The 71,755-nt window shown below is 48.5% G+C and overlaps 4 protein-coding genes and 1 pseudogene across 4 annotated transcripts; 2 read left to right on the top strand and 3 right to left on the bottom strand.

Moving 5' to 3' along the window:
- Positions 1 to 28,478: 28,478 nt before the first annotated feature.
- LOC147991278 (uncharacterized) lies at positions 28,479 to 29,045 on the bottom strand. The gene has a single exon (XM_087538605.1). It carries the CDS (start codon positions 29,043 to 29,045, stop codon positions 28,479 to 28,481), a length of 567 nt encoding a protein of 188 aa, XP_087394731.1.
- Positions 29,046 to 29,902: 857 nt separating this feature from the next.
- LOC125533753 (EC protein III) lies at positions 29,903 to 30,444 on the top strand. The gene has a single exon (XM_048697115.2). The coding sequence runs from the start codon at positions 29,999 to 30,001 to the stop codon at positions 30,242 to 30,244; it is 246 nt and encodes an 81-aa protein (XP_048553072.1). The 5' UTR covers positions 29,903 to 29,998; the 3' UTR covers positions 30,245 to 30,444.
- Positions 30,445 to 35,185: 4,741 nt separating this feature from the next.
- Positions 35,186 to 36,859, bottom strand: LOC147991277 (uncharacterized). The gene has a single exon (XM_087538252.1). The coding sequence runs from the start codon at positions 36,526 to 36,528 to the stop codon at positions 35,809 to 35,811; it is 720 nt and encodes a 239-aa protein (XP_087394378.1). The 5' UTR covers positions 36,529 to 36,859; the 3' UTR covers positions 35,186 to 35,808.
- LOC125512787 (ubiquitin-NEDD8-like protein RUB2 pseudogene) lies at positions 36,810 to 37,422 on the top strand (annotated as a pseudogene).
- A 3,655-nt stretch (positions 37,423 to 41,077) lies between these two features.
- On the bottom strand, positions 41,078 to 42,383 carry LOC147991276 (uncharacterized). Its single transcript, XM_087538604.1, has 3 exons — positions 42,296 to 42,383; positions 42,080 to 42,210; positions 41,078 to 41,584 (listed from the first exon to the last, which is right to left on the bottom strand). Exons 1-3 carry the CDS (start codon positions 42,381 to 42,383, stop codon positions 41,078 to 41,080), a joined length of 726 nt encoding a protein of 241 aa, XP_087394730.1.
- Positions 42,384 to 71,755: the final 29,372 nt, after the last annotated feature.

Below are 71,755 nucleotides of genomic sequence, written 5' to 3'. Positions count from 1 at the left end.
ATCCCAGACTTAGTGAAAATCACTAAGTCCCTGAAAACAGCAATCTCAGGTACCTCTCTTTGCAAGCTTGCACAAGACAACACACACATCCTAAAAATGCATGGGAGGCACCTCTGGAAATAAGACAAAATGCTTAACAATACATCCCAAAGAGTCACAGGCATATCATGCACGGATTGAACATGGCAAAAATGACAAAAGTCTATGATGAACTAACGGATCTGCAATTTAACTCACGAAGCCTCCTTATAACAGCATTTTGGGCATCAAGATGAACTCAAATGCAAATGATGCAATGGAATGAAATGATGTACATGTCGAGGCGAAGATTTTGATATATTATATGCCCAAAACGGAGTTACGGATGCGGAGATATGAGCAGTCAAACATAGCATAAAAAATTACGGGGGAGAAGAGGGAAGTCAACCCAGATCTAGGGTTTCGGCACTGTTCACGGACGCGCGAACCGAGGATGGCCGGGATCTCGCCGGAGTCTCGCCGGAGAGGAGGAGGCGCCGCGGAGGAGGAGGGTGCCGGCCGGACCAGGGCGGCGGCGTGGCCGTGCGGCGGCGGCGCCCGAGGCGGGGCCGTGCGTGGCGGCGCCGGTCTTCACGGGCGGCGGCAACCTCCGGCTAGGGCGACGGCGGCGGCGGCCGGCCGGGAAGAGGACGGCGGCGGGGCGCGGGACGAAGGGCGGTGGCGGATCGGGCTCGCGGGGGCCCCTCCTGGGCCTCCCGGGCCGGCGGCGGGGATGTGGGCGCGGCCCACGTGGCGGCACGTGAGTGGACAAGGGGCGGCGGCGGACGCTGTCCGGTCCAATCCGGACACGTCCATCGGTGGCGGGGGTTGATCTGTTTTTTTAACTAGGGTTTCGGACGGGGGAAGAAGAGATCCGAATGGAGGGGGTATTTATAGACATAGAGGGAGCTAGGAGAGTCCAAATGAGGTGCGGTTTTCGGCCACGCGATCGTGATCGAACGCTCTAGGACATGGAGCAGAGTTTGGTGGGTTTTGGGCCAAATTGGAGGAGTGTTGGGCTGCAACACACACGAGGCCTTTTCGGTCCCTCGGTTAACCGTTGGAGTACCAAACGAAGTCCAAATGACCCGACACTTGACAGGCGGTCTACCGGTAGTAAACCAAGGCCGCATGGCAAGTCTCGGTCCAATCCGGAAATGTTTAATCCCCACACACGAAAGAAAGCTAGAAATGGCCACTGGAGGAGAACGAAGCGCCGGAATGCAAAACGGACAACGGGAAAAATGCTCGAATGCAAGAGATGAACATGTATGCAAATGCAATGCACGTGATGACATGATATGAGATGCATGAAAACGAAAAACAACACACGGAGACAAAGACCCGAACCCAAGAAATAAATATAACTTAACACCGGAAACGCCAAGAGTTGGAGTACAAATAGGGAAAGTTACATCTGGGGCGTTACAAGGTAAGTCTAGGGACCCCCGTTCCCAGAACACCGACAGTAGCCCCCGGGCCCAAGGCGCGCCCGGGCTTGGCTTAGCAGAGAAGCTAAGGGGCAAGCGCGAAGCGCCGCGGGGCCAAATAGCCTACGTCCTTGGGCTCCGCGTGGCGATTGATTGGACATGGGCGTCTGCGCTTCCCCACGACACCTTGTTACGCGCCCGGCTAAGCGGACCCATAGTTGCACACAGTTGTTCCCTTTTCCGCTGCTCGCTCGCCTCCTACCTTTCCTTCTTCTTCGAGCTCCAACCTCCGCCGCCAATCCGGCTCGAGCTCTTCCCTCTTTCCATCGCCATGGCGCCAACAAAGAAAGGAAAGGGGAAGAAGCCCGCGTATTCGCCCCGCTCATCTCCTGTGGCGGCCCCCGCCGTTGATCGGTCGATCATACTCAATCCAAAAGCCCTAAACAAGGTCCGCTCTGCCCTTGCCACTATCTTCAATGAGTGCGGCAGGACCAGAGTCTGGCCTGCATCCCATGCCTACCTTGATAGGATCGTCACGGAGGTCCGATTCTTCGCCGATGCCCTGTGGGCGGGTCTGGTTCCCCCCTTTTCTTCTTTCTTCAATGCGGTGCTCTCCCATTATCAGATCTGCATGATGCACCTCGGGCCTGGGTCCATCACCCTTCTGGCTGTCTTTGCTTTTGTTTGTGAGGCAATGGTAGGCATTCCTCCTTCCGTTGCCCTGTTGCGCCACTTCTTTTCCTTGCGCTTGAGCGACCCCACTCAGTGCTCAGGGTGCGTGGGCTTCTTCGCCATGCCAGAGACGGCCGCTTCAGGGATCGACTTCGGCCTTCCTCCTTCTGAGGCTAGGTTCAGAGAGCGGTGGTTGTATGTGGACGTTAGAGTGCCCAACCCTCTGCTCTCGCACCCGACTTCGCCTGTTGTTCCCCACTCGGGCTGGGACCATGAGATGCTCGTGAGCCCCCGGCTCGCCTTCGTCTGGCGCCGCTTCCAGAGTTTGAGGGCACTCAATGTGACTGCGTCCAAGGTGGTGAAGGAGTTCCTCCAATGCTGCATTGCTCCTCTCCAGCGCCACTCTCGTCGGATGTGGGACTTTGCGGGGCACAGAGACCGCATGCGACTTCAGGAGGAGGACTTGGCGCCTGAAGTGCTGCGGACGGTGCTCAGGGTCTTGACTAGCGAACCTTCCCCAAGTAGCCTTCCGCGTGATTGAGGGAGTCCTGGATCAGGGGGTATCCGGATAGCCAGATTATATCCTTTGGCCGGACTATTGGACCATGAAGATACAAGATTGAAGACTTCGTCTCGTGTCCGGATGGGACTCTACTTGGCATGGAAGGCAAGCTAGGCAGTACGGATATGGATATCTCCTCATTTGTAACCGACCTTGTGTAACCCTAACCCTCTCCGGTGTCTATATAAACCGGAGGGTTTTTAGTTCGTAGGACACGATAACATACAATCATACCATAGGCTAGCTTCTAGGGTTTAGCCTCTCTGATCTCGTGGTAGATCTACTCTTGTACTACCCATATCATCAATATTAATCAAGCAGGACATAGGGTTTTACCTCTATCAAGAGGGCCTGAACCTGGGTAAAACATCGTGTTCCCTGCCTCCTGTTACTATCCGCCTTAGACGCACAGTTCGGGACCCCCTACCCGAGATCCGCCGGTTTTGACACCGACATTGGTGCTTTCATTGAGAGTTCCTCTGTGTTGTCGCCGTTAGGCTTGATGGCTCCTACTATCATCGATAGCGATGCAGTCCAGGGTGAGACTTTTCTCCCCAGATAGATCTTTGTGTTCGGCAGCTTCGCACTGCGGGCCAACTCGCCTGACCATCTGGAGCAGATCGAAAGTTACGCCCCTGGCCACCAAGTCAGGTTTGGAAGCTTAAACTACAGGGCCGATATCCGCGGAGACTTGATCTTCGACGGATTCGAGCCTCTGCCTTGTGCGTCACGCGGTCACGATGAGTACGATTTAGCTCTGCCATCGGACAGTGTTCAATAAATCACACGGCAGCCGCTCCGACCCTTAATTCGGAGCCAGTTGCGCCTCCCATGGACGGGTGGATAGACCCCGCCACAGAGGCCACATCCCCAACGGTGATCGAGCTGAATACCAATCTTACCCTTCGCGAGAGCCGTATTGTTGAACTGTCGGATACTTCTCCGGCCACGGACTCCGAACCGCCTGCGCCCGTTCCTAGAGAATCCGATTGGGCGCCGATCATGGAGTCTACCTCCGCGGATATTTTTCAGCACTCGCCCTTTGGCGACATACTAAACTCATTAAGGTCTCTCTCCTTGTCAGGAGGATCCTGGCCGAACTATGTCCGGCAGGATTGGGATGCAGACGACGAAGAAATTTGCGGCCCACCCACCACCCACTTAGTAGCCACTGTCGATGACTTAACCGACATGCTCGACTTCTACTCCAAAGACATCAACGGTATGGACGACGATGCGGGAGACGAAGAGGAACCACTGCCCACAGGGCACTGGACAGCCACCTCATCATACGATATATACATGGTGGACACACCCAAAGAAGGCAATGGCGACGAGACAACAGAGGATGACCCCTCCAAGAAGCAACCCAAACGCCGACGTCAGCGACGCCGCTCTAAGTCCCACCAAAGCAAAAGTGGTGATACCGGCACAGGAGATAATAACACTCCGGATATTACCGAAGACAACAACAATCCCCTCTATCAAGATTTAGAGCAGGAGGATGGAGGAGCCAGCCCTCCCAAGAGAGCGGCAGATGGAGAGGCGGAGGATGATAATTACATGCCCCCTCCGAAGACGAGGCAAGCCTCGGCGATGACGAATTCGCCGTGCCAGAGGATCCCGTCGAACAAGAGCGCTTCAAGCGCCGGCTTATGGCCACGACAAATAGCCTTAAGAAAAAGCAGCAGCAGCTTCAAGCTGATCAAGATCTGCTAGCTGACAGATGGACTGAAATCCTCGCGGCCGAGGAATATAAACTCGAACCCCCTCCAAGAGTTACCCAAAATCCAGGTTGCTACCCTGACTGGAGGAAGAAGCGTATGACGCGGCTGATCAGCCACCTCGTGGCCGTGATAGAGAGGCATTCCAGCCAAAAACTCAGCCTGCACCCCGACGCCATTCAAATAAAAAGGCATGGGGAAATACGCCAAACTTGCGAGATGTATTGGAGGACAAAGCAAAACACGCAAGATCGATCTACAGATCACGAGGGCGCGCCACTATGAAAGACGATAAACGTCACGCCGGATACAGTAAAAGTAAGTCCGGCCGGGCCGACCACAGCGGACACGACTCATTCGAGCTGCGTCGCGACATAGCCCAGTACAGAGGCGCCGCACACCCCCTATGCTTCACAGACGAAGTAATGGATCATCAAATCCCAGAGGGTTTCAAACCCGTAAATATTGAATCATACGACGGCACAACAGATCCTGCGGTGTGGATCGAGGATTTCCCCCGCCACATCCACATGGCCCGCGGTGATGACTTACACGCCATCAAATACCTCCCACTAAAGCTCAAAGGACCAGCGCGGCATTGGCTTAACAGCTTGCCAGCAGAGTCCATTAGCTGTTGGGAAGATCTGGAGGCCGCATTCCTCGACAACTTTCAGGGCACATAGGTGCGACCACCAGATGCCGATGACTTGAGCCACATAATTCAATAGCCAGAAGAATCGGCCAGGCAATTCTGGACTCGGTTCCTAACAAAGAAAAATCAAATCGTCGACTGTCCGAATGCAGAGGCTCTAGCAGCTTTCAAACGCAATGTCCGCGACGAGTGGCTAGCCCGGCACCTTGGTCAAGAAAAGCCGAAATCTATGGCAGCCCTCACGACACTCATGACCCGCTTTTGTGCGGGAGAAGACAGCTGGCTGGCTCGTAGTAATAACATATCAAAGAACCATGGTACTTCGGATACCAAGGACGGCAATGGCAGGTCACGTCGAAATAAACATAAGGGCCGCATTAACAGCTACAATACCGAGGATACGGCAGTCAATGCCGGATTCAAAGGCTCTAAACCCGGTCAGCGGAAAAAGCCATTTAAAAGAAGCACTCCGGGCCCGTCCAGTTTGGACCGCATACTCGATCGCTCGTGTCAAATACACGGCACCCCCGACAAGCCAGCCAACCACACCAATAGCGATTGTTGGGTATTCAAGCAGGCCGACAGGTTAATTGCCGAAAACAAAGATAAGGAGCCACATAGCGATGACGAGGAAGAGCCCCGGCAGCCGAACACCGGAGGACAGAAGAGGTTCCCCCCACAAGTGCGGACGGTGAACATGATATACGCAACCCACATCCCCAAGAGGGAGCGGAAGCGTGCGCTCAGGGACGTATATGCGTTGGAGCCAGTCACCCCAAAGTTCAACCCATGGTCCTCCTGTCCGATCACCTTCGATCGCAGGGACCATCCCACTAGTATCTGTCATGGCGGATTCGCCGCACTGGTCCTAGACCCAATCATCGACGGATTTCACCTCACTCGAGTCCTTATGGATGGCGGCAGCAGCCTGAACCTGCTTTACCAGGACACAGTGCGCAAAATGGGTATAGACCCCTCAAGGATCAAACCCACAAAAACAACCTTTAAAGGCGTCATTCCAGGTGTAGAGGCCCATTGCACAGGTTCAATTACACTGGAAGTGATCTTCGGATCCCCGGATAACTTCCGAAGCAAAAAATTAATCTTCGATATAGTCCCGTTCCGCAGTGGCTATCATGCACTGCTCGGGCGAACCGCATTTGCGAGATTCAACGCGGTACCGCATTATGCATACCTCAAGCTCAAGATGCCAGGTCCTCGGGGGGTCATCACAATTAATGGAAACACAGAGCGCTCTCTCCGCACGGAGGAGCACACTGCGGCCCTCGCAGTAGAAGCGCAAAGCAGCCTCTCAAGGCAATCCACCAGTTCGGCGTTTCAAGACCCGGACACCTTCAAGCGCGCTCGGAGTAATCGGCAACTAGACCACCTGGCACGACCTAAGCTCGCGTAGCAATGCGGCCCCCACCCCAGTCCCAGCCAAACGGCGAAATTCGTGCCACGCGTACATAATTACGCATTAAAAATACCATGGGCACATGCGGGGAGGGGGGCACAACTATGGCACGCCCCAATACGCGGCTTAAACCGCACTAGGGGCTTCCCGCTTTGTTATTTTTCTCTTTCAGGACTTCAATCTCTGGAAACCCTGTCCGGCAACATGATTGCCGAACACATGATGCAGCAACCAAGGAGGCAGAAAGCTACGTCACACCACGGCACTCCTAGGTGGATTACGATAACGAGTGAAATATTTGCTTTAATACTATTCCTCAGCTTGCCCTTGGAAGGGACATAGTCCTACTTTTTGCTTATCGCGCTACCTGTATCATTCTGCTTTAACGCACCTTTTTGAATAAACAATGCATAACATTACGATTATTATTGCATTCTTGTTTTATATATATGTGTTCATTAATGACGCCTTGCAACTATACACTTTGGTACGGCCAATACACCAGGGGCTTAAGTACCCCACATTATGGTGTGAGAAGTCCGAACACTTTCACAAGTGCGGCACCCCGAACTTATAGCATTATATGCATCAGCTCCGAATCATGTCTTTGGTCAAATGCTGGGTTTGCCCGGCTCCTATGTTTTGGTACCTTACGTTCCGCTCTATCGGCTAAGGTAGCACTAGGAGAACTACTGTGACTGTGCCCCGGTTCTGCTGGGCTAAGCACCTCAGTAGGGAAAGCTAAAACTGATTGTCATGATAAGGCGAGAGACTGGTCGCTGTTCGGCGAGGTTTCGAGTCCCTAAAGACTTATGCCGCTTAGAGCAAGGAGCCGGTCCTGCCCGGTTTAAAGGCGTGTATCGCGCCCTGAATTCGGCCTTCCGAATACCAGGGGCTTCGCCGAAATTTAAAATTATAGAATTCTATGGCTAAGTGAGAGTGATAAAGCATTATTAGTCCGGTTGCCTTGTTAGTTGTGCTGAGCACCTCCCTCGAAGGACCCAAAAATGGGAACAAGAGTGCTCAGGTTTATCCCGAACACCCCAGCACTCGCGGCATGGGGGCAGAAGCCGAGGACTAGCCATCTCTCAGATTGGATAAACAGCCAAACAGAAGGTAATATTTTAAATTCAAACAAGCGTTGCATAGCGCATATGAAACAATTTTTCATCATACAGGATCACACGAGCAAGTTTACTCAAATATTACATCCTTTGAACATTCGTCCGCTACAAGACGGGCACCCTTCAGGACACCCTCATAATAAATTTCGGGGGTGCAATGCTCCTTGCCCTGCTGCAGTCCTTCCTTGATCAGCTTCACGACGTCTAGCTTGGCCCATTGCACCTTCACACGGGCGAAAGCCCGGCGTGCACCTTCGATGCAGACGGACCACTTGACGACTTCTAGCCATGGGCATGCATCCACCAGCCGCCTCAATAGGCCGAAGTAGCTATTCGGAAGGGCGTCGCCAGGCCACAGCCGGACTATAAAGCCCTTCATGGCCTGTTCGGCTGCCTTGTGTAGCTCGACCAGCTACTTCAGCTGGTCGCTCATAGGCACCGAGTGTTCGGTCCCAGTATACTGAGACCAGAACAGCTTCTCCGTTGAGCTTCCCTCCTCGGCCTGGTAAAACTGTGCGGCATCCGACACGCTGCGGGGCAAATCTGCGAATGCTCCTGGAGAGCTCTCGATTCGGGTAAGTAATAGGTAATTTACTTTCACATGCTTGCTTTGCATATAGAATGCCTTACCCGCCGCTATTTTCTTCATCGCGTAAATCTCCTGGAGGGCCTTTTGGGCTTCGGCCTTGGCACTCTTTGCGCTCTCGAGGGCCACGGCAAGCTCAGACTCTCGCGTCTTCGAGTCAAGCTCCAACGCCTCGTGCTTCGTCACGAGAGCCTGGAGCTCTTGCTGCACCTCGCCCACCCGAGCCTCTTTCCTTTCCAGCTCGGTGCGCTCCTTGGCCGCTTTGTCTTCGGCCTTGGATAGCGCTTGCTTCAGGGTCGCCACCTCGGTCGTGGCCCCTGGCAAATATACGATGATCCTGTCATTTTGCAATCGCGTTTTTCTTTTATATATACATATCTATAGACAGGGTATTACTTACCCTTGTTCTCCTCGAGCTGCCTATTGGCAAGGCCGAGCTCTTTCTTGGACCCCTCGAGGTCCTGCTTCAGTGTGGCGACCTCCGCAGTCAGTGCGGCTGAGGCCAGCAGCGAAGCCTGCATACGCATATAGACATAGTTATGTTAGACTCCTGCGGTATTATTTGATCCTCTATTCGGCTTTTCTTTTTGAACACCGAACAGAGCATCAGGGGCTACTGTCTATGCGGTAATATTTTTCCTATATTTCGAACACTTACCTCAAAGCCTGTTAGAAGGCTGGCACAGACTTCAGTCAATCCGCTCTTGGCGGACTGAACCTTCTGGACCACCACACTCATAATAGTACGATGCTCCTCGTCGATGGAAGCGCTGCGAAGCGCTCCCAGCAGATTGTCCGGCGCCTCTGGATGGACAGAGGTCACCGGCACAGGCGTCTTGCCCCTCTTGGAGGGAGGCCGCCTGCTCGAGTCCGGAACCACTGGAGGATCCGGCGCGGTGTTCGGCTGAGGGCCGAACTCGGAGCCCTCAGGGGCCTTGTTCCCTCTGCTCCCGGAGTCTGGAAGGTCGCCTTGAGGCGCCTCCGGGACTGTCTCCCCTCGACCCGGTGCCTCTTGAGACAATACCTCGGCGTCGTCCGCAGGGCAAGGGGAGGTGGCGGTCGGAAGTGGATCGCTATCCATATCCGACGAGCCTAGGGAGCCGTCCGATGATACATCGATACTGGCTCGTGGCGGCCTGCATAATCATATTCGGTGTTAGGGAAGCAGTGCGACAAAGGAATGCTATGAGTTACTCTGGTATCTGAATACTTACGACTTCGCCAGGGACTTGGCCCTTAGCAGCCAGTCGTCTTCGCCTTCGGCGGCGGTGGTGGAACTGTCCGGAAGGAGAGTCCTTCCCTTCTTGGACCCCTCAGCCTCCCCAGTTGGGGCGGCCTTCCTTTTCTTGTCTCCCCCATCTGAAGGGGGGGCATCTTCTTCTTCCTCCTCGTCTTCGGGGCAGGAGTGTGTCGCAGAGTTATCGGACAATGAGTCCGATGACGCCTGGCGTCGGGAACTCTTTTGGGTTCCCTTGGCCTTCTTGGTCTTCTCCGGCACCTTGTAAGGAGCCGGAGTCAACATATTCGTCAGGAGAGCGTCTGCTGGGTCTTCGGGCAAAGGAGCCAGACAGTCGATCTGACTGGCCGTCTCCTGCCAGTCCTGTCAAAGGTACGGGAGCTTAGATCCCGCATAGAGTCAAACTATGAAAAACAAGTATCCCGTGAGAGGTAAAACAGCTTACCGCGCTGGCTTGGCGCTTTGCGCAGAATCCGCGATCCTCGGTAGTGGGAGGGGGAACCTCAGCACCCTTGAATAGCACCTTCCAGGCATCCTCGTGAGTTGTGTCGAAGAGCATGTTCAGAGTTCGGTGTTGGGCCGGGTCGAACTCCCACAAGTTGAAGGCCCGTTGTTGACACGGGAGGATCCAGCGGATGAGCATGACCTGAACTACGTTGACGAGTTTGAGCTTCTTGTTCACCATGTTTTGAATACATGTTTGGAGTCTGGTCAGCTCTCCCGAACTACCCCAGGACAGGCCCTTCTCTTGCCAAGAGGTGAGCCGCGTTGGGATGCCAGATCGGAACTCGGGGGCCGCTGCCCATTTAGGGTCACGCGGCTCGGTGATGTAGAACCACCCCGATTGCCACCCCTTTACGGTCTCCACGAAGGAGCCCTCGAGCCATGTGACGTTGGGCATCTTGCCCACCATGGCGCCTCCGCACTCCGCCTGGCGGCCGCTCACCACCTTCGGCTTGACATTGAAGGTCTTCAGCCATAAGCCAAAGTGGGGCTTGATGCGGAGGAAGGCCTCGCACACGACGGTAAACGTCGAGATGTTGAGGATGAAGTTTGGGGCCAGATCATGGAAATCCAGGCCATAGTAGAACATGAGCCCCCGGATGAATGGGTGGAGAGGGAATCCCAGTCCGCGGAGGAAATGGGTAAGGAACACTACCCTCTCATGGGGCCTGGGGTGGGGATGAGCTGCCCCTCATCTGGGAGCCGGTGCGCGATGTCGTCGGGCAGGTATCCGGCTCTCCTCAGCTTCTTGATGTGTCCCTCCGTGACGAAGGAGACCATCCACCTGCCTCCCGCTCCAGACATGGTTGGAGAAGGTCGAGGTGGGAAATGCGGACTTGGGTGCTGGAGCTCGAGTGTGCGAAAATGGATGAGCAAAGGAGGAAGAAGGCGTGGATGAAAAGGTGAATCCTTATCCCTTTATATGGGCGGACGAAACTATGCGTCCCCACTAGCCTGATAAAACTCGCTTATCCCCCAAGCACCGTAATCGATGGCACGGTTGGGTTACCCACGCCTGTATTGATGAGAATCCCGTGATAAGGGGACACGATCTCTGCTTTGACAAGACGTGTCAAAAAACTGCCTCGCGTTATGTGCGGGGCTAGTTAAAGGAAACGGTTCAAATAATCATCGGGCCATGACATAATGTCGTGTTGCCAAAACAAGTCGGAAAATTAGATTTGTGGAAATATTATTCTGTCTACGGTGGTATGTGGAACTTATTTTGTAGGGTCGGACACTATCCTTGTATTCAAATTCTTCTGTGATGTGTTCGGAGGAGGAACCCGCCTTGCAATGCCGAAGACAACACTGCTCGCCAGACTCATCGTCATTGAAGCCTGGTTCAGGGGCTAATGAGGGAGTCCTGGATTAGGGGGTATCCGGATAGTCGGATTATATCCTTTGGACGGACTATTGGACTATGAAGATACAAGATTGAAGACTTCGTCTCGTGTCCGGATGGGACTCTACTTGGCGTGGAAGGCAAGCTAGGTAGTACGGATATGGATATCTCCTCCTTTGTAACCGACCTGGTGTAACCCTAACCCTCTCTGGTGTCTATATAAACCGGAGGGTTTTTAGTCCGTAGGACACGATAACATACAATCATACCATAGGCTAGCTTCTAGGGTTTAGCCTCTCTGATCTCGTGGTAGATCTACTCTTGTACTACCCATATCATCAATATTAATAAAGCAGGACGTAGGGTTTTACCTCCATCAGGAGGGCCCGAACCTGGGTAAAACATCGTGTTCCCTGCCTCTATTACCATCCGCCTTAGATGCACAGTTCGGGACCCCCTACCCGAGATCCGCCGATTTTGACACCGACAGTGATGGTGCCCTTTTGTATCTTTGCTCTGGTAGGGCCGATTTTGTGAGGCAGATGCCCAGCTTCGACGAGTGGGGGTTGCGCCCGGCTAGCTTCACGGGGCCCCGCAAGAACCCAGCCGTCGTGGTTGCTCCCCCTGTCATCCACAGTGGTCCTTCCTTAGGCGATAGAGCGGGGAGACGAGAATCGGCGGGAGCTGAGGCGACTGATGTCGAGGTGCCGATGCCGCGAGAAGCCCTGAAGGCGGTGCCTCCCGAGGCCCGCCCAGGAGCGGCGGCTGGCGCGGAGTTACAGCCCTTGGCTCTTGAGGTCGGGGCTCCCGAGGCCCCGGCCGTTCCTCGCGAGGCATTGCCTGATGGCGTCCCCCCAGGCCGGCTCCTTCGGCGCTGATCTTCTTGATGCTTCTTCCGCGCCCCAGGTCGACCCCTGCGTCGGGCGCTTAGGCCAGTTCCGTGTAGATTTTGAGGCTCTCCGCAAGAGGAAGGAGGCCTTGGGTGGCGACGACCGCCCTTGCCGCTTGTTGAAGCGCAGGAAGTACTTCGCCATGGACGAGTAAGTCCTCTTCTTTCTCTGCTCATTTACTTGACTATCCCTGTGGCTGATTGTGGCCTTTCAGGCCCTGTCCTGCCAAATTCGCTGAGTCGGCCCAGGAGCCAACCCCCAAAGCTTCGCCTTCTCCGCTGGCTCTGGGCGCGCCGAGCTCGAGCGGCACCCCCGCCGCCGGACCGGTCGGTGGAGTGGTCTGTTCAACCGGGCACCTTGAGCCTACGCGTCCGCTGTCCTTTCTTCATGAGTCCCCCTGGGGCACATCCGGCTTGCCCTGCGTTCCTCCTCTGATCAATGAGGGTGAATGGTTGAAGTCTGCCTTCAGCTCCTCCTCCGTGGGTGGACCGACGCCCGGCTGGATTCCCAGAGGGGTCCATTCGGTGATGGCTAGGGTGCCAGCCCCCAGCCCCGCGCTGGGAGGGGGCATGTCGCCTTGGGGCCCTCCGCATACTCCGGTGGAAGAGGGTGATGTGGAAGACGTGCTTAGGCGCGCTTGGGAGCGTCGCGCCCTTCACCAAGAGTTCCTCCAGGGGGCGGAGGATGCGGTGAGCTGGATCGGGGCAGAGCTTGCTGGCGAGGATGCGCGCCTCAAGGCCGAAGGTTTGCGCCTTGCTGAGGAGAGGCGCAAACTGAAGGTAGCCATCGCCCTCGCGCGTCACCAACGTGATCTTGACAACGCGAAGGCTGAAGCGTCGCTGGTGGCTTCGCGGGAGGCCTGCTCCCAGGTCGTCGAGGAGGCTCGGGAAGCAGACCGTCAGCGCAGAGATGCGGAGGAGCGCGCATGGGACCTCCAAGCCTGAAGCAACTCCCTGGAGCAGCAAGTGGAACTGCGCCAGGTGGCCCTTGAGTCGCTGAAGGGGGCCTCCGTCGACCAGGCGGAGCTGCTGAAGAGCGAGGAGGCGCTGACGCTGGAGGCCGCCGAGCGCAATCTTGACCTTGAGCGGTTGGAGACGAGGGAGCGCCTGGTGGCCCAGGCGGAGGATGACGTTGCTGCGCGCAAAGTCCGGGCCCAGGAAGAGGTTGACCGCCGCGTGGCAGAAGTCCGCTCGGCCTTCGAGCACGAATACGAAGCTATCTTGGGGCTGATCAGGGCCGAGGCTGAGGGTAGGACTGTGGCCCTCAGGGCCAAATTGGCTGAAGTGACGCGGCGTGCGGACTCATCCGCAGCCGCCCTTGGCACAGCGCAGGCGGAGTTGGCCTCTTCCCGGGCTAAGCTGCTTCTTCTCCAACAGAGGGTTGATGACGTCGAGGCCGTCGCGCAGCGGAATGAGGACGAGATCCGTCGGCGGCGGGTTCTGGAACACATGCATGCCCCCATGCTTCGAACGCTCAGGGAGAGGGCCAGCACAGCTTTGGGCAACATTTGCGAGGCTGCCGCTAAGGAGCCGCATGAGGCCAGCTACGCCGGCAACCTCCAGTTTTTCATTGACGTGGTGATGCTTCTGGAGAACCGCTCCGAGAGGTCCCGTTGGCTTGTCGAAGAGAGGAGCCGAGCCTTGCTCGGGTGTGCCTTCTCCCGTGTCTTCAGCTATCTGTAGGACAGGGACCCCCACTTCGACTGCGACGCTGCCATTGCACCCATGCCCATAGCCGTCCGGGGCGACCTGGCACAATGGGTGGAGGACAACGTGGATGCCCTCGTCAGGGCCTTTGCATCTGATGATGACGGCGTGATCGTGGCCGCCGATGAAGGCGGCATTGTGGACGAGCCTGGCGCTGTCGGAGGTGTTGGCGGTGGCGGCGACGATGTCAGCGACGCCAGCGATGCCTCCGAGGTGCCCCAGAAGACGCGGTGAGTGATATGTCCGACTGACCGTATGTCGCTGCTGTTTACCCTGCACGAAGAAGGTTCGGGCTCGGCCCTGAAGAATGTAAGAGCATTTTGGGAGGGTAGGCCCCTCATGTAAAGGTTTGCGATCAGTATCCTGGTAAAGATAATGTTGCGTGTGAGCTTAGCTGCTAGCCCGGTGATGGGTCGGCCGACTTGTTTTCCTTTCGACTCCGACGAGTTCCGAGCGGGCCTGCGGGGGCCCCCGCGCCTCGGGTGTCTTTTGATTATCCTGTTTATCCTGCGATGAGAACCTCCGGAGAGGGTGCGGTGACAGCGGTCCCGTCTGTAGTCGTGCCTGGCCCGGCCCGGCTCGCGAGGGGCTCGTGAGGGGGGGCAGCCAATGCTAACTTTGGACGCAAAGCCGAAATCAGAACACGAGAGATTGCTCAAACGAGACTAAACACCCCTTCCCCAAACACACGCAAGTCTTGAGCTCAAATCCAACTTAAAACCAAACCGAAGAAACTTGTCAACAAGGAAGAAGCGAAAAGCAAAAGGCCGCGTCCGGCACCTAGTCTAGTCTTCGACGTCTTCTCACCAGCGTGGAGCTAAGTGCTGCCACTGGGCATGGGCGGGAGCCCCCGAGGCCCGAGGGCGGCTCTTCGGAGACTCCGGTGCATGTACAGCCCCACTCATTATTACGTGAGAGTGTCACGGGCGGTGAGCTTCACAGGCACTAGGCCTTCTTCACAGGTACTAGCCTTGCTTCATATCGCCTGACGAGGGCCCCGCCTTGCGCCACACTCTACCGCCATTGACGGCGGCCGGAGACCAAGGACGACGCCAATGGGGTAGAGCGGTTGCCAGCAGTTCCCCCGACGACCACGGGTCCTCTACCAGGGGCAGGCCCTGGGGCACCTCCCCGGCAGAGGGCCTACCTCCTAAGAACGCCTTGCTCCGACCGCCGCGGGGGCGAACCCGGATCTCGGCCCCTCTCCTGCAGCCCCCTGCGCCCTCCTCCTGAGGGATTGGAGGCTGCAGCATTGGGGCAGCCATCTGCTGCGGCGACCTGTATCTCCTGCGACCCATGGTTAGCATAAGCTTGCTCCTGAGGAATGAGTGGTACCCGATAGTTGCTGCCGCCGATGCAGTTGTCGAGGCTCTCTTGGGGTTCCTAAAAGAGCTCAGCTTCTGGCGCCTCCTCGCCCCAGCCTGGCCCGAGGAATGAGCCATGATCTTCTTCCAGAGTGCACCCCTGATCCACCATGCGGGGCACATAACCTTCTGGGTCCACCGCCTCATGGGCCTCACCGTAGCGCCCCGCATGCCACGCAGTCCGACCTGGAGCGTCGTCTTGGGGGTGATGGCGCGGCGGTCCGCCGAAGCCGGAGGCCATGGCGTGCACCCCTTCGCTAGCCGGAGGTGGGGCCGGCGCGACTTGTCGCCCGGTGCCGACGGAGGCGTTGGCATTGAACAGGCCTTGGAGTTCGCTTGAAGTTGCGTGAGCACGTATAATACTGACATATTGCCCGCCCTGGACCTGGGGCGGTAGCTGGACGCAGAAGGGAGGTGCTCCTGAGGCGGCGGCGTCCAGGAGCTCGGCCACTCGCTCCAACAACACATCGCGGCCGCCCTCCAGCAGCCGGCACCGTAGCAGCTCTCGGGCCACCGTGAGCGCGGCCCTGGAGTTCGCCTGTTCCCGTCGGGTGTGCGGCGCTGTGGCCACGGCGTGGTTTGAGGCCCTTGCTGCGGCCCGCACCTGCCGTGGTGTGAGGACAGGCGGCGTCTGGCCGCGTCGCCCGCGCCCCGCAGCGCCCTGCGGAGCGCGGGCTGCCTAAGGCGCAAGGTTGAGGTCGCCCTGAGCCGGCGACACGGCGTGGGTGGGCCACACCACCCAGTGGTTGGCGTTGGCAGCCGGGTCGCTCGACATCTGAATGGCGAGGCAACGGAACGCGACGCGGAGGAAGAAGGATTCCGGCGCACCCCTACCTGGTGCGCCAAATGTCGGATTTCGGGTTCCGGCAGACCCTTAAGGTTCGAACTCTGGGGTGCGCATGGAGATCTTTCCCCTACCGACACGCGCTTGTATGGCTCGCAAGAAATCTAGGCTAGAAAGAAGAACACACAAGGGACACGAGGTTTATACTAGTTCGGGCCACCGATGTGGTGTAATACCCTACTCCAGTGCGTGGTGTGGTGGATTGCCTCGGGGGCTGATGATGAACAATACAAAGGAAGAACGGCCTCGCGAGAGGTGTTCTTGAGCTGGTGCAGTGTGTTCTACTTGGTCCAGACCTTTCTCTCTTTCTTTCTCTTCTCACTTTCTTTCTCTCTGGACCTCTCTCTTCTCCTTTTGAAGGAAATATGCCCTAGAGGCAATAATAAAGTTATTATTTATTTTCTTATTTCATGATAAATGTTTATTATTCATGCTAGAATTGTATTAACTGGAAACATAATACATGTGTGAATACATAAGACCAACAGAGTGTCACTAGTATGCCTCTACTAGACTAGCTCGTTAATCAAAGATGGTTATGTTTCCTAACCATGAACAAAGAGTTGTTATTTGATTAACGAGGTCACATCATTAGTTGAATGATCTGATTGACATGACCCATTCCATTAGCTTAGCACCCGATCGTTTAGTATGTTGCTATTGCTTTTCTTCATGACTTATACATGTTCCTATAACTATGAGATTATGCAACTCCCGTTTGCCGGAGGAACACTTTGGGTGCTACCAAACGTCACAACGTAACTGGGTGATTATAAAGGAGCATTACAGGTGTCTCCAAAGGTAGATGTTGGGTTGGCGTATTTCGAGATTAGGATTTGTCACTCCGATTGTCGGAGAGGTATCTCTGGGCCCTCTCGGTAATACACATCACATAAGCCTTGCAAGCATTACAACTAATATGTTAGTTGTGAGATGATGTATTACGGAACGAGTAAAGAGACTTGCCGGTAACGAGATTGAACTAGGTATTGGATACCGACGATCGAATCTCAGGCAAGTAACATACCGATGACAAAGGGAACAACGTATGTTGTTATGCGGTCTGACCGATAAAGATCTTCGTAGAATATGTAGGAGCCAATATGGGCATCCAGGTCCCGCTATTGGTTATTGACCAGAGACGTGTCTCGGTCATGTCTACATTGTTCTCGAACCCGTAGGGTCCGCACGCTTAAGGTTACGATGACAGTTACATTATGAGTTTATGCATTTTGATGTACCGAAGGTTGTTCGGAGTCCCGGATGTGATCACGGACATGACGAGGAGTCTCGAAATGGTCGAGACGTAAAGATTGATATATTGGAAGCCTATGTTTGGACATCGGAAGTGTTCCGGGTGAAATCGGGATTTTACCGGGTTACCGGGAGGTTACCGGAACCCCCCGGGAGCCATATGGGCCTTCATGGGCCTTAGTGGAAAGGAGAAAGGGGCAGCCCAAGGTGGCTGCGCCACTTCCCCCTCCCCTAGTCCTATTAGGACTAGGAGAAGGTGGCCGGCCCCCCTCTCTCTCTTTCCCCCTTTGGGGAATCCTAGTTGGAATAGGATTGGGGGGGAGTCCTACTCCCGGAAGAAGTAGGACTCCTCCTGCGCCTCTCTCCCTGGACGGCACCCCCCTCCCCCCTTGGCTCCTTTATATACTGAGGTAGAGGCACCCTAGAACACACAAGTTGATCCACGTGATCTATTCCTTAGCCGTGTGCGGTGCCCCCTGCCACCATATTCCTCGATAATACTGTAGCGGAGTTTAGGCGAAGCCCTGCTGCTGTAGTTTATCAAGATCGTCACCACGCCGTCGTGCTGACGGAACTCTTCCCCGACACTTTGCTGGATCGGAGTCCGGGGATCGTCATCGAGCTGAACGTGTGCTCGAACTCGGAGGTGCCGTAGTTTCGGTGCTTGATCGGTTGGATCGTGAAGACATACGACTACTTCCTCTACGTCATGTCATCGCTTCCGCAGTCGGTCTCCGTTGGGTACGTAGACAACACTCTCCCCCTCGTTGCTATGCATCACATGATCTTGCGTGTGCGTAGGAAATTTTTTGAAATTACTACGAAACCCAACAGTGGCATCCGAGCCTAGGTTATTTATGTTGATTTTATATGCACGAGTAGAATAGAAGTGAGTTGTGGACGATACAAGTCATACTGCCTACCAGCATGTCATACTTTTGTTCGGCGGTATTGTTGGACGAGACGACCCGGACCAACCTTACGTGTACGCTTACGCGAGACCGGTTCCCTCGACGTGCTTTGCACAGAGATGGCTTGCGGGCGACTGTCTCTCCAACTTTAGTTGAACCAAGTATGGCTACGCCCGGTCCTTGCGAAGGTTAAAACGGAGTCTATTTGACAAACTATCGTTGTGGTTTTGATGCGTAGGTGAGATTGGTTCTTACTTAAGCCCATAGCAGCCACGTAAAACATGCAACAACAAAGTAGAGGACGTCTAACTTGTTTTTGCAGGGCATGTTGTGATGTGATATGATCAAGGCATGATGCTGAATTTTATTGTATGAGATAATCATGTTTTGTAACCGAGTTATCGGCAACTGGCAGGAGCCATATGGTTGTCGCTTTATTGTATGCAATGCAATCGCGATGTAATGCTTTACCTTATTACTAAACGGTAGTGATAGTCGTGGAAGCATAAGATTGGCGAGACGACAACGATGCTACGATGGAGATCAAGGTGTCGCGCCGATGACGATGGTGATCATGACAGTGCTTCGGAGATGGAGATCACAGGCACAAGATGATGATGGCCATATCATATCACTTATATTGATTGCATGTGATGTTTATCTTTTATGCATCTTATCTTGCTTTGATTGACGGTAGCATTATAAGATGATCTCTCACTAAATTATCAAGAAGTGTTCTCCCTGAGTATGCATCGTTGCGAAAGTTCTTCGTGCTGAGACACCACGTGATGATCGGGTGTGATAGGCTCTACGTTCAAATACAACGGGTGCAAAACAGTTGCGCATGCAGAATACTCAGGTTATACTTGACGAGCCAAGCATATACAGATATGGCCTCGGAACACGGAGACCGAAAGGTCGAGCGTGAATCATATAGTAGATATGATCAACATAGTGATGTTCACCAATGAAACTACTCCATCTCACGTGATGATCGGACATGGTTTAGTTGATTTGGATCACGTGATCACTTAGAGGATTAGAGGGATGTCTATCTAAGTGGGAGTTCTTAAGTAATATGATTAATTGAACTTAAATTTATCATGAACTTAGTCCTGGTAGTATTTTGCAAATTATGTTGTCGATCAATAGCTCGCGTTGTTGCTTCCCTGTGTTTATTTTGATATGTTCCTAGAGAAAATTGTATTGAAAGATGTTAGTAGCAATGATGCGGATTGGATCCGTGATCTGAGGTTTATCCTCATTGCTGCACAGAAGAATTATGTCCTTGATGCACCGCTAGGTGACAGACCTATTGCAGGAGCAGATGCAGACGTTATGAACGTTTGGCTGGCTCAATATGATGACTACTTCATAGTAAGTGCACCATGCTTAACGGCTTAGAATCGGTACTTCAAAGACGTTTTGAACGTCATGGACCATATGAGATGTTCCAGGAATTGAAGTTAATATTTCAAGCAAATACCCGAGTTGAGAGATATGAAGTCTCCAACAAGTTCTATAGCTAAAAGATGGAGGAGAATCGCTCAACTAGTGAGCATGTGCCCAGATTGTCTGAGTACTACAATCGCTTGAATCAAGTGGGAGTTAATCTTCCAGATAAGATAGTGATTGACAGAATTCTCTAGTCACCATCACCAAGTTAGTAGAACTTCGTGATGAACTATGATATGCAAGGGATAACGGAAACAACTCCCAAGCTCTTCGTGATGCTGAAATCAACGAAGGTAGAAATCATGGAAAAACATCAAGTGTTGATGGTTGACAAGACCACTAGTTTCAAGAAAAGGGCAAAGGGAAGAAAGGGGAACTTCAAGAAGAACGGCAAGCAAGTTGCTGCTCAAGTGAAGAAGCCCAAGTCTGGTCCTAAGCCTGAGACTAAGTACTTCTACTGCAAAGGGACTGGTCACTGGAAGCGGGACCACCCCAAGTGATTGGCGGATAAGAAGGATGGCAAAGTGAACATAAGTATATTTGATATACATGTTATTGATGTGTACTTTACTAGTGTTTATAGCAAACCCTGAGTATTTGATACTAGTTCAGTTGCTAAGATTAGTAACTCGAAACGGGAGTTGCAGAATAAACAGAGACTAGTTAAGGGTGAAGTGACGATGTGTGTTGGAAGTGGTTCCAAGATTGATATGATCATCAGCGCACACTCCCTATACTTTCGGGATTAGTGTTGAACCTGAATAAGTGTTATTTGGTGTTTGCGTTGAGCATGAATATGATTTGATCATGTTTATTGTAATACGGTTATTCATTTAAGTAAGAGAATAAATTGTTGTTCTGTTTACATGAATAAAACCTTATATGGTTACACGCCCAATGAAAATAGTTCGTTGGATCTCGATCGTAGTGATACACATAATCATAATATTGAAACCAAAAGATGCAAAGTTAATAATGATAGTGCAACTTATTTGTAGCACTGCCGTTTAGGTCATATTGGTGTAAAGCGCATGAAGAAACTCCATGCTGATGGGATTTTGGAATCACTTGATTATGAATCACTTGATGCTTGCGAACCATGCCTTTTGGGCAAGATGACTAAAACGCCGTTCTCCGGAACAACGAAGCAAGCAACAGATTTGTTGGAGATCATACATACTGATGTATGTGGTCTAATGAATATTAAGGCTTGCAGCAGGTATCATTATTTTCTGACCTTCACAGATGATTTGAGCAGATATGGGGATATCTACCTGATGAAACATAAGTCTGAAACATTTGAAGAGTTCAAAGAATTTCAGAGTGAAGTGGAAAATCATCGTGACAAGAAAATAAAGTTTCTACGATCTGATCGCGGAGACAAATATTTGAGTTACGATTTTGGTCTTCAATTAAAACAATGTGGAATAGTTTCACAAACTCATGCCACATGGAACACCACAACATAATGGTGTGTCCAAACATCATAACCGTACTTTATTGGATATAGTGCAATCTATGATGTATCTTACCGATCTACCACTATTGTTTTGGGGTTATGCATTAGAGACAGCTGCATTCACATTAAATAGGGCACCATCTAAATCCGTTGAGACGATGCCTTATGAACTGTGGTTTGGCAAGAAACCAAAGTTGTCGTTTTCTAAAAAGTTTGAGGTTGCAATGCTTATGTGAAAAAGTTACAACCTGATAAGCTCAAAACCCAAATTGGAGAAGTGCGTCTTCATAGGATACCCAAAGGAAACAGTTAGGTACACCTTCTATCACAGATCCAAAGGCAAGACATTCGTTGCTGAGAATGGATACTTTCTAGAGAAGGAGATTCTCTCGAAAGAAGTGAGTGGGAGGAAAGTAGAAAACTTGATAAGGTAATTGTACCTTCTCCTTTATTGGAAAGTAGTTCATCACAGAAATTTGTTCTTGTGACTACTACACCAATTAGTGAGGAAGCTAATGATGATGATCATGTAACTTCAGATCAAGTTACTATCGAATCTCGTAGGTAAACCAGAGTGAGATCCACACCAGAGTGGTACGGTAATCCAGTTCTGGAAGTCATGCTACTAGATCATGATGAACCTACGAACTATGAAGAAGCGATGGTGAGCCCAGATTCCGCAAAGTGGCTTGAAGCCATGAAATCTGAGATGGGATCCATGTATGAGAACAAAGTATGGACTTTGGTTGACTTGCCCCGATGATCGGCGAGCAATTGAGAATAAATGGATCTTCAAGAGGAAGACGGACGCTGATAGTAGTGTTACTATCTACAAAGCTAGAATTGTCGCAAAAGGTTTTCGACAAGTTCAAGGTGTTGAATACGATGAGAGTTTCTCACTCGTATCTATGCTTAAGTCTGTCTGAATCATGTTAGCAATTGCCGCATTTTATGAAATCTGGCAAATGGATAAACAAAACTGCATTCCTTAATATATTTATTAAAGAAGAGTTGTATATGATACAACCAGAAGGTTTTGTCAATCCTAAAGGTGCTAACAAAATATGCAAGCTCCAGCGATCCATCTATGGACTGGTGCAAGCATCTCGGAGTTGGAATATACGCTTTGATAAGTTGATCAAAGCATATAGTTTTATACAGACTTGCGATGAAGCATGTATTTACAAGAAAGTGAGTGGGAGCACTACAACATTTCTGATAAGTATATGTGAATGACATATTGTTGATCGGAAATAATGTAGAATTATTCTGTAAAGCATAAAGGAGTGTTTGAAAGGAGTTTTTCAAAGAAAGACTTCGGTGAAGCTGCTTACATATTGAGTATCAAGATCTATAGAGATAGATCAAGACGCTTGATAAGTTTTTTCAATGAGTACATACCTTGACAAGATTTTGAAGTAGTTCAAAATGGAGCAGTCAAAGAAAGAGTTCTTGCCTGTATTACAAGGTGTGAAGTTGAGTAAGACTCAAAGCCCGACCACGGCAGAAGATAGAAAGAGAATGAAAGTCATTCCCTATGCCTTGGCCATAGGTTCTATAAAGTATGTCATGCTGTATACCAGATCTATTGTATACCCTGCACTGATTCGGCAAGGGAGTACAATAGTGATCTAGGAGTAGATCACTGGACAGCGGTCAGAATTATCCTTAGTGAAATAAGGATATGTTTCTCGATTATGGACGTGACAAAAAGTTTCGTCGTAAAAGGTTACGTCGATGCAAGTTTTGACACTGGTCTGGATGACTCTAAGTCTCGATCTAGATACATATTGAAAGTGGGAGCAATTAGCTAGAGTAGCTCCGTGCAGAGCATTGTAGACATAGAAAATTGCAAAATACATAATGGATCTGAATGTGAAAGACCGTTGACTAAGATTCTCTCACAAGCAAAAACATGATCACACCTTAGTACTCTTTGGGTGTTAATCACATAGCGATGTGAACTAGATTACCGAATCTAGTAAACCCTTTGGGTGTTGGTCACATGACGATGTGAACTATGGGTGTTAATCACATGATGATGTGAACTATCGATGTTAATCACATGGTGATGTGATCTAGATTATTGACTCTAGTGCAAGTGGGAGACTGAAGGAAATATGCCCTAGAGGCAATAATAAAGTTATTATTTATTTCCTTATGATCATGATAAATGTCTATTATTCATGCTAGAATTGTATTAACTAGAAACATAATACATGTGTGAATACATAGACAAACAAAGTGTCACTAGTATGCCTCTACTTGACTAGCTCGTTAATCAAAGATGGTTATGTTTCCTGACCATGAACAATGAGTTGTTATTTGATTAACGAGGTCACATCATTAGTTGAATGATCTGATTGACATGACCCATTCCATTAGCTTAGCACCCGATCGTTTAGTATGTTGCTATTGCTTTCTTCATGACTTATACATGTTCCTATGACTATGAGATTATGCAACTCCCGTTTGCCGGAGGAACACTTTGGGTGCTACCAAACGTCACAACGTAACTGGGTGATTATAAAGGAGCATTACAGGTGTCTCCAAAGGTAGATGTTGGGTTGGCGTATTTCGAGATTAGGATTTGTCACTCCGATTGTCGGAGAGGTATCTTTGGGCCCTCTCGGTAATACACATCACATAAGCCTTGCAAGCATTACAACTAATATGTTAGTTGTGAGATGATGTATTACGGAACGAGTAAAGAGACTTGCCGGTAACGAGATTGAACTAGGTATTGGATACCGACGATCGAATCTCAGGCAAGTAACATACCGATGACAAAGGGAACAACGTATGTTGTTATGCGGTCTGACCGATAAAGATCTTCGTAGAATATGTAGGAGCCAATATGGGCATCCAGGTCCCGCTATTGGTTATTGACCGGAGACGTGTCTCGGTCATGTCTACATTGTTCTCGAACCCGTAGGGTCCGCACGCTTAAGGTTACGATGACAGTTACATTATGAGTTTATGCATTTTGATGTACCGAAGGTTGTTCGGAGTCCCAGATGTGATCACGGACATGACGAGGAGTCTCGAAATGGTCGAGACGTAAAGATTGATATATTGGAAGCCTATGTTTGGACATCGGAAGTGTTCCGGATGAAAGCGGGATTTTACCGGGTTACCGGGAGGTTACCGGAACCCCCCGGGAGCCATATGGGCCTTCATGGGCCTTAGTGGAAAGGAGAAAGGGGCAGCCCAAGGTGGCTGCGCCACTTCCCCCTCCCCTAGTCCTATTAGGACTAGGAGAAGGTGGCCGGCCCCCCTCTCTCTCTTTCCCCCTTTGGGGAATCCTAGTTGGAATAGGATTGGGGGGGGAGTCCTACTCCCGGAAGGAGTAGGACTCCTCCTGCGCCTCTCTCCCTGGCCGGCGCCCCCCTCCTCCCTTGGCTCCTTTATATACTGAGGTAGAGGCACCCTAGAACACACAAGTTGATCCACGTGATCTATTCCTTAGCCGTGTGCGGTGCCCCCTGCCACCATATTCCTCGATAATACTGTAGCGGAGTTTAGGCGAAGCCCTGCTGCTGTAGTTCATCAAGATCGTCACCACGCCGTCGTGCTGACGGAACTCTTCCCCGACACTTTGCTGGATCGGAGTCCGGGGATCGTCATCGAGCTGAACGTGTGCTCGAACTCGGAGGTGCCGTAGTTTCGGTGCTTGATCGGTTGGATCGTGAAGACGTACGACTACTTCCTCTACGTCATGTCATCGCTTCCGCAGTCGGTCTCCGTTGGGTACGTAGACAACACTCTCCCCCTCGTTGCTATGCATCACATGATCTTGCGTGTGCGTAGGAAATTTTTTGAAATTACTACGAAACCCAACACCTTTTTCCTCTCTCCTCCCTTTCTTTCGGGGGGCTAGTCCTATTTATAGAGGCCCTAGTCCTCTTCCCAAAAAATGAGCGGGAAGGGCATCAACAATTGGCCATTTTGAAGGGGAACATCTAGTACAAGTTATCCTGACCAAAGGCGGTCTTCGGCTACCAAAAGCACTGGTGATGACGCCGTCTTGGGCTCCACGGTGACCTCCGTCCTGCCGCTCTGCTGGTCTTGGTCTCGTTGCACCGGAATGGTAACCTTTGCCCGATGCCTTGGCATGTGCTTGCTCCCTTTGCACCGAAGGGGAAACAAGGACACTGCGCAGGCCGACGCCCGCCTGGCGCCTGCCTAATCTTGACCGTCATGGCTTGCGTCATGGGCTCCTCGTGAGGCACCCCTGCCTTGATCTCTCCGCCTCCTCGCGAGCCTGCCTGATGAGGCTGCTCCTGAGGTAGCCTCCTGTCATCCACCCCGCAAGGCTTGGCCCCTTGCGAGGGTCTTGAGCTTGAGCTGATGAAGCTGGGCCGCACTAGGCCCCCACTCGAGCCACTCCGCAGGCCGCAGGCAGGCAAGTCTGGGGACCCCCGTTCCCAAAACGCCGACAATGGCTTATGATTTTTTTTCATCAAAAGACTTCATATAGCAGAAGATGGTCACCGGAGGGCCACCAGGGGGCCACGAGGTAGGGGGGCGCGCCCAGGGGGTAGGGCGCGCCCCCCACCCTCGTGGGCAGGGTGTGGACCACCTGGTGAAGTTCTTGCTCTCAGTATTTTTTATATATTTGGAAAACGTCATCCATGGAGTTTCAGGACTTTTGGAGCTGTGCAGAATAGGTCTCTAATATTTGCTCCTTTTCCAGCCCAGAATCCCAGCTGTCGGCATTCTCCTTCTTTATGTAAACCTTGTAAAATAAGAGGGAATAGGCATAAGTATTGTGACATAATGTGTAATAACAGCCCGTAATGCAATAAATATTGATATAAAAGCATGATGCAAAATGGACGTATCGGTCACGAAGAGCCATACGAGCGGAGGTCGGAAGAGGCGGCGGGGGCACCGTAGAGGCCGAACAAGCATACTCATCAGCGGAGTAGCGGAGACTCGGCTGATGAACACCCATGCGTGCACGAGTAGTAGGACCGGCGGGTGGTGGTGCAGTAGCCGGAGAAGCAGCAGGTGCCGGGGGTGCGCCGGGCACTGGCAGGCGGGGCGACCGCCCCGACGAGGCTGGTGAAGAGGCCGGCGAGTCCGGCGAACGGGCGGGCGAGCCTGGCGAGGCGGGCAGGGAGCCCGACATGGCCGGTGATGCCGGCGAAGAAGCCGGTGTAGCCAGCGAAGAACCCGGCGTGGCCGGCGAGGCCGGCGAAGGCTCGGGCGAAAGCAGCAGAGGAGCCGGCGAGGCCAACGGTGCAGGAACCAAAGGGAAAGGTCCCAGTGCATCACGTCGGCGAGTAGAGCCAGACAAGGCGTTATCCTCTCCAGCGGGTGACATCTCCAATTGTTCCTGTGCAAAAGGAAAAGAGCACTCATCGAAATAAACATGCCTAGAGGTGATGACATGGTGAGACACCGGATCATAACATCGGTATCCTTTAGTGTTAGCCAGGTAACCGAGAAAGACACAAGGCAAGGAACGAGGGGCAAGTTTATGAGGGGCGGTGGCTGCGACACTAGGATAACAGAGGCATCCGAAAATGTGAAGACCGTCGTAGGATGGAGGAGACCCAAAAAGAAGATGATGCGCGGTGTAGTTCTAATGGACACAACGCGGACGAAGGTTAACGAGGAGGGTGGCGGTGGCAAGGGCATCCGGCCAAAACCGGGGTGGCATGTAGGCGTGAAACAGAAGGTGCGGATGCAGTCATTAAGAGTGCGAAGAACGCGTTCTGCTCGACCGTTTTGCTGGGAGATGTATGGACAGGTTAACCGAAAGATGGTTCCGTGGTTGGAGAGAAGTGTACGAATGGTGATGTTATCAAATTCCTTCCCGTTGTCAGTTTGGAGAGCATGGATGGGACGACCAAACTGTGTAGACACATAGGAGTAAAAGGCGAGGAAAGTGGCGGGAACGTCAGATTTCCGACGAAGCGGAAAGGTCCACACAAAATGAGAGTAGTCATTGAGAATAACAAGATAGTATAGAAAACCAGAATTACTTGAGATAGGTGACGTCCACACATAGAATTAATTCAAAAGGATAAGAAGCAACTGTCGAAGAAGAACTAAACGGGAGTCTAACATGTGTGCCCATGCGGCATGCTTGACAAGAATGAGCATCCGCTTTATTGCATGAAAAAGAAAAATCCTTGACTATTTGACGAAGTGCAGTGGAGCTAGGATGACCGAGACGGGCGTGCCAAAGATCGATGCCGGCGGAAAGAGCGAGAGGTCCAGTGTGTGATGACGATGAAGGTTGGATGGGGTACATGTCGCTGGGACTGTCACATCGGTGAAGAACCATCCGGGTGCGGGCGTCCTTAACAGAGAAACCAACTTCGTCAAATTCGACAGTTATAAAATTATCACGGGAAAGATTACGAACAGAGACTAAGTTCTAAATAAGTTGAGGAGACACGAGCATATTATTAAGAGACAATGGCCTAGACGTAGAAGGAAAAGGATTAGAGCCAACGTGAGTAATGGGAAGACCAGCGCCGTTACCGATGATGATACGAGAAGATGTGTGAACAGGAGACGCGGAGGAGAGGTTACCCAGGTAGGCTGCCATATGAGATGATGCACCGGTGTCCATGAACCGGTCGCCACTACCGGTGTAAGAACTGGGCCGAGGCGTGTACTGCAGCGCCGAGAGCAGAGCCGGGTCGTAGGAGACCGACGGCGTGGGGTAGCCGGTAAACCCCATCACCCCCACCCCCACCCCCACTGGGGTTTGGTGCGCCATAGCCAAACAGTGCAGGGTAGGGGGAGGCGGTGGTGTCGGAGCCCCGAGCTGGGGGCCGCGTAGAAGGCCTGGTGTGCCGCTGATCGAGGCCCGAGAAGTCCTGGAAGTGGAGCGCGGGGAACCGGCATTGTACAGGAGTGTACAACCCCGGTCCAGGGATTGTGGCCGGTGCCCCATGGTGGCGAGGGAAGTTGATGTTGCTGGCCACCACCATGCTGCTGTCCACCGCCGTTGTTGGAGCGGTTGCCATGGCCACGGCGACCACCACGGCCGCGCCGGTCGTCCTGGTTCTGCTGCTGCTGTTGGGGCGGAGGCACCGGCGCCGAAGGCCGAGGCGGAAGGGCGCCGTAGCCACCCGCACCAGCGGCTGCTGGAGGCACCGGTGGGCGAGGCTGCGGAGGCAGCGGGGCGCCGTGGCCCCCGGCGGGAAGTGCTGATGTAGACCCGCCGTGGGAATAGTCGGCGGCGAAGGTGGTATGAACCGCACGAGCCCACAGGTTCTTCAGGTGACGCTCCTCAAGACGTAGATAGGGCACCGCCCGTTCATAAGTAGGGTTAGCGATAAGGGTAAGATTGGACGCGGCATTACCGAGATCTTCGTTTGAGGCCGGCGGTGAGGGTGGAGAGGAGGAGCTCGTCCACAACCTTGAAGCCGACGTCGTTGAGCTCGTCGGAGAGAGTCTTGAGGCGCATGCAGTAGGCGTCGATGGAGGAGTCGTTTTGGTGGCAACCAAAAAACTCCTGCTGCAAGAAGACGATCCGTTGGAGCTTGTTGTCGGTGAAGAGGCCGATGATCTTCGTCCACACCATGTAAGCATCATCACCGTCGCGAACAATGGTCTGAAAGATATTCTTGGACACGGTGAGGAAGAGCCACCGGATGATGGTGGCGTCAACCGCCATCCAATCCTCATCGTGACGCATGGCGAGGAAGTCGGTGGTGCCGTCGATGTGGTCACGGAGGTTGTACTCACGGAAGAGGAGGTTAAAATAGGTTTTCCATGCATAGAAGTTGGCCTCCGTGTGGGATAGCTTGATCGGAACGCGATCGAAGATTGGGACATCGCGGATGTAGGCCGGGTCAGGGAGAGAACCGACCTCGGAGGAGGAGGCGAAGGGGTTGCTAAGGTCAGAGCGGCTGGAGTGCGACATGACGGCGATGGAGGGAGGGCTTCGGGAGGTTAGGGTTTTGAAGAAGTAGCGGTGCAGCTAGGGTTAGGCGGCGTGCGACGGGATGGAGGCAACGCGCGGCTGGGGAGGGTAGCAAGGCGTGGCAGAAAGGCTAGCGACGCACAACTAGGAGGTGGGAGCGAGGCAGCGGTGGGAAGGATCGCAAGGTGGCGTGGCGATCTAGGTGGAGGCATGCAAAGGCAGGACACGGCGGCGGGAGGAGGGATCGCGCGGGAGCAGCTAGGGTTGCGACACGTGGAAGGTCCTAGTTAGGCTGATATCATGTAGAGGATTAGAGAATTGGTGCAACTCACGATATAATGATCGGGTGCATATGCACGTATATATATAGGTATAAGGGTAACCACGTCCTCAATTATACAAAGGAGGAAGACGGCTTGTGGTACAAAAAAATATACATGCAGTATACTCCCTTCGTTCTTAAATATTTGTCTTTCTAGACATTTCAAATGACTATTACATGTGGATACATGTAGACATATTTTAGAGTGTAGATTCACTCATTTTGCTTTGTATGTAGTCATTTGTTGAAATGCCTAGAAAGACAAATATTTGGGATATTTAGGAACGGAGGGAGTACATATCTCAACAATAACCACTGCTCCATCCATCTACCGGATATATATGCCGTGGCTTGGCCGTTTTCGTAGGTATTGTACACGTCTCCGGCCGTGGCGAACGTACGTAGGTGCCACTGCCACCACATCATCCCTAGTTCCTGCCGTGTACCCCACGTGTCCTTGTCCACTGCCACACGCCGGCAGCTCCGACGTCCGAAAGACATGCCACCGCTTAAGCCCACTCTTCATATAGTCGCGCAGCGCACCCCCTACAGCTCCGTGCTCTGGCATACAGTGTGGCCATAGTGGTGAACTGACAAGAGCTACTGCGAGCAAGGCACGCCGGAGATCCAGATGGGCTGCAACGACAAGTGCGGGTGCGCCGTGCCGTGCCCCGGCGGCACGAGCTGCAGGTGCACCTCGGCGAGGAGCGACGCGGCGGCGGGGGAGCACACGACGTGCGGGTGCGGCGAGCACTGTGGGTGCAACCCGTGCGCGTGCGGGCGCGAGGGGACGCCGTCCGGGCGGGCGAACAGGAGGGCCAACTGCTCCTGCGGCGCGGCCTGCAACTGCGCTTCGTGCGGCTCGACGACCGCCTGATCGATGGCCGACGCGTCGACGCGCCACTAGTCGTGAACTGATGCACTAGTAGTAGAGCTAGCTACTGAGTTAGCCATAAATAAGTGCCGCTGAGCCGTGACGAGTCATATGTGGGCGCGTCGTGTGTATTACCTACCCACTCGCATCAGTGTGTAAGAACGAATAAATAGTTTCTGTGAGTTATTTTCTTCGTTCCTAAACGTACTTGAAGTCTTTTGGCTTGTTACAAGTTTTACTTGTTGCAAAATATTTGTACTTCTTCGATTTTCTTAAGAAAAATGACCAAGTCTAAACAAAAATCTATTGAGATCTACAATATAAAATATATATAATATGAAAATATATTCTCATAGTAAATTTGAGGTTATAGATGTCTATATATTTTTATATAGACTTAATAGAAAATGCAAGAATAAAAGATTTCATTGCTTAACCATTGTGGTTAGACTACAGCGAATGAGGGACCCGATCTAAGCCACATCGGAGTGCGCTTGTTGTGATACCCAAACTGAGCAGGACCATAAGCCACACAAGACCATAAACCACATCATTGTTGTGATAACCAAGCTGAGGAAGACCATGAGCCACCTCTCTTTGTCGGCGACCCATGAATTCGTCTTTCCTCTGTTGCTCCGGCGAGGAGAGGAACCCGGTTGCCTGGTTTAGGTTATGAGTTTTTCGTTGTTTCTAGTTTCATAGATGGGGCACTCAGGTGGATGGAGACGCTTTTTATTCCAGTTTGTGTTTTGAGCTCTGATCTTTCTCGAGTTCGTTCATGGACGTACTTGACGGAGCCCTAGAGTAGATTCGTGTAGTCTTTTGGGGGCGATGAGATTTGGTCTTCTTGAGCCCCAGAGTAGATTTGGTCTTCTTGATTGACGGAGCCCTAGAGTAACAAGATTTGATGTCAGATACTTTAGATTTGTTTAAGGGTGCAACAACGGCGGCTTTAGGATAAGATTTGTTTAAGGGTGCAACAACGGCGGCTTCAGGATATTGGTCCTTAGGGATCCGTACATGAAGACCTCTCAGCTGTCATCAACAACATCAATCAAACCGGCTCTGATAGTGGCGAGAGTGGCACGTCGGCGGTTCGTTCTGGCGACGATAGTGGTTGTTCAGTGGTTTCAGGAAGTGGCATTGACGGCTTGTTCTGAGAACGGCAGTGGCTATTTTTTTTAGAATCTCAATATAGTTTTATTATGTTTAAGATGCTCTATACTTTCGAGGAACTTTAATAATAGATTGGATCATTTTTGAAAAAAAGAAAGATCATGAGCTACACCGTTGCACGAGCGACACATGGTCGAGATGGTAAAGTTCCCATCCAGCTGAAGAAGACGTTTTATATCACTGATGATCCCACTATTTTGCGAGCTATCAGCTTCTATTTCTAAGACTTAATCAAATTCAATGAAGTTTGACTTAGGATAATTCTAAAATTTTAATTATTTCAAAACAGAAGAAGGTATAAGATTTGTTTTGAAAGAGTGAGTAATTGGTTGCACGCTTTAGGCCAACAACTAAAAAGGGGATTGAATTTAGTTCAAAAACTCATTAATTTGATCAAATACGGTCAAAATCGATCCGGAAGGTAAAAAGCCGATGACGTGGCTGCCATGTTAGCGTACCCTTTGCTTGCTCGCTTACTAACTTATTTATGGGGACCTTTTTATAAAGTGGCCGGTTTTCTATGGAGGAAAAATAAAATAAAATGCAATGTTATGAATGGGACTTGCCAAAGCCGATCCGGAAGGTAAAAAACCGAAGACGTGGCTACCATATCAGCATACCCTTGCTTGCTCGCAAACCAACTTTTTTACAGGGACCTTTTTACAAAGTGACTGGTTTTTTTTCATAGCCCAGCTAATGGCGTGTGAAGGAAATAAAATAAAATAAAATTAAAATGCTATGAATGGGAGTTGAACCCACGCCGTGAGAGAGGATAATGGCCTTGATAACCGGTAGGGGACACCTGATTTTGTATAAGAGAAGCTGATTTAATATATTTTAATGATTTCGTGCCATCAAGCAATCGCAGATACGTGATCAGGTGATGATACCAAGGGTATATATTGCATTGTTATATTTTCTCTGAAGGTGACCTTATATATTGTTATCTTTTTCTTTTTGCGAGGGAGCTTGTATATTGTTCTGAAGATGTATATATATTATGGTTGGGATCTTAACGTTACCAACATAAGTAATGTAAGCCTTTGAAGACACAAAATACTTTGAATTCTATAGCAAAATGGCAGCTCATTGCAATGGGAGAAAAGAAAACTATTACCGAAAGTTCCTACCAAGGATCCTATCCTATTGGGTATCTGTTCCCCGCCTTTTTCCGCTAGGATCAGAAATCTTATATTTTTCATATCCATATACTATTGAATCCTTGGGGTTCTAGAATCGGCCTTACAATTTCCAATGGCCATGCCCACATTTGATGCATCATCAAGATACACTATCACTCTCAATTCCGTGAAATCAGGAACATCTTTTTAAACTCGTGCACATATTTGAAATCATGAATATTTTTTAGATTCGTGAACACTTTTACAAATTTTTGAACAATTTCTAAAATCAAGAACACATTTTGAATTCATAAAAAAATTATACTATTTGCAAACATTTTTAAAAAATTGTGGACATTTTTTAAAACAATTTCCGTGAATAGCGAACATTTCTAGAATCAATGATTTTTTTAAATAGGTAGAATCATTTTTGAAATTCACAAACATTTTTCTGATTTAACGAACACTTTTCTTATTTAACGAACATTTCTTGAAATGCAAGATCATTTTCTGAACCAGTGAACATTTTATTAATGAATAAACTATTTCGTAAGTCATGAATAGTTTTTTAATTTTTAGGATATTTTCCACTCATGAATATTTTTTGAATTTACAAAATTTTGTTCAGTTTCATTAACAGTTTTTAATACACGAACTTTATAAAAATCATGAACATTTTTTATTTCCTGAACATTTATTTTTGAAATTGCAATCTTTTTTGAATAAGCAAACATTTTTTACAAAATCGCAAACATTTTTGGAATTGACAAACATTTTATTTCAAAATTATTTTTTATTTTCGGAACAATTTTGAGGTCCCAAATTATTTTAAATAAATAAATAATAATAAAAGAAATTTAAAAAGACCGTCCGGACATGGGCTGCCCCAAACAGGCGCGTTGCGTCTTCTCCCAGCGCCAGAGCGCGGTATAGGAGGTACATACTGCATGGGCCGGCCCAGGCGTGGATTGCCTTGTGTAAAACATGTTTTTATCACTTATAGATGGCATTGGTTTATTGAGAAGTGCTCTCGCTTGCTCTTGACTTATCACTTGAAGACATACAGATAGGTTCAAACTGTCAAGGTGTGATCAAAGATATCCACGGAAATATGGGTGGGCTACACTCTAGCATTATTAAGGAGATCAATCTTACATCTCAGCAGTTCTCTCGCTGTTCCTTCATCTTCGAAGGAAGAGAAACTAATCTTGAGGCACATAGCCTCGCTAAACATACTCTAGGCTTTTCTTTAGGACGTCATGTGTGGCTCCTTAATCTGTCGGATCTACATTGTATTCCTATGAACTTTTATAATCAATAAAGTCAAGTGTGTTTAGACTCATTTTTTTTATATAGATGGCATTGGTGGGTAATATTTTATATTTTTGTGGCAATTTTCATGACGTACCGCCAGAAGCAATAGCCTTTTTATTATAAGGTATATAGATATAGATATAGATAATGGTCAGCATGCAATGCTCCCTTTCCATATGTTTTTCGAACATATGTTTAAAAGAATTAGCTGAATCTTTTTTCTTGAGGCCCTAATGAACTGAATCTTCATCTTGTAATATATAATATCCGCTTCATCATTTTATATAAATGTCTTAATGTCCTACTGGTTAGCGAGCCCTTTGCTACACCCAAGGGCATGGGTTCAAATCACGTAGAGTTCATGTTAAAAAATTTACCCTGTACACCGGCGTGGCAGTCACGTGGTCGGTTTTTTACCTCCTAGATTGGTATTGGCCTTATTAGATAAAATTTGTAAGTTTATGGACTAAATTCGTTCACTTCCCGAGTTCTTGGTCTAAAGCGTGCTTTTAGTTTAAGTTAATACCTCCTAGATCGGTATTGACCTTATTAGATAAAATTTGTAAGTTTATGGACTAAATTCGTTCACTTCCCGAGTTCTTGGTCTAAAGCGTGCTTTTAGTTTAAGTTAATGTATGACTAATGACGCATTTCACTCTTTTTGAAACAGGAGAAGTACATAAGTTTGTTGTTCATCCATACCCATTGGGTAAATATCATGTACCAATGGGTACCCATCAGGCTGCTCAACACAATGTCGATGGGTGGTGGCGTAATTGCTAGTCCATTGTATGGTGGAGACTCCAACCACCGAGAGGTTTCTATGGTTGAGAAATTGGTTGTTGGGAGGAGGATGGGATGAGAAACGAAGCCAATTACATACAAAGACTTGATAGCTTAGTATTTATTACACATGTGACACATCGATAAGACAACTGAGGTAGGGTGGGCATACCCATGAACACAAAATCTACCCATGCCTTGCCGGGTAGGATTTGGGCACTGCCCATGGGCGTGGCGGGAGGGGGGGGGGGGGGGGGGATTGCGTGCGAGCAGGTTGCCAGGGTCGCTAGAGCTTATCTCCTTCCAGCCACTGGACTGTGGTTTTGTTCTGCTGGTGTGCATCGTCGTTCTCATCGATGGAAAGGAAAACACAAAGAAATCCCTTAATAAGTCAATTAAAAAAAACAATTGACCACATGCATCGTTCTGACGCAGAGTTCGGGGTTATCTTTTTTTCAAAAAAAGGATCAGAAACCGAGTGCTCACTCACCAACTACGTAATGTTTGATTTGACAATTATTATGAATTAACAACTAAAACGTGGCTTCAAAGGATCTTTTCTTTGCACAACAAACTAGCTATCTTAGCCAGGGACAAACCAACTAGGCCTAGTTGTATATATGTCACCGTTCTCCCGAGATGGCATGTACACGCACTCGAGCTTATTATCCTTCATATTGTAGCAGTACGCCGCGGCGCAACTAGTTACCGCAGACGAGTAATCATCATGAAAATAATAAATCCGTGTCCCACCGCCGTCACGATCATCGCCAAAGGTGGCATGGTAGCTATCCAAGAATAATTCGTGGTCGCCACCGATGTCGTCCGCGGCCACCTTGCGCCAGACGGGCCCTCCGTCACCTTTCTCTGACCCGGACGATAACTCGAAGACGTGGAACCCCTCCGGCCTAGAGGACTTGACGCATATTTTGAGCAAAAGCACCTTGCCCGGCACCGCAACAAGCCGGAGGCAACTGAACTCATCCGGAGCATCGCCGCCGGAATGCTTGTACCTGAAGTTCGAGGTCGCCGGGGGCACGTCGACCTGGTGGAGGACCTCGAGTGTCGCGGCATCGAACACCACCGTCATGCCTTCGTTGTCCAAGGCGAGCATCTTGCCCTGGGACTTGGAGTAGGCGAAGTCATTGAAGAAGTATTCTGAAATGGGGTTAGCTACCTTCGTCCAGGCGGCGTCTCCTGGTCGGCAGAAAACCATCCCCGTATCTCCATGCAGAAGGTGATACGGCAAATGTGAAAATGTGTGATAATTCGAGGTACGTTTTCAAGAATAAAATAAGAGGGTGTACGGCAGTAATCTTGAAATTTGAACGTCCGATACCAGTCATCTTCCGGCGCACCACGACCCATGTCTGTAGGCGCTTCTTCATGATCGGGAGCCTGCTCGTCACCCAGATGCGTGACCTCGGACGCGGCGCTGCCGTCACCAACGGCGTTGAGATTGGGCTCTTCATGATCGGGAGCGTCCTCGTAACCCAGGTGCGTGACCTCGGACGCGGCGCTGCCGTCGTTGAGATTTGGCTCTTCATGATCGGGCGCGTGCTCGTGACCCATATGCGTGATCTCGGACGCGGCGCCGCCGTCACGGACGGCGTTGAGATTGGGCAGCGCGCCCGTGGTGCCCGTGGGCAGGTGCTTCAGGTGACAGGAGACGTCGCGGGCGTCGCCTGGTGACAAGGGGAAGACGAGCGCGTGCTCCGAGCCGCCCCGAGGAGCGGCGGGAAGCAGGAGGCGCGGCGTTGGTCTCACGGCAGCGCGCCACGCCCGGCAGACGGAGCGGAAGGTGGCAACTCCCATGACGGCATCGCGCGTCCTCCGGCCGATGGGTTCCAGGAGGTCCGACGGGAGCTTCAGCCAGTCGGGTTGTTCGTCCATCGTCGTGGTACTAGGGGACGTACGGCAGGAGCACGGCGGAGGCAAAGATATATGCACGAAGTATATTTGTATGTAGCCCCAATACACATCTATGTTTATGGGAACCCGATCGGAATACTACTCCTACTTGATTTGAGAATACGAGATGACCACGAACAGCACGTTGTGTGCGGCGGAGTCCGTGACGGATCAAGCGATGTCGGCGCGGACCGGACTGCCGACCCGACTCGAACGCCTCGATCGATCGATTCGATATAAATATCCACGACCCGAGCAGCACAGCCCCATCGTTCCAAAGCAACCGAGCGAAACACACGATCGTGAGGAGTCGACAAAACAGGAAAGAGCGGCCGCCGACGACAACAAGATGCAGATCTTCGTAAAGACCCTGACGGGCAAGACAATCACGCTGGAGGTGGAGAGCAGCGACACCATCGACAACGTCAAGGCCAAGATCCAGGACAAGGAGGGCATCCCGCCGGACCAGCAGCGCCTCATCTTCGCCGGGAAGCAGCTCGAGGACGGCCGCACGCTCGCCGACTACAACGTGCAAAAGGAGTCGACGCTGCACCTGGTGCTCCGCCTCCGCGGCGGCACCACCATCAAGGTCAAGACGCTCACCGGCAAGGAGATTGAGATCGACATCGACCCCACCGACACGGTGGACCGCATCAAGGAGCGCGTCGAGGAGAAGGAGGGCATCCCACCCGTGCAGCAGAGGCTCATCTTCGCCGGCAAGCAGCTCGCCGACGACAAGACTGCCAAGGACTACAATATCAAGGGTGGAGACGTGCTGCACCTCGTCCTCGCCCTCAGGGGCGGTGGCTCTTGCTAGAGCCGACTAGTCATAGGGTATAGCCGCGGTCTTGCTACGTTAATATTTTGGTACTTTATAAAAGATAAAAGTTATTTTTTCTGTTGGTTTGTATTTTGGGCCTTTGTTCTGCAATTTCTGTGTACCATCTCTTCTCTGGACCATGCACTTACATTAATAACAAACTTTGTCTAACTTTAGGCAGGTCATAGTGCGAGTAACTAAGCTAGTGACATAACACATCCGAAGGCAAAGTTGTTTATGTGGCAATTAGTTATGAGAAGAGGTGTTTGGAGTAACATAATATGATACTATCACATAGCGCTTTCTAAAGGAAAATAAGTATACACACTAATAGAAGCAACCAACTATGATACTACATCTATGTTACTTTACACTAAGAAGATAGTAATATAGATTATCATATGCATAACACTCGTCTAAGTTACTCTCCACCATGACTGGCGGAAGAGAATTTAGGGCACGCAAGTGTCGGAGCATGCACTTTGTGGGCCGTTGATTTGCGCCAAAATTCGCACATATGTTTGTGTATATGGTCTTTCTGTGTTGTATAATGCTTTGTATAATGTGTCCGTAATGTTATGTATATCTAATTGTATATTTATTTTTCTGTTGAGTCAGATAACTATTCGTGTGGGGTACATACAGTTAGTGTATCTACACATATACAACTCCCAAGGAAAACGATCCATTGGGAGTATAGATAGCTAGCTCTTCTTCCCTGTTCTTCTTCGTTGTTATCTCTCTCTTTCAGCTGGTTCGATTTCATCTTACAAGAAATAGAATCATGAAGTAAAATTAGTTATTATATTAATCTACAAAAATAGATACAAATTATCAGCAATACAAGTGGAGTTCGGTCGGAAGCTTAGTCGAGAAGGTCTGTTATATTTGCATTTTTTTTCTTGATAACTTTTGTTGTTGTATCATAGTTGAAATCTATAATATTTGTGGGGTATATATGGTAAGTAAATTTGCATATTGATGGTTCAATTCGTTTGTTTGGTTTGTTCAATCGACATATTTGGATATATTAACTGTGTTTTATCTAAAATAATAGATAATATTATTTCCAGCGCTACAATGTATATATGAATACTTTTTTGTTTAGTTACTGAGGATGAAACTTAGTCTATTCAACTTTTAGTTATTACATATTTTACTTCATGAGTAGTAACATATATTGACTATATTAACTTGAAATCCTATATTAACTGTGTTCGTTGTGACATGCTAAGATTCCAAATGTTATATGGGGCATATTATGGTTTCACATGTTAATAATATTGAAGTATAAGTTAAGCCGTCATTTATTAAGCCATTGTTCTGTTCTTCTTAGTTCCTGTTTCTTCTTATATCTTCCTATTCCATGAAACATCCATGATTAAGCCTACTTTGAATCGGTTGAATGCCTTGAAGATACGAACACACATGACAGTATATAGGTAGGGAAAGGAACATAATTCTTTGACAAATTTGATTTTCTCATCTAAATGAAATAGAGCATCTTCTTTCCTTATGGATTGAAGGTCTTCAAACATATGACTGCCCGCCCAAATATGCTCCTTCCAAAAGTTTTGAAAAAGTTTGCTGTACAACTTGGAAATTTTGTTATTGATGTTGTTCTTTGTTACTTTTCATCCTTGAACAACTTTTGTGTTCAAGATTTGGATTATGATGGGTTTGATGTTAGAATGCAGCTACAATAACTGGCAGTACATGTAACAAGTTAGAGTCACCGGAACTTTATGTGGATGCTTTTTGGAGAAGTTACATATTATGAGATAATTCTAATAAACGGATGTTTGGACCAAATTGAATTCTAATAAACCTAATGTTTGGACCATATTGAATTATAATATAATATTGATTCAATATTATTAATCATATTAATGTCTTTAAAATTCTGTTGATTTTCTAAAAATAATATTATTTGAGATATTAACAATTTGAACAATGCAAGTTTATGATCTAGAACATTGTGAACAAAATCAGTTTTTGCACATTTTTTCATTTAGAAAACATCAATTTAGTTTAGAAAGTCATGAATTAAATTTTAAATAAATTGTATGGTAGTATGGATGCTGCATTTACGCGTGTGCACAATCCAAAACAATATGGGAAGACGAGACGTTTGACCGCCACCTGCCTCTTGTAGTTAATGACGGGTCTTATATAATTAGACAGCTTCATGGGGTAGTTCCTCACTGCATAACCGTATCCTCTCTAATACACTCTCCACTTGTTCATCAATGTCGGACAATGGCGAATACGGGGTTCTGCGGTCGATCCTCTATTGGAGTTTTGGGTGGAGTTGCATCTGGTGTTGCAGGAGATTTTCCGGCTTTACATCGAGGAAGAGGAGGAGGCTCATGCAATGGATGAGTTTCGGGAAGAGATCTGGGCGCAACAGGAAGAGAACCTCAACGACATATTCGGATTGGTGTACGGTCCTGGTCGCATTGGTCACAGGGGCCGTGACCATGGGCGTGGTCGTGGGCATGGTAGCGGTCATGGCCGTGGGCATGGAGTTAGCTTCACTGGGGGTCAGAGATGGTGGCATTGCTGACGGGAGGTTTGGAGGTGCCGCTGCTGCCAGTCGTGGCGGTCGGGTCAGCGGTGCTGGTGTCCGAGGCAGATGAGGTGCTCTTGATGGTGGCTGTGGAGAGAATTACTGGTTCTACTATCCGTACCTATCTATCTATCAACATCTCATATTTGTGGTTCTAAGTTGAAAGAGTTTGTAGATTTGGGGAAAAAAAGTTCATGAATTTGAAAACAAAGTTCGCGAACTTAAGAAATATTCACAAATTTGAAAAGTCCATTGATTTAAGAAAAACTTCACAATTTAAATATAGTTCATGAATTTTAAAAAAGAAATAAAAAGAAAAAAGAAAAAGAAAAACCAGAGCCCCCAAAAAACCTAACAGGCTCTCATTGGTTAGTGTTATATTTGAAGAATAAAAAGAAGGTAACAAGGCACAAGAAGAAAGTAGTCCAGTTGGTTACCGCAGTTGTACTAAGCATACATGTGCTGGGTTCGAATTATGAGGATATCTGCTATGTTGATGTGTTTAGGAGGATTGTCCTGAAGTAGATGTGTAGTGTTAATTGTGTGCACCTTAGTTATATAGAGACCGGGTGTCACTCATTACGGGATATATCCCCTTGATGCTACATTATGAGATAATAGATGAATCTTTATAAAAAAAAGATATTTTCTTATGGCTAACAAAGGCTACATGAAACTACCACATCTACCGGCAGAAAAAGAAGAAGCTGCCACACATGCGAAAGCATGTTTACTCAAGGCATAAGCGGAAACAGTGAAAGAGCAAAAGCTAATATAGGTCAAATGAACTGATCATAGGCAAAATTTGAACAAGTTACACTACACCAGGCTAACATGGACGAAGCCACAAGAAGACTATGCACCAGCCAGAAAAAAAGGGAACAGTCAATTGAGTATTTCCGCGATCTCTGTTACATCATAGTCATTACCCATCCGTGCACTTGATGGAAACAGACATCAATGTAAGTTTTGTATTACTAGCAGCTTACATTACAAGGTAATACAGACAGACTATCGAGGTGAAAGTGATTCACACGATGATCATCTTAAGAATCAGAACATGGTATATGTGGATAGGTCAGTAGAATAGAACAGCAGAAGAACAAATGTACAAGCAGAGTGACAGGCCTTAATCTCTGCATTTAGATCTTGACTTGCACAAGCTGGCGGGCGGTATTGATGTTCACCCTGCCAATTCCTTCTTCTCCGCAGATCTTGCCATGGCTGTTCTGAAACACGTAGTACCATTCGCCGCCTCTGACGCCATAACCAATTATCGCAACAGCATGGGAAGCTATGCGCCCTTTTTCCGTTAATACAGGAACATCCTTGTCAAAACTGTAAATATCGCCGGGCTTCAACTTGCGATAATTCCTAGATATACTGAAAGTGCCCAACATGCAAAGTGCTCTGTTAAGCGAGTCTTGAACTCGTTTGGGCATTTTAGCTTTAGGATTGGGGCAGGACTTGGTGGGCTTTGGAAGGTAAATTGGGTCTATCTCGTCAAAGCTCTTGATATTGTAAGGGCCAACTATCGTCCCGTTCTCGTCTCTCCCGAGGGCCCCCGTTTTAATCAGTATCTGTAAGATTCTCCACAATCTTAGAAATCCCGTACCCCCTTTGGTTTCTTCTCCAATTACACCATGCTCCTGTTTGAACACGAAAATAGTGAATAATCTAAAGCGCAAGTTTATATTTGTTGCTAGAACATTTCCTTATTTTGAAACCGACTTACAACAGTTCTACTTCCACTAGATAGAATTGTGACCTGAAAAAAAAACTTAAGACGGTTCTACTTCTAGACAATTGTTGTAGATTATCAAAAAGAAAAGGAGTAGTAATTAAATTGTATTATTCTAGCTCAAAGCAAGCATGGGCTCCCAACCGCTGATGGTTTCTTTTAGGCACCTAAACAGTTCAGTTTTTACTACTGTCACTACTCCCTCCGTTTATACAAAGATGAGATGTTTTGGATATTTCAATATGGAATACATGTGGATTGAAATGAGTGAACAAACACACTAAAATACGTATACATTTCAATCAAAAAAAGCTAGAAAATCTTATAACAATGAACGGATGGAGTACAAAGGTGGAAAGGCGGAAAACTGCATTGATCAGCACAAACCAGTTAGATAATTTACCTGCTCATACAACTCTCTTAAATTATCATCAGATAGTATAACTTCAAAATCTTCTTGCGGGTCTTCTAAAGCACCCGCCCGCTTCTTATATGATTCTGTTATAGTGCACGGACTATGAATGAAGCAGGTGCCTTGAATTGAGACAAGAGCAATTATATTATGAGTTTAAGAAACACATAACAAGAACAGAGAAAAGAAAAATGTAACTCGTTTAACCTGAATTTCCCTGGTCACGGACAGACGGGATTATAGGTTTCATGTGGTAAAGCTGATTCTTCCAATTAAGTTCATAATCTGCCTCCATTTTTCCCTAGAAATCAAGAAATAAGCAGCATGCATGTTATGATACTGCACAAGATGTTTCTAATATATCTGTCCGCAAGAGCCTAACATTGCTAGGATATGACCAGAAATTCGGCCGGCACCAAGCACGATACGCTTCTCCTAAAGCCCACTCGGCTCTACACGACGGCATGGTCTCCATGCATCGACTTCACGTCGCACATCGGCCAGGCACGCCCGCATGCCCTGACTATCCTCAACTACGCAACTCGCGTTCAGACTGGATTTTACCTCCCGTTCATGGCCCAGCCATTCGTTGTGGAACTTTCTTTTGTTGCTGTTCTAATACCTCACCAAGCTAGTCAGATACACATTAACAGGGAACAGATAAGACACTGTTTTGAGCCCAGGTACATACACACGCTATACTTCTCACGAGAAGTATACTTCTCTGTCCCCGCAAAAGAAAAAAAGGCAAGTATGCTTCTCTGGAACAAAGATGTGGGAAATAGGAGCGAGGTATTACTGTGTTTCTATGAGTGAAAAAGAGCAACTACGTCTTAATCCACATCCCTTCATTTTCCTCAGTTTGCATTAAGAATTGCTCTTCTAGTTATGCAAAAATTATAATAAGACATCCATGTATCATGCATGCATGCATGCATGCGGTCTCTCCCTTTTGCAAAACACACGATGACCTGCCTATACCATCTCCACTCTATCCCCTCACGCTCCCTCATTTACCATGCACACATGAACAAACTTAAGAAAAATGATGCAGGTCTGGATAAAATTTTGTAGATAGAATCAATGCATATTTTGTGCAACCAGTCATATTGAATTTCAACGATAGATGCGAAAATCTCATGCATTTCAGATTATGAACCAAAAAGTTGCCTGCCTAGAAAAATTATGATAAAAAGATAGCCATCTGAACAAGCATATATATATGGACCATTTGGAAATCGGATTCAAAAGAAATCTGTAGCATTATACAAATATAACAGGGGTTGAGAGTTCCGAAGTAGATTCAAATTCATGAAGTCAGATCCAAACTGTAAATTCTCTTGTGCAATATAAATTCCTGATGGATTGATCAAAATTCTACACCTCTGTATTCTAAATTCTCTTGAAGTGTGCACACTTGGGCTGGAAAAATGTCGTTGCTAGCTGAATTCTACTACATCTAGATTCTGTACATGCTAGCTAAGTTCTGAACTCGACATCCCTTGCTTGTAATTTTGGTGCACTGACCCACTAACCAATTTACCACATTGCCTCGATGATCAAGCCCGAGAGAGGAAAATCAGTGAGCGCGAGGAACCGTGACAAAAACAGGGGGGCAATCAAACTGCAACTGTATTGCTATCACACCATGAAGTCGCATTGCTAAGACGGCGCAAGACTAGGCGATTGAGGCGCGGCGCTGCCAGCATTGCAATGTCCAGAGCAGGCGTGGCCCCTCGGCTCCCCCTCTACCTCCACCAAGCGGGGCTGCGGCTACGCAACCCATTCATCGCCGACGCAGGAAGCCGGTCATCCTGCTTCCATCTCGCGCCCGACATGCTTCTAGGCCCGGTAACCCCTCAATCATCGGCTTCTCCGCGACATCCCCTTCCGAGAAGAGCTCTTTTACAGTACCCCTAAATGATTATGAGCCCTCCATTTCTGTTAATCCGATGGATGATCTTAATCGGTACTCCAACAAGTGTACAAGAGAGTACCAACTGAAAAAGCTAGGGAGTACCCTGATCTTAGGGGTAAAAATGTAATCTAGATGCAATTAATTTATCATGTCAGTACGGCTGCTACATAATAACGTTTCAACTTGACGTGATTAATTATTTTTAGAACCCTAATTCTTCACTGGGATATACGCCGGCGGCGGCCATGCCATCCCCGCATCAGAGTCTCAGGGAGAGACGGCCATGAAGGCATGGCTGCTCAAGTACTTGTCAAGCGGCGTCAGCTGGGTATGGTCACCAACCAGGGCAACGCTGAAGCGACAGGACTAGGGCGAGGCGGGATCACTAGGTCGGCTGGAGCTCCATCATGCTTGCGTTGACCAAGTGGTGGACGTTCATGTGTGGGATTTATCTGGCCAAGGGATAGCATTGGCAGCCGCGTGCGTAACAGCTCATGAGATGATGGCGGCATGCCTATAGGCCGATAAACACCCGATTTTTTTACGGTACTCGCTTTTTTTGACATGGATAAACAGACGCGTTACCAAACAATTTATAGCAGATCTGATGTGAAAGATATCGCTTAAGAATATGAGAAAAATGACTAAACTACCCTTTCAGGTGGATGGCCAGATTTTAGTGGTACTCCATCCCTTCTTAAGGAAGTACCAGTGTACCGTAAAAGAGCTTTCCGAGAAACTAGTTCCGCCCCCTGAAAAGAGGAGCCCATGGCCCTCGCGCGCGTTCGTTCCTGCAATTTGGTGGTAGCGCTAGCTACTATCCCTCAGCAGTCAGCACCACCGCAAAACAATTTCCTGTACCCTCCTCGTGCCCGCCGCGCGCAACCGCTCCAGGCGGTCCTAGTAATGGCCGTCAACATTTCGAGTGCACAGGTCGAAGAGGAGGGGATGGGTGCGCTTGAAACATTACCTAGTGCCTGATGCGCACAGCGGAGAGGACGAAGCGTCGTTGAAGACGGCGGCTGGTGTGGTCGGTCGAAGCCTCAGACGACGAGCGTACGACGCCGGGAGGCTCCGCTGGCTGGCGGGGAGGCGGCGCGGCCGGGGTGGATGTGGAAGACGAGCGAAGAGGAGAGGAAGCGGCGTCCTGGAGATGGCGGACGAACTGCGCGAGGGGGCGGGGAAGGCGTACGACGATCGAGGCGGCGGCCGCGCGGTTGGCCTGGTCGCCTGGGTGACGGGGGAGGAGGGCGGCGAGGAGCGAACACGGCGTGGATGTAGAGACGGGGCGCGAGGAAGCGAAGACGGGGCGGGGCGGTGGCCGCGGCTGGTCTAGAGACTGGGGGGCGAGGATGCGGAGGAAGGCGAGCGCTTGCTTTGGTCGAGGGTTTACCAGCCCCGCTTCGGTGCGGTGCGTGCTCTTCCATGCCTTGAGGCAAGCCGGAGCGCTCCTATGCTGTTCTGCGCCTGTGGTGGTGTGGGTTTAGGCGTGTGGCCGCCATGTGGGGCTGTAGCATTTACTCACTGACAGAGAGGACCCACGTGCCACCCTCTTCTTTCTTGTCCCAAAAGAAAGGAAAAACTCTCCTACCTAGTTTTCTCTCCCATCCTATATGTTGGTCAGGTTTATTACTAGGCTAGGCAAGCACACGCACATCTGCTTTAGCAAGATCACAACAGTGGCTCAGGTTCACATTCCACAACGAATCCTATCAATTTTTACTCAACGGTATCATCAAGCATGAGTTGAATGGTGAGGAAAATTGAAGTGAATAAAGTCTTGACAATCCAAGGGCTTGTATGGCAAACTAACTCAATCTCCAGTTGGCATTGCATCTAAGCTCCCTTTTATTGCTCCTGCAGCTTGATAAACCATGTATTGAATAAAAGAAGAACTTGAGGCCTATGCATATGAGCAAGCATTCATGATGCTAGTGGAGATGCCATGAAAGAATCAGATGATACCATTGAAACGCGAAAAATATTAACCTGATTAATTTCATCTTTGGCATTAATGACCCTATACCGTTGCAATCCACAAGGTTGCGCGACCCAAATGGATGTCTGTTTTGTCTGGATTTTATCCGTTTCGGTCGTGCAAAGGGAGACGTCCGGCCTTTTTTCATGGATGTGTTGCCAGTGCGCGCGCCCAACGCGGGCGACACATTTGGTCCTGCCGGCTGGCCAGCGGTCAAATGTAGACATTTTTTAACTAAAAAAATTGCGTATAGTTTATACAACAAAATAAACCACATAGTACCATAATAATAAATAGTATCACAACCGAATAAAAAGCACAAAGTTTAGAACCAAATTTAAATTGCCACAAATACATGAAAAGAAAATGAACCGATACATCTACTGGTTGCCAATGTTATTCCGCGTGTGCTGAACCAAGTCATTTTGGAGTTGCATATGAGTTTGTCAATTACGCATTTCATGACGAAATTGGGTCAACTGATCAAACGTTGCCGGTCTTGGTGATTAGGCACAACATTTTCACCCTGAAATTAAAACCCTTGGTTATAGATGATGTCATCACGCTCATCCTCCACGATCATGTTGTGTATGATCACACAAGCATTCATCACCTCCCAAAGCTTATTGGTGTTGCATGTCAGTGCATGATGTCAATGATAACCCATCGAGATTGAAGCACACCAAAAACACGCTCCATATCTTTTCTAGCACTGTCTTGTGCTTGGGCAAATCTTTGTTTCTTCTCTTCTTCCGGATTGGATATTTTCTTCACAAGAGTTCACCACTGAGGATAAATACCATCAGGTAGTTAGTACTCCTTGCTGTATTGGTGGCGATTGATCTCAAAGTTGACCTTCGGGATGTGGCCTTCTCTTGACAACCCAAGACCGTGACCTCCATTAGTTTGCGTTATGTTCATGCTTGCATGCCATGTGATGCTTGTTTAATTTTATTTTATTTGCATCATGCATCATGATCAACTTTCCTTTGGTGTTTGCATACTTATTTTTGGTGTTGTGCTCGTGTGTGAACTCCTTCCCTCATATTCATTGTTGTTGCATCTTGCTCATTTCCATTTATACCATCATCAAGTGCAAGACCCCTTTACTAGCTTCTTTCTTTTAAATTCTATTCAATTATTCAATTGAAAATTTTCCTACCATAGACAAATGTTCACTACTTCTGTAAAACTACTAAACCATGCCAAGACCACCTCCTCCAAATTTTAGCTCATTTGGGAATGTTCTGGACAGATTCAAAATTTAGTCAAGTTTGAATTAAATTCAAACTTGATTTAATTTCTAGTCTTTAAATAATGTCAGGACATTTTATTCAAATTGTGCATATTCCTCCAACGATATTTTCTTCTTTGAAATATTCCACCTCCAACACCTCTTTCTTTTTTCCAAAGTTTCTGGTTGAAGAAATAAGGAAAATAAAAGACAAAGGAAGACACTCACCTGAGCTAGCCGCAACCCAGCCGTGCCAGCAGTAGCCCAGCTAGCCGCAGTCTAGCCAGCCTCCAGTGCCGCGGCCCAGCTCACCTGCTCGCGCCCGAGGCTTTTCTCACCCACGCGCCGACTTACCCTCACAGCCGTATGCCCACGTGGCACCGTATGGCCTACCTGGCAGCCTCTGGCTACAACACAATAACGACCCCCATTTTTGTCCTCCTCGCGCCGTGCCATGGGGACCCTTATTCGCCTTATCCTCTTCCTTATCTACAGCCTCGGTGCACCAACCACACACCTGTTGGGGAACGTAGTATTTAAAAAGAAATTCCTACCACACAAGATCTATCTAGGAGATGCATAGCAACGAGGCGGGGAGAGTGTGTTCACGTACCCTCGTAAACCGAAAGCGGAAGCGTTTAGTAACGCGGTTGATGTAGTCGAACGTCTTCAAGATCCAATCGATCCAAGTACCGAACATACGGCACCTCCGTGTTCAACACACATTCAGCATGATGATGTCCCTCGAGCTCTTGATCCAGTTGAGGACGAGGGAGAGTTCTGTCAGCATGATGGCGTGGCGACGGTGATGATGAAGTTATCGGCGTAGGGCTTCACCTAAGCACTACGACGACATGACCGAGGTGTTGAACTGTGGACGGGGGCACCGCACACGGCTAAGAGATTGTCTGTTGTGCTATTGGGGTGCCCCTGGTCATGTATATAAAGGAGGGAGGGAGAGAGGAGGCCGGCCAGGTTGGGCGCGCCAGGGGTGAGTCCTACTTGGACTCCTAGTCCAAGTAGGATTCGCCTCCCCTTTCCTTTCTTCCATCGGAGGGAAAGGAAGGAGCGGAGAAGGAGAAGGAAGGAGGGGGCCGCGCCCCCACTCCTAGTCCAATTCGGTTTGGGCAGGGGGAGGCGAGCGCCACCTCGTGGCCCTTCTTCCCTCTCTCTACTAAAGCTCACTAAGGCCCATTAACTTCCCTGGGGGGGGGGGGGGGGTTCCGGTAACCTCTCGGTACTCCAGAAAAATGCCCAAACGTCTTGGAACTATTCCGATGTCCAAATGCAACCTTCCAATATATGAATCTTTACCTCTCGACCATTTCGAGACTCCTCTCCATGTCCGTGATCTTATCCAGGACTTCGAACAAACTTCGGTCATCAAATCACATAACTCATAATACAAATCGTCATCGAACGTTAAGCGTGCAGACCCTACGGGTTCGAGATCTATGTAGACAAGCCGAGACACATCTCCAGTCAATAACCAATAGCTGAACCTGGATGCTCATATTGGCTCCTATATATTCTACGAAGATCTTTATCGGTCAAACCGCATAACAACATACGTCATTCCCTTTGTACTTTATTAGATATGGTGCGATCTATGATGTCTCTTACCGATTTACCACTATCATCTTGGGGTTATGCATTAGAGATAGCTGCATTCACGTTAAATAGGGCACCATCTAAAAATCCGTTGAGATGACACCGTATGAACTATGGTTTAGCAAGAAACCTAAGTTGTCGTTTCTTAAAGTATGGGGTTGCGATGCTTATGTGAAAAAGTTTCAGCCTGATAAGCTAAAACCCAAATCGAAGAAGTGTGTCTTCATAAGATACCCAAAAGAAACTGTTGGGTACACCTTCTATCACAGATTCGAAGGCAAGATCTTTGTTGCTAAGAGTGGATCCTTTCTAGAGAAGGAGTATTCTCTTGAAAGAAGTGAGTGGGAGGAAAGTAGAACTTGATGAGGTAATTGTACCTTTTCCCGAATTGGAAAGTAGTTCATCACATAAATTAGTTCCAGTGATGCCTACACCAATTAGTGAGGAAGTTAATGATGATGATCATGAAACTTCAGATCAAGTTACTACCGAACCTCGTAGGTCAACCAGAGTACGTTACACACCAGAGTGGTACGGTAATCCTGTTCTGGAAACCATGTTACTAGACAATGACGAACCTACGAACTATGAGGAAGCGATGATGAGCCCAGATTCCGTGAAATGGCTTAAGGCCATGAAATCTGAGATGGGATCCATGTATGAGAACAAAGTATGAACTTTGATTGACTTGTCCGATGATCGGCGAGCCATTGAGAATAAATGGATCTTCAAGAGGAAGATGAATGCTGATAGTAGTGTTACTAGCTACAAAGATCGACTTGTCGAAAAGGGTTTTTAGAAGTTCAAGATGTTGACTACGATGAGATTTTCTAACTCGTATCGATGCTTAAAGTCTGTCCGAATCATGTTAGCAATTGCCACATTTTATGAAATTTGGCAAATGGATGTCAAAAATGCATTCCGAAATGGATATCTTAAAGAAGAATTGTATATGATGCAACCAGAAGGTTTTGTCAATCCTAAAGGTGCTAACAAAATGTACAAGCTCCAGCGATCCATCTATGGACTGGTGCAAGCATCTCGGAGTTGGAATTTATGCTTTGATAAGTTGATCAAAGCATATAGTTTTATACAGACTTGCGGTGAAGCTGTATTTACAAGAAAGTAAGTGGGAGCGCTATAGCCTTTCTGATAAGTATAAGTATATGTGAATGACATATTGTTGATCGGAAATGATGTAGAATTTTCTGGAAAGCATAAAGGAGTATTTGAAAGGAGTTTTTCCAAGAAGACGTCGGTGAAGCTGCTTACATATTGAACATCAAGATCTATAGAGATAGATCAAGACACTTGATAAATTTTTTCAATGAGTACATACCTTGACAAGTTTTTGAAGTAGTTTAAAATGGAACAGTCAAAGAAGGAGTTCTTGCCTGTGTTGCAAGGTATGAAGTTGAGTAAAGACTCAAAACCCTACCACGGCGGAAAATATAAAGAGAATGAAAAGTCATTCCCTATGCCTCAGCCATAGGTTCTATAAAGTATGCTATGATGTGTACCAGACCTATCATGTACCTCACCATGAGTTTGGCAAGAGGGTACAATAGTGATCCAGGAGTGGATCACTGGACAACGGTCAAAATTATCCTTAGTGGAATAAGGAAATGTTCCTCGGTTATGGAGGTAACAAAGAGTTCGTCGTAAAGAGTTACGTCGATGCAAGCTTTGACACCGATCTGGATGACTCTAATTCTCGATCTAGATACATATTGAAAGTGGGAGCAATTAGCTAGAGTAGCTCCATGCAGAGCATTGTAGACATAGAAATTTGCAAAATACATACGAATTTGAATGTGGCAGAGCCGTTGAATAAACTTCTCTCACAAGCAAAACATGATCACACCTTAGTACTCTTTGGGTGTTAATCACATGGCGATGTGAACTAGATTATTGACTCTAGTAAACCCTTTGGGTATTGGTCCCATAGCGATGTGAACTATAGAGTGTTAAATCACATGACGATGTGAACTATTAGTGTTAAATCACATGGCAATGTGAACTAGATTATTGACTCTAGTGCAAGTGGGAGACTGAAGGAAATATGCCCTAGAGGCAATAATAAAGTTGTTATTTATATTTCCTTATATCATGATAAATGTTTATTATTCATGCTAGAATTGTATCAACTAGAAACTTAGTACATGTGTGAATACATAAACAAACAAAGTGTCCCTAGTACGCCTCTACTTGACTAGCTCGTTAATCAAAGATGGTTAAGTTTCCTAACCATAGACATGTGTTGTCATTTGATGAACATAATCACATCATTAGAGAATTATGTGATGGACATGACCCATCCGTTAGCTTAGCATAAATGATTGTTTAGTTTTATTGCTATTATTGTTTTCATCATGACTTATACATGTTCCTCTGACTGTGAGATTATGCAACTCCCGAATACCGGAGGAACACCTTGTGTGCTATCAAACGTCACAACGTAACTGGTGATTACAAAGATGCTCTACAGGTGTCTCCGATGGTGTTTGTTGAGTTGGCATAGATCGAGATTAGGATTTGTCACTCCAATTGTCGGAGAGGTATCTCTAGGCCCTCTCAGTAATGAACATCACTATATGCCTTGCAAGCAATGTGACTGATGAGTTAGTTGCGGGATGATGCATTACGGAATGAGTAAAGAGACTTGCCGGTAACGAGATTGAACTAGGTATGATGATACCGACGATCGAATCTCGGGCAAGTAACATACCGATGACAAAGGGAACAACGTATGTTATTATGCAATTTGACCGATAAAGATCTTCGTAGAATATGTAGGAGCCAATATGAGCATCCAGGTTCCGCTATTGGTTATTGACCGGAGATGTATCTCGGTCATGTCTACATAGTTCTTGAACCCGTAGGGTCCGCATGCTTAATGTTCGATGACGATTTGTATTATGAGTTATGTGATTTGATGTACCGAATTTTGTTCGGAGTCCCGAATGAGATCACAGACATGACGAGGAGTCTCGAAATAGTCGAGAGGTAAAGATTCATATATTGGAAGGCTATATTAGGACACAAGTGTTCCGGGTGATATCGGGTCATCAGAAGGGGTTCTGGGCAAACCCCGGCAAAGATATGGGCTTAATGAGCCAAGTAAGGGAACACACCAGCCCACAAGGGGCTGGTGTGTCGGTGTCAAAACTTCCGGATCTCGGGTAGGGGGTCCCGAACTGTGCATCTAAGGCGGATGGTAACAGGAGGCGAGGGAGACAATGTTTACCCAGGTTCGGGCCCTCTCGATGGAGGTAATACCCTACTTCCTACTTGATTGATCTTGATGATATGAGTATTACAAGAGTTGATCTACCACGAGATCGTAGAGGCTAAACCCTAGAAGCTAGCCTATGATTATGTTTATTGTTGTCCTACGGACTAAACCCTCCGGTTTATATAGACACTGGAGGGGGCTAGGGTTACACAGAGTCGGTTACAGAGAAGGAGATCTACATATCCGGATCACCAAGCTTGCCTTCCACGCAAAGGAGAGTCCCACCCGGACACGGGACGAAGCCTTCAATCTTATATCTTCATAGTCCAATAGTCCGGCCAAAGTATATAGTCCGGCTATCTGAGGACCCCCTAATCCAGGACTCCCTCAGTAGCCCCTGAACCAGGCTTCAATGACGATGAGTCCGGCGCACAGATTGTCTTCGGCATTGCAAGGCGGGTTCCTTCTCCGAATACTCCATAGAAGATTTTAAACACAAGGATTGTGTCCGGCTCTGTAAAACAAATTCCACATACCACCGTAGAGAGTATAATATTCCACAAATCTAATCTCCTGACAACATTTCATAACGTGACATCTGCCGTGGTCCGGTCATTATGAACCGTTTTTCCCAGCCTGCCACTGCATGTGTTGCGAGGCGGTTTTATTGGCACGTCTCGTCGAAGCAGAGATCGTGTTCCCCTTATCACGGGATTCTCATAAATACAGGTGTGGGTAACCCAATCGTGCTTATTAGTATGACTCCTCAATTTTAGGCAAGTTCCAAATGGCCATGCCGAGGACGCTTGATATTCACCCTCTTTATAAAGGGGCCAAGGCCTGTCCTTTTCTTCTCGTGCTCGATCCTTCCCCTCCCCCACCTCGAGTTCCTACACCCAAGGCTCAGGCTAAGCGCTTCGGACCTTCAACCATGTCTGGATCCAACCTTCAAGGTCGGTGGATGGCCTCCTCTATCACAGAGGAGGACATCAAGAAGCTAAGGGAAGTCAGGTATCTGACCGCCAAAATCTCGCACAGGCTGCCTGCTCAAGGGCAGGCCATCCCCACTCCCAAACCCAACGAGAGTGTCGTATTTGTTTCCCACTTCCTCCGAGGGCTAGGCTTTAGTCTTGATCCCTTTGTAAGAGGTCTTATGTTCTATTACAGGCTTGATTTCCACGATCTAGCTCCAGATTCCATCCTTCACATCTTGTCGTTTATCATCGTGTGTGAGGCCTTCCTTCGCATCACCCCACACTTCGGCTTATGGCTCAAGACCTTCAATGTGAAGCCAAAGACGATCGATGGGCGACATGCAGAATGCAGAGGTGCCATAATAAGCAAAGGCGCCGATGCTCTATGGCCAAAGGGTTCCTTCCCGGAGGTGTCCAACTTATGGCAGCGGGAGTGGTTTTACATCACAGCTCCCCGAGGTACAAAGTGGGCAGCTGCTCCCGCCTTCCGCTCGGGTTCCCCGCCGCAACTGGCGTCATGGATCAACAAGGGGCTGGACTGGGGGCCAGTTAATGACGTGCTGACATTGCAAAGTCGCATCCGAGATCTCCTCAAGAGGGATGTCAGTCTTGTCAAGGTAATGCAAGTTATGATAGTTCTTCGGGTCCTGCCATGCCAACGTCGATCTCTCCGTATGTGGGAGTTCAACCCGGAAGGACCGCAGACTATTCAGCAATTTTTCGGCGTGACGCTCGAACAGATGTATGGATTGTTCTTCGGATCACGAATAAAGTGTCCGGACACCACCGAGGATGCGGGTCTCAACTGCAACCGTTTAGATACACACATAAGTAATTCTGCGGCCGAACATGCTGTCTTTTTATTTGTCATAACATCATTCCGAAAAAACGCTCTCGGCCAGGACTGGATAAGAAAGGCGGAGAGGATCAGGTGTTCGACCCCCCTTCCCGAAGGCTCACTGGATCTTGTACTAGCCAGGATGCTTGAGCACGCACCTTATCAAGTGCCATCAGGGGAACATAAAGGGAGGAATAAAGAAGCCGAAAGAGGGCTTCACACATTACTCATCCAAACCAGGGGAATTAGTATCTCCGTGAAGGAGGATAATCGGGGAGAAGAATCTAGAATCCCCTCTCCCCAAGGAAGGAAAAGGACCGCCTCTGAATACATGGAAACAAAGGTTTCCAAACAAGGGAAAAAACCTGCGCCAGGGGGTCCTGCCCCGGAGGGCGTCCTTACCGCACAACGCCCGCAAGGGGGCCAGCCTTCCACCGAGCTATAAGTGAACAAGAGTACTTTTGGTAAATACATCCTGCTTTATCTCCGAGGACAATAACTGAGACATGTATCTTGCAGTCCGGCTCGTAGCCCTTCTCGACAGAGTTCGTCTTCGGGGGATCTTCTTCCGGAGATGATGGGGAGCGAAACGCCTCCCCCTGTATCCCCGCCTCCTGGGGCGGACGACCCTGAGGTGTCATCACGGAGGATTTCTCCTGATCCGCCAAGGCCAGAAGGTAACCCTTCGGCCACCCGAAGTCCGGAGTATTCGGGTCCTAAGGAGAGCAACAGAAAGAGTCTGGGATTGTTCGATGCACAACCGGACGCACTGATGGGTCTTTTGGAGCAAGCGGCTATCTCAGAGGCGCATCATACTTTAATGGGTACGGTGGTTGGGAGGATTTCATCCGCCAAAAGTGGGTTGCATGAGGCTTATACGAACCTGCTAAGAGGCTTTGAGGTATGTAAAGTAATATATAAAATTTTTGACGGTACCGCACACGCTAGGTGTGCTCTATACAGATAGTAGCCCCTAAGACTCTGGTTGCTGTCCAGAGGCAACAAACAGAGGATCATAGTCCCAGGTAATGATCGCGCTGCTTTCATGTGCAGGCGGCTAAGGGTCCGGTGGCTGGCCGGACTGCTGAGTTTGCCGGACTGAGGCGGCAACTTGACGCGGCAGATGCCGACATTGCGCTTGTGAACAAGCGGCTTGACGAGGCACAGGGTATGTATTTTCGAGTGGTCAACAAATATTAAGAGGAGCGTGATGCTAGTATCTATAATATGCTGTGACTGCAGATGGAGATGCCGCCGTGGAGACCCTTCGGGCGGAACTTGCCCGAGCCAAGGAACAAGCCAGGAGAAGTGATGCGGCCGCCCTAAAGGCGGCCGAAGACTTAAGAGCCGAACAGGCTGCTCATCGCCAGAGCGAAGATAAAATAGCCAAGATGGCTGTTGAGCTGAAAGATGCCGCCAGCTGATATGAGCTTCTTGAAAAGGAAAGCCAAGCGAAAGTGGCTGACCTGAAGAAAGCCGTGGAAGAAGCCAAGGAAACCCGCTCTAAAATCAGAGCGGCGAAGGAGGAGCTCTGTCAAGCCAGAGATATCACGGCTGGGAAGCCCTTTTTGTTGCGGACGAAGTTCGGAGATCCGAAGTATGCCCCTCTGGATCAATTATGGAGTGCTGCAGACGCGTACTTGGACTTGGCAATGAGTGCTGCTGATGCGACTGAGTTTTTCAAAGATCAGAAAGATCATGAAGTGGAAAGATTGTTCTGGTCGCAGTTCAGTGCTCCAACGCGTCCGCTGCTGTTAAATGAACAAATGCCCGAGTGGGCCAAGCTCCATAGGTTGTCCGAACTTGCCATGAGGTCTGTCGTGGATCATCTTTGGCCAAAGGGACCAAGGCCGAATAGTTATTTTGGTTTAGTGCAACGATTCCTTGGTGCTGTGCTGCATATTGACGCTGTAAAGAGGTCGGCGTGCATAGAGGGTGCGTGGATGGCTCTTGCCCGTGTTATGACATACTGAGCAGAGATGGAGGCCACCGCTATTGCAACCCGGGATCCGGCCGTAGGCCAGGTCTCGGCTGAGCACTATTTTGAAGAAGTCCTAGAAGGCACTCGTTTAATATAGGCTCAGTGCTCGAAGAGTATCATGTTCGAGTGACATTGTCACAGCCCTAGCTTTACCCTGGCCTTGGACTAGTTTGGTTGCTGCATCATGTTTAAATTCAATTGAAATTTGAATTGAGGAATTTTCCAAGCCTCAAAAAACCTCTAAAAATAACCAACATTTAAATCTCATCAAATGAGTCCAAGAAAATGTTCCTATTATTCTGTGAAAATATTGGCATGAGGTGAAATTCAAACCAATATTTTGGGAGTCACAGAAATAATTTATTTGGGCCTTTGATTTAAATCAATAATATATTTGGGTTGGAATTATTTCTGTTATATAAGAAATAATGTCCAAATAATCCCAAACTGAAATGTTTCATGTTGGGTTTATTCCATACAGTGAGCATGAGCAGTTTGGTGATTTTTGGAAGTGTCTAAGTATTTTTAATAAAGCCACAAAGTTGCAGAATAATAGAAAACAAGAAATATAAAAAAAGAGAGGTACCTTACCGTGCAGCCCACCACTGTAGTGGCCTACTGGCCAAAGCCAGCCCGGCCCACTAGGGGCAGCACTGTCTTCTTCCTCCTGCCAGGAGGAGAAGCAGTTGCGTGCCCGATGGCCGGCGAGCCGCGCTGGCTCCTCCCTGCCTGCGTGCCCCCCCGGCTGCCTGGTCGCCGCCACGCACACCCCCCGACCCCCTCGTCCTCTCCCCTCTCTCCCTGGACCTCTTTCCCCTCCTCTGGCCCTCTCTCCCTCTCTTCCCGAGCGCACCAGAGGGCGCCGCCGTGCTCTACCATGGCCACCGGCCACCCCACGCCTCATCGACGCGCCAAGAAGCCCCGCCTCGTTCCCCTCTTCCTCCTCACCAAGGCGGAGGGCGTCGGGGCCCACACGGCAGTGGCACTAGGGTGTTAGTTAAGGCGTCATTAGAGGCTAATGACATCGCCATGTCGGCTTCGCCAGAGTTAGGCCGCCGGCGATGGCCAGGCGCGGCGGAGGTGCTCGGAGTCGAGCTGTGGTGCTTCGTTCGAAGCTTGGCTGGGCTCTCTGGAAAGCTGGCGCGACGGTGCGTCGAGTGGTGGTGGTTGTCAGGCCTGGGACGGCCGGAATCGACGCCGGCGACGAGCCTTGCGGCTGCCGGAGTTCGGGCAAGGCCGAACTCGTCGTTGCTGTGGCTCTAGAAGAACGGGGCCAGCTCCTACGTGATCTACATGATGCGGTGAGTGTGTTGGACGCGTCGAGCGGACCATTTGGTCGCCGGAGTCGCGTCGGCGGCGAGCGCAGATGGCGGCGGGTTCGGGCGTAGGCGGTCCGGTGGCTACGAAGACCTACGGGGAAGAAGAGAGGGATGGGCAGGGTCGAAGGCTCACGGCGAGTCGGACGGGGAGGTCAGCGAGCTCGGAGACGGTCCAGAGCAGCCGGGGTGGCAAGGAGGATCTCCGGTGACCGGCGAGGAAGAGGATGACGTTGGCGGCATCACAGGGCTTCCGGCGCCCTCCGCCTTGGTGAGGAGGAAGAGGGGAACGAGGCGGGGCTTCTTGGCGCGTCGGCGAGGCATGGGGTGGCCGGTGGCCGTGGTAGAGCACGGCGGCGCCCTCTGGTGCGCTCGGGAAGAGAGGGAGAGGGGGCCAGAGGAGGGGAAAGAGGTCCAGGGAGAGAGGGGAGAGGACGAGGGGGTCGGGAGGGGGGGTGTGCGTGGCGGCGACCAGGCAGCCGGGGGGGGGGGGGAGGGGGCACGCAGGCAGGAAGGAGCCAGCGCGGCTCGCCGGCCATCGGGCACATAGCTGGTTCTCCTCCTGGCAGGAGGAAGAAGACAGTGCTGCCCCCGGTGGGTCGGGCTGGCTTTGGCCAGTAGGCCACTACAGTGGTGGGCTGCACGGTAAGGTACCTCTTTTTTTATATTTCTTGTTTTCTATTATTCTGCAACTTTGTGGCTTTATTAAAAATACTTAGACACTTCCAAAAATCACCAAACTGCTCATGCTCACTGTATGGAATAAACCCAACACGAAACATTTCAGTTTGGGATTATTTGGACATTATTTCTTATATAACAGAAATAATTCCAACCCAAATATATTATTGATTTAAATCAAAGGCCCAAATAAATTATTTCTGTGACTCCCAAAATATTGGTTTGAATTTCACCTCATGCCAATATTTTCACAGAATAATAGGAACATTTTCTTGGACTCATTTGATGAGATTTAAATGTTGGTTATTTTTAGAGGTTTTCTGAGGCTTGGAAAATTCCTCAATTCAAATTTCAATTGAATTTAAACATGATGCAGCAACCAAACTAGTCCAAGGCCAGGGTAAAGCTAGGGCTGTGACAACTCACCCCCACTAAACAAGAATCTCGTCCCGAGATTCAAGACGTGAGGTAAGAAGATAGAGGGACACAAGCTAACACAATCTTCACGATCCAGATGTCTTTCTTGAGGATATTGATTCATTGCGTCATCTTGATCTTGACGTCTTTGCTTTCGGGATCTTCATCCAGCATGATGACGGCAGAAAGAAATTCTACAGGAATCGATCTCCTCGGAGATCGAGCACTCAAGATCAACTCATGGGGTGAGATATAAAACATTTCTTGAGCTGAGACACGAAACACACATCAGGGGTGATGGAAAGAAGCGGATGATAAGGGTTCAAATTTGGTAGGCAACAATTCCACGCTTAAGTAGGATGGTGCATGGTTTCAAAGTAGCGAGGAGATAATTGCCATGATACCATAACGAGACATCTTAAGGAAGGTGACTCGCAGAAATATTCCCTTAAGTGGCAAAAAGAATTACTTTTGATTCAGAGATCATTGAAACTCTTCATACCAGCTTAAGGCAATTTACAATTGATCGTTTGAGATAGCTCGAAGAGAAGGCATACTTGGACTAGGATGGATGATGTGGACTACCTTGTTGAAGACAACACAATGGATGATTTTTGCTTATCATCGGAGATGGATGGAACCCGTGGTAGGACCACTTTGAAGATGATCCTGATCAGTAATTACTAAGAAGGGTAGTCCGTAGTAGGATGCCACAATGGCGGTGCAAGCTGGGAACAAAATGCAAATGCTAGGAATGATTCTAGTAACTGGAGAGAAACCCAACAGTAGAGAGAGATTCCACTGTTTTAAAGGTTATGGCATAATCGAAGAAACTGAGAACGGATCCCAATTAATGCGGACGATAAATCCTAGTGCTTGCGCGTGCTCTCAAGAACTTGAGCATTTCCGTATTCATCAAGGTTCTGCCAATATCCGTGTCAAGGATCCTGGCAACACAACATGCTACCATGATGAATAATGGTGGAAGATGCAGATGCAAAGAAAGATAACACTTTCTCAGATTTCACCTTAGCGAGGCCAAGGGATCAGAATCTGGATGATCGACCGAGAGACAGTTAGCACTCCGCCTCTAATGTTCTCCTTGATGTGCTAGCGTAATCCATTCATAGATATGTATTGATATCTAGAACATCAAGTAAAAGGTCGGACTTCGGAATCTCAAGAATCCATAAGGAATAACTATGGAGGCAAATCCTGCGAGATCCTTATGGGGAGGTGACTAACTTCTTCAACCAGGATACTACAATAATAGGCCTTCCGGTTAGGTGTGTTGGCCACGACATCCACATTACTGGTTACAGATGGACCAACAATATAGTTCTTGGAGTATGTTCCAACCATCATATCTGCCCGAGATTCAGATCTGGTTGGTGTTAGGATATTCCAGACTCATCGAGTCTAGAAAGAAAATGAAAGTTTGCAACACAAATCGACGAGATGTCATTGCGAGATTCTCAGGAAATGGACTATGGTAGTAAGCTCCAAAACATGAGACAGTTTTGCTACAAACCTGTGAACACGCTGTCCCAGACAAGCATGACCACATAGTAGTCTTATAATAAAACACTACTGAGTCCAGATGGGGAACCATCATCGAGGATATCGAAGTCCTTGCGTAAGTCTAGCTCTTAAGAAGAAACTTCTTCTCCTTGAACAAATCAATCAGTGGCTTGGGGTGCTAGGGATTCATATAGAATGAAGGTTGCAAGTCTCCAGACCACAGAATACTTCGCACATATGCATGACTGACTTGGGATGGTTCCGAAGGAAGCAAAAACAAGCTTTCTCGAATTCACGGCGGCAACTTTCATCAAATGCACGTGAATTAGAGGAAGTCACTCCTTTCATCCAAACGTATACCTCATGAGCGGAACATGAAGGCAATACTTACCAAGTTTCCAATATTAGTGTAATGTTCAACATGAATCATGGGGGAGACAAAATGCTGCTGATGGGCTCAACAACAACTCATCAAAATTCCCATATCACTGGACTTCCACCATCATATGAACACGGTGATAGCATTGGTCAGACCAAAAGATTTAATGGTGTATGCTTGAGGGATCAACCACGAATAGGACAACATTACGAACATCGTTGGCTCTGATTTGACTTGAAGATAGCCCATACTCAAGTCAAAGTTTTGACAAGGCAATAGATCCAACAACTGATCACGAGGACCAATCGATGGAGATATCATCTTTCTTCAACACACGCACACACAAGGATATCCCTTTGGAATGAACTGAGCCGGACAAGCTTTCATCTTCCAACTCTCCAAGTTGTTGTTCAGCTTAACCAACTAGCTCAGGGTATCCAACACAGATTCTTGGAGAAGGGGTGGTTTACGAGAAACCAACTTGATCACGAGCTCAACATAACAGTCAGGGGGCAACCTGGTGATACTTCCGAGGAAATATTCAGAAAATCACGAACCACCGATATGTTTCTAAGCTTGGGAACAATCTTGCTTTTCAGAGCAAGACGATATGATCAAGAGAGCGAGGGACTGACACAATCCTAACTCATTGATCGAAGAGTGCACCAGGAAAAATGGACTAGGTAGCACGATCAATCTTAGGATGATGATTCAATAACCAACACGCTAAGAAAGAAATTATTGTCCATTAGCTACCTAGCAACTAGTTGCTAGGAGTATTGATTTCACACATCATGGTTCACTTGTCGGCATTTCGGTTGCGACAACACGGGACTGAGGAATGAAAAATGATGGTAAGAAGTATCACTGCGTCAAGAATTCATGAGAGAGGGTGCAATTCTCATGACAATCCTGACATAAAGGGGGTAATACTCTAGGGTAGAACAGAGCAAAAGCTGGATTGGCATTTGATCTGCAGAACACAACTACTTTGACCCAATCCTGGATATGGATGAGGTACTGGAGTTTGTTTCTCCTAATTATTCTGAAATGGAATGGCTTAACGTACCACGAGAATAATAAACATCGATAACACGGGTGCACAATTACTCCTGACTATCAATTGATAGACGATGGTCGGAATAACAAATGAAGATGGACAACTCAAGGGGACATATATCTTTCTGAGTTGTGGATGCATAGATTAGTATGTCGAATCAAGTTCAACAGGTTTCTTCCGGATAACCCATGCAGAGAGGTAGGATTGGCAGAGTCACAATATAGAATGGGGAACTCATCGAGAGCCCTCCTGTTGTGATCTTTTGATCCAACAAACTTCTGCCATAAGTGGTTCATAGTATTTGGAAGAAGGAAAATACCACGGACCTCGAGGACTAATGCAAAGGTTACTAATATCCTAAAGGAACTAGCAACACTATCAACATGAGATAAGTAGGGTGAATCTCGGGTTCAAGAACCCAGGAATAGAATACCTACTACTAAATGGCATCACGGGATGCTTTCAAGAATGGTGGCCAGAATCATCACACTGGGAACACAAAACATGGCTAGATTACTAGGTGACTCCCTAAAACACCTAGGATCATAATAATAGCTCCAACATATATGTCGAGGTAGTAGAGTACCTCAACAGACCGTTAGTGTGCTTAATCTGGCCCAAAAGGACATCGGAAACGGGAAGAAGGGATTTGCAAATGCATCAGACTATTTAGAGACCTGGGATGACTCGGACAGCATAACGGCTGTAAATGCTCAAAATGATTTGAGACATCCTGCAAAATGGTGGCATAACCACTTAACATCACAATATCAAAGTTCTGAGATGAACTGCCAACACACAGAAGTAGTAGGAACCAAACTCGGGCTTAAACTCAACAATCCTAGGCAACTACGGTTCAGTAACACGTCATCCTGATAGATAGATGAGAAGGCCTAGTTCTTAATCCCCGTAGAAAAGAAGAGGTTGACTCAGATCAGAAGGACATAAGGTAAAGGAGTAAAAAGAGCCTTACGTTCCCTTCCACAAACAATTCCCTTACATAGCTAAAGCTGTCGGGACCCCGATTCTAAGTCACACCGATCTAGCATGTAACACCTCATATCACTTTGCGGCCTCACACACGGTATCCCCACGGGTGTCGCCTTACCATGGCCCGGGACCGTTTGCGCCTTTTGGCTCACGTATATGATAGTGTCGCTAGCATCCATATGACAGAGAAACCGGGCCGACATGGCTAGTCGTGAACCCAAAGAAGCACAGACCTATGGAGACAGGCATACATGAATCACATCGAGCATGTCGGTCAACAGCGTATGAATCCGGGCTGTAGCACTGGGCTAACAGGACTCCGGAAGTCACCGCGTGACATTTCCCGAAGTGGAACACATGCCGGCCAGTCAAGTGTTCTGAGCAGTAGTGCTGGGCTAGCAGGACTCCGGTGAACCGGGCTGTAGCGGACTACTATGGCTCAAGGAAGCACTAGACTACATTTCCCCATAAGAGAGGCTGCCAAGGACAAACAACTAGATTGTCGGATCCCACACATAGCAATACACGTCACACGTACGCATAACATGCAAGTATGTGATGTACAACATGGCATCACAACATAACGCAACTCATATAGATAAAGGCTCAGAAGAGCCACATAGCATTGAATACAAACAGGGGTCACATGACCCATCATTCAGAGCATACAAGCAACGGAAGCATTACATGTCTGAGTACAGACAACTACAAAAGAAAAGGGCTGAGAAGCCTGACTATCTACAAGACCCTTCCAAGGGTACAAGATCGTAGCTGAGGTAACAAGCTATTTTTCGAAGTCCAAGCAGTACTACTAGTGAGATAGATGTCTCATCTGCAAAACATAAAAAAAGCAAACATGAGTACAAAGGTACTCAGCAAGACTTACGTCAGACCCTATCATACATGCATTTGTATCAAGAAGGTAATGTGGGGTTTAGTTGCAGCAAGCCAGCTTTGACTCAGTGGCTATCCTGTTCTACAACAATGAGAAACTTCTTTGAGGTGAGGCAGCGCACACGAGTCCACTAATCACCACATCAATACACTACTATGGATTCATCCCCGTCTCTCCTACGAGAAGGCCATCCATATCACTCACACTTGTCTTGAGCATTTTAGAGTATCCACTAAGTTGTCTAGGTACCACGTAAGCATCCAAGAAGTCCATAACCGAGGACACGGCTATTCGAATAGATCATGATAACCCTGTAGGGGTGTACTTCATCACACACGCTCTCACCACTTATCACCATATACCCGTCATGTATCTCGGCAACCTTCAAGCGGAAGCCTGGCGAGGGTGTCGGCCATGACCTGACTAACCACGCAAGACTCTAATCCAGGTTTATCACCTATTTGGGTTCCATCCGCAAGGAGATCCGGCCGGGGTGTCGCTCACGGCCCCAAATGATGTGAGCAGGGTTCCCAAGCCCACCATCCGGTGCCACTTGGTACACCGTGCCACCTGTGCCTAGTCTGTCCCGAGCCCACCCTGCCGGGTGCCACTCGGTAGAAAAATAGCACTACCTACAAACACCAGAAACTATTTGCAACTCCTGGACAGAGATCAAGGCGGTTAATAAGCCGAGAGAGCTTGGAGCGCCCGGAGCCCAATGTGTGGTAGTAGCTAGTCATTGGACAACTTGCACAGAACTCAGTTCTTAAGGACGGTCCCAATGAGACAACCCACCATGTACTGCTACATGGCCTCTCACCGCTACCTTTACCAAATCGTGTTCACATGCTTAACTCTCAGCACCAGAACATATCATAACACTCCAATTCATTCTCGATGAATCAGACCTGACACAACTCTAAGCAATAGCAGGCATGGCATGGTAGAAGCACAACATGGCTCAAACAACTCCTACACATGCTAGTGGGTTTCAACTATTTACTGTGGCAATGACAGGTCATGCAGAGGAATGGGTTCAACTATCGTAGCATAAAGTAGCAGTTGAATCGTTGTTGTCCTAATGCAATAAATGAGAGCAGGAGCGAGAGAGTAGGATTTTATCAGAATGAACAAGGGGGGGTTGCTTGCCTAGTAGATCAATAGAGGGGCACTGCTCCACTGATAGGTGCTCCCGAACACTTTCCGGAGCAGGACCTATCGAGAAGGAACAGTGTCGAAAATCAAACACAAATATATGCAACAATATGATGCATGATCATGGCATGAATATGTGATGTTGTTTGAGTTAATGCATCTAGCATTTATTTAGTTGAGGTCCATTTGAACCAAGGGTTCAAATGCAACTCCAAAATAAGCTCTTAAATATGCCATTAATAAGTTTTCATATATACAGCATGTATAGGTTGGTTTGTCATGGATGAAACTGGTACAGATGGATAGATTGAATTTTCCTGATAATTTTTCATATATAAATTATTTCAATCTGAGCTATGGTTGAATTTCTATGAATTTTTGAAGTTTTGAATATATTCTGGAATTTCCTGATTAATTTTAAACCAGAAAATGAGATATTGCGTCAGCATGACATCATGCCTACGTCAGCAGGTCAACGGAGCTGACCAGGTCAAATCTGACATGTGGGGGCCACACGTCAGTGTCATGGTTAATTAACAGAGGGTTAATTAATCCTAACTACAAATTAGGGGGAGCCGGGGCCCATCTGTCACTGACCCACACGGGTCAAACCTGGGTCAACTGGGGGGGGGGGGGGGGTTAGACCCGGTCAACCCCACCGGCGTTTAGCCGCCGGCGAGGCCGAACGCGGCGGAGGGGCTCGGGATCGCCGTTCCGGCGACCATTTGGGCGGCGGAGGCCACGGGCGAGGAGTCAGGGCTCGCCCGCATCGTTTGGAGCAAGCGGGGGCTGCGGGGGTGGCTTGAGCTCGCCGGAGCAGAGCTCGCGGCGGCGGCCGGAGTTCGGTGGCGTGCAGGCGTAGGCTACGGCTTGGGAGAGGCAAAAGGAAGAGCGGGGAAGGGTGCAGCAGCTCACCACGGGGACTACAGAGGCGGGGACGAGGCTGGGGCGCGTCGAGGGCAGCGTGAGGTCGCCGGAGATCTGCGCAGCCGAAGGTAGAAGACAGCGATGGCGGCGGCGATGCAGAGCATCCGGCGTCGCGTGACTCGTTGGAGAGGACGAGGGAGTCGCGGAGATGCTCGTGGACTCGTTGGAGGGGCGAGGGGACGACGGGGAGCGCGTTGGCGGTGAGTTGCAGCGATGGCAGCCGCTCAGCTGTGAGAGGAAGAGCGAGGGGGAGGGAGCAGAGGAGGGGATGGGGACAAGAGAGAGCGAGAGAGAGCGAGAGAGAGAGATGGGGGGGTAGCGTGGCGCATGTAGAGAAGGCCAGGGCAACCAGGGAGGCAGGAGGTGGCGAGGCGCGTGCGTGCGTGCCACGGGCACACGCCCTCCTGCCCACTGGCAGGAGGTGGGAGACGATAGGGAGGTGGAAGTGGGCTGGGCTGGCTCTGCCCGGCTGGGCTGCTACAGTGGTGGGCTGGTTGGCCCACCAGGTAGGTTCTCCCTCTTTGTTTTCTTTTCTATTTTTCTGACATTTGTTTTGATTTGATAAAAATACCAAATAATTTTATTTTATTCTGTAAATTTTAGTAGGGACTAGTTGGACCACTCCAAAGCCCCTCACCAAAATTCAGAATTATTGGACAATATTTTATATATAATAAAATATTTATCCAACACAAATAATTACTGGATTAATTCCAAATGCCCAAAATAAATACTTATGAGCTCCTAAAGATATTGGTTTGATTTTTATCTCTGTCCAATATTTTCAGAGAGCAACATGAACATTTTCTTGGACCTTTTTGGAGAAATTTTTATCTGGGTCATTTCCAGAAATGATTTCTGAGGGTTTCACAATCCCCATTTCAAAGTTAAATGAAATTTAAACATGATGCAGACATGACTAGCTAGCCTAAGTCATACCAGAACTAGGGATGTGACAACTCGCCCCCACTCGGAAGAATCTCGTCCCGAGATTCAGGAGTCGGCGGGAAGAAAGCGGGGTACTCAAGTCGAAGACGATATTCACGCTCCCAAGTAGCTTCTCTCTCGGAATGATGAGTCCACTAAACCTTGAGAAACTTGATGTTATGACGTCGGGTGACACGCTCTACTTGATCAAGGATGCAGACGGGGTACTCTCGATAAGTGAGGTTATCTTGGAGATCAAGCGTTTCGTGGTCCACTCCGCGGATGGGATCCGAGAAGCAATGCCTGAGTTGAGAGACGTGGAAGACATCATGAACTCGAGAAAGATGTGGTGGTAGTTCCAACTGGTAGGCAACCTCTCCTCGTTTAGCGAGAATGAGAAAGGGACCAATGTAACGAGGAGCCAACTTGCCCTTGATACCGAATCAATGGGTACCCTTCAAAGGGGTAACCCGAAGATAAGCTTTGTCGCCAATTTCATAAGCCACTTCCTTATGACGACGGTCATACTGGCTCTTTTGACGAGATTGGGCTGTTTTCAAATTCTCATGAATGATGCGAACTTGTTCTTCTGCCTCCTGGATCATATCCGGTCCAAAGAATTGTCTTTCACCGGTTTCTGACCAGTTCAAAGGTGTTCGACATTTTCGTCCATACAGAACCTCAAAAGGAGCTTTCTTGAGGCTGGATTGGTAGCTATTGTTATAAGAAAACTCGGTAAAGGGAAGACACTTCTCCCAATACATACTAAATGAGATAACACAAGCTCTAAGCATGTCTTCGAGAATTTGGTTGACCCTTTCCACCTGGCCACTTGATTTAGGGTGGAAAGCGGTACTGAAGGAAAGATGGGTGCCCATGGCAGTTTGGAAACTCTCCCAGAAATGAGAAGTGAAAAGACTACCACGGTCTGAATTGATCTCTAGTGGAACACCATGAAGTGACACTATTCGAGAAATATATAAGTCAGCGAGCTGACTAGCGGTGATACTCTCTCGAACAGGTAGGAAGTGAGCCACTTTAGAAAGACGATCAATGACTACGAAGATAGCATTATTCCCTTTCTTGGTCCTGGGAAAGCCGGTGATGAAGTCCATACCAACTTTATCCCATTTCCATTCAGGAATAGCTAAAGGTTGAAGGGTGCCAGCAGGTCTCTGATGCTCTGCCTTCACGCGACGACAAACGTCACAGTTAGCAATAAATTGAGCAATTTCTCTCTTCATCCTAGTCCACCAGAACCTCTGGTGTAGGTCCTGATACATCTTAGTACTACCGGGATGAATCGTGAGAGGAGATTCATGCGCCTCCTTAAGGATTAATTGTTGAAGATGTTGGTTCTTGAGAACCACCAAGCGACTCTCAAAGAAAACAACACCACGATCATCTATAAAGAAACTACCACCAACTCCTTTGTTAATGTTTCTCTTGATCCGGGAAATTCCCGTATCCTGCTTCTGAGCAGAGATGATTTGATCCACAAGAGTAGGTTTCGCCACCAAGGTAGAAAGGAATCCGTGAGGAGCAAGGTGGAGGTTAAGCTTACATAATTCCTCATGGAGAAGTGGTTGGCCCTGCTGCAACATGAGATTGTTGCAATAGGACTTACGACTTAGCGCATCAGCCATGACATTCCCCTTGCCTGGGGTGTAGGTAATCCCTAAGTCGTAATCTGAGATCAATTCCAGCCAACGTCTTTGCCTAAGGTTCAAATCTGGTTGGGTGAAGATATACTTGAGACTCTGGTGATCGGTGTAAATCTCGCAACGTTTACCAAGAAGGTAATGTCGCCATGTCTTAAGTGCATAGACTACGGCTGCAAGCTCTAGATCATGTGTAGGATAATTCTCCTCATGTGTGTGCAACTGTCAAGATGCATAGGCAATCACATGGCGATCTTGCATAAGAATGCAACCTAGTCCCTGTCGTGAGGCATCACAATAGATAACAAAGTCCTTAGTGAAATCCGGTGGCACAAGTATGGGAGCAGAAGTCAAGCGTCTTTTCAGTTCCTGAAAACTGTGCTCACACTGTGGGGACCACTCAAACTTTTTATCTTTCTTGAGAAGTTCCGTGAGAGGTTTGGCCACTTTGGAGAAGTTCTCAACGAATCGGCGACAATAACTGGCTAGACCAAGGAAACTCCTAACTTGCTTAACTGTTTCAGGCGGAGTCCAATCAAGAACGGCCTGAACTCTTTTGGGATTGACAGCAATGCCCTTACCAGAGATTACGTGGCCGAGATAGGTCACTTCTGGCAACCAAAATTCGCACTTGGAGAACTTGGCATAAAGGCGGTGCTCTCTGAGTTTTCCTAGCACAAGTCTAAGATGTTCGGCATGCTCTTCCTCGTTCTTCGAGTAAATAAGGATATCATCGAGGTAAACCATGACGAACTTATCTAAGTACTCCATGAAGATCGAGTTCATCAAGCGAGAGAAAGTAGCTGGAGCGTTGGTTAGACCAAAGGACATGACGGTGTACTCGTACTAACCATAACGAGTGACAAAAGCCGTCTTAGGAATGTCCCCATTTCTGATCTTGATTTGGTGGTAGCCTAACCTCAAATCCATCTTGGAAAAGACCGAGGATCCAGCGAGCTGATCATACAGGTCGTTGATCCTGGGGAGCGGATACTTGTTCTTTATCGTGACCAAATTAACGGGACGATAATCTACAACCATCCGGTCCGTACCATCCTTCTTCTTGACGAAGAGAACGGGACAAGCCCAGGGAGAAGAACTAGGACGGATGAAACCCTTTTGCAAGGATTCATCGAGTTGTTTCTTAAGCTCAGCCAGTTCTAAGGGTGCCATCTTGTAAGGTCTCCTAGAGATTGGAGCGGTTCCTGGGATAAGATCTATGACAAATTCTACATCTCTGTCAGGTGGAATACCTGGCAGTTCCTCTGGAAAAACATCCAGAAAGTCACGGACTACCGGGATATCTTCAAGGTCAGGAAGAGGGTTGGCATTAAGAGAATAGAGCTGACGCTTTGCAACCCTAGTGGAGACGGTGACTATCTTGCCAGATGGGTGTGTAAGCTGAATAGACCTAGTTCGACTAGGCATGAGTATGTTCCTGTGTCTATCTCCTTACCTCTCTCTGAAAATATTGGGCAGAGGTAAAATTCAAACCAATATTTTTAGGGGCTCATAAATATTTATTTTGGCCATTTGGAATTAATCCAGTAATTATTTGCATTGGATAAACATTTTTATATATATAATATTGTCCAATAATTCTGAATTTTGGTGAGGGGCTTTGGAATAATCCCTTAGGCCCCTGCAAAAATTGTCAGAATTAAATAAAATGATTTGGTATTTTTATTAAATCAAAACAAATGTCAGAAAATAGAAAACAAAAACAAAATAGAAGCAAAAGGGAAGAAAACCCACCTGCACTTACCTCCCTGTGCAGCCTGGCCTGGCCCAGTGGCCAACAGGCCGGCCTAGCCGACTGGCAGTGCCAGTCGTCCCCTTCCTCGCGCCAGGAGGACAGGGGCACATGCCCGGCGCGCGCGGCCACGCGTCCGGCCACGCCACCTGCCTGCCTGGCCTCTTCCCCGACGCCCTGGCCGTCCCGAACGTCGCCACGCGCCGCCCCGGACCTCTCGCACTCTCTCTCGCTCTCCCTCCTCCCCTGGATCCCTCTCTCTCGACCCACCCGAGCGCTGCCGTCGCCGTCACTCGCCGTTGCCGTAGCCACCGACTTCCCCTCGCCTCGCTGTTGTGTCCAGAAGCTCCGCCACGTCTGCGTCTACCTCCTCGTCGAGCCACGCGCCTTGGGAGGCCCTGGAGCGCCTCCATCGTCGTCGTCTTCATCTCCGGCCGCCGTGGATCCCCATCGCCGCACCGTCGACCTCAGCGCTTCTCCAAGCTCGCTGACTACGTCTACGATCTCCCCATGAGCTCTACTTCGTTCTCCCCTCCTCCCCGTGCTCGTTTTCCCCGCCTAGCTAGCTCAGCTGCCGCGCCCGAGACCCCATCACCGCCGGCCATGGCGCCATCGTGGCCAGAGGCCGAGCCAGCCGCTCCCGCCTAACTCCGGCGAAGCCAACATGGCGATGTCATTAGCCTCTAATGACGCCTTAACTAACACCCTAGTGCCACTGCCGTGTGGGCCCCGACACCAAAAATTAATTAGTTTAATTTCTGTTTAGATTAGTGCTAATCGGTGTGGACCCCATGTGTCAGCTTTGACTTGGTCAAGTGAACGTTGACCGGTCCCACCTGTCATAGACCCAAACCAGCCTGAGACACTGACCAGTGGGTCCCAGCGTCAGGTTTGACCTGGGCTGACGCTGTTGACTTGATGGCATCATTCTGACGTCAGGCTGACGCAATAATGCTTTCTGGATTTTAAATAAATCAGAAATGATTTATTTAATTCAGAAAAATGTCCAAAACTTCCAAAAATCATAGAAATTCAACCGTAACTCCAAATGAAATAATCTATATATGAAAAATTATCGGAAAAATCCAATCTATCCATTTATACTACTTTCATGCATGTTCAACCAACTTATACCCCACTGTATAAGTGAAAACATGATAATGGCATTTTAAATGCTAAATATGGAGTTTGCATATGAACCCTTGGTCCATATGGACTTCATCTAAATTGTTGCTAGATGCATTAGTGCAAAACACATTCATATTGCCATGTCATAGCATGCATCATATTGTTGCATATCATCATGTGTTGATTGAGTTCTTTCTCAGTTGCCAGTGTTTGTCCCCTCTCGATAGACGTTGTACCGACGCTGTGATCATTGACACTGATGAAGACCCAATGATATCTTCAGAAGTGCCAGGCAAGCAAAACCCCTTTGTTCATTCTGATACAATCCCACTCTCTCGCTCCTGCTCTCTTTTACTACATTATGACAACAACGATTCAACAGTTACTTGCTGCGGTAGTTGAGCCCCTTATCCTCTCATGACCTGTCATTGCCACAGTAAATAGATGAAACCCACTAGTATGAGTAGGAGTTGTTTGAGCCCTGATGTGCCTACTCATTCATGCTTATTTGTCATGCCTGCTATTGCATAGAGTTGTGTCAGGTCTGATTCATCGGGGATGAATCGGAGGTGTGTAAACATGTCCTACTGTTGAGAGCTAAGTGTGTGAACACGATTTGGTAAAGGTAGCAGTGAGAGGTCATGTAGGAGTACATGGTGGGTTGTCTCATTGAAGCCGTCCTTAGGATCTGAGTTCTGTGTTTGTGATCCATGAAACAGTTACTACCACGCATTGGGCCTCAAACCAATGGACCCTCTTGGCTTCTTGATCACCCTTGTCCTCTGTCCAGGAGTTGCAACTAGTTTCTGGTGTTTATAGGATATGTGTTGGTGGCCGTGCGTAGCGCTGACCCTAGGGTGGGCTATGATGCGGTAGATACACCGTGGCCGGGCATGCCGGGCGCCCGTTTGGTGTCTCGAAACCCTGTACACATCGTCCGGGGCCGTATGTGGAAACCTCGGCCGGACTCCCTGCGGATGGAACCTGGATAGGCGATAAACCTGGACTAGAGACTTGAGTGTTTAGGTAGGCCATGGCCGACACGCTCGTTGGGATTCCGCTTGAAGGTTGCCGAGTACATGTCGTGT

The sequence above is a fragment of the Triticum urartu genome, chromosome 1A (assembly GCF_056163025.1).
Source record: "Triticum urartu cultivar PI428250 chromosome 1A, HENAU_Tu73, whole genome shotgun sequence".
Lineage (NCBI taxonomy): Eukaryota > Viridiplantae > Streptophyta > Magnoliopsida > Poales > Poaceae > Triticum > Triticum urartu.
This window is presented reverse-complemented; position numbering and strand designations above follow the sequence as displayed.

What these genes read in the sequence shown, in the direction of transcription:
- LOC147991278 (XM_087538605.1), bottom strand. Translation starts at nt 29,045, where the DNA reads ATGTCGCACTCCAGCCGCTCTGACCTTAGCAACCCCTTCGCCTCCTCC.
- LOC147991277 (XM_087538252.1), bottom strand. Translation starts at nt 36,528, where the DNA reads ATGGACGAACAACCCGACTGGCTGAAGCTCCCGTCGGACCTCCTGGAA.
- LOC125533753 (XM_048697115.2), top strand. Translation starts at nt 29,999, where the DNA reads ATGGGCTGCAACGACAAGTGCGGGTGCGCCGTGCCGTGCCCCGGCGGC.
- LOC147991276 (XM_087538604.1), bottom strand. Translation starts at nt 42,383, where the DNA reads ATGGAGGCAGATTATGAACTTAATTGGAAGAATCAGCTTTACCACATG. An exon ending in CCGTGACCAGGGAAATTCAG is followed by an intron (nt 42,211 to 42,295) that starts GTTAAACGAGTT and finishes TCTCAATTCAAG; the next exon opens with GCACCTGCTTCATTCATAGT. An exon ending in TAAGAGAGTTGTATGAGCAG is followed by an intron (nt 41,585 to 42,079) that starts GTAAATTATCTA and finishes GTGTTCAAACAG; the next exon opens with GAGCATGGTGTAATTGGAGA.